This window comes from Lutra lutra, chromosome 13, assembly GCF_902655055.1.
Source record: "Lutra lutra chromosome 13, mLutLut1.2, whole genome shotgun sequence".
Classification (NCBI taxonomy): Eukaryota; Metazoa; Chordata; class Mammalia; order Carnivora; family Mustelidae; genus Lutra; species Lutra lutra.
In genome coordinates this window covers 37,579,855-37,651,943 of record NC_062290.1, presented here as the reverse complement: position 1 = coordinate 37,651,943, position 72,089 = coordinate 37,579,855, and positions in this window count along the sequence as shown.

Sequence of the window (72,089 nt, the reverse complement as noted above, 5' to 3'; positions counted from 1 at the left end):
CAATTTTATGAGTATTTTTCCCATTTGTACTTTTGTGATTGAGTGGGACATTTTTAAAGATTTCATGGGCCAGATGAAAGATATTAGCAGATGACTAACAAAACTAATTGAAATATAAATAATATGTACATAGATATTTATCAGACAATCTGTAAATCATCCAAGGGTTTTCTTGATTCTTATCTTCCATGTGGCCCTGAGGCATTATTGAAAGTTGTAAAGGACATATATGACTATCCCATCTCTCTAAAAACCTAGTGTCTAGAAATGACTTGACAAATAATTGAGCTATATATAAACAAAGCAATGTCTATAATTAGTAGGCAAATTGAAAGAATAATCTGAGATATATTGATGGCTAGAAAAAGTTGTCCCTGGGTAAAGGGGATCCATCAAAAAGTAATATATAAGCCTGGTGTTAAACATGTAATGGCTTGGAGAGTTAATTGAATTTTTTGAAGAAATTTCATGATTATAGGTGAACTGAAGCAACAACAGCAACAACAAAACATAAACTAAATGAGAGACTGTGCTTGTCCAATTACTAGAAAATTGGTCTGAGTACAGTTTATAGGTCAATGAAATAATCAAACACAGAACAAAATTAATAACTAATACAAAGATTATTAAAGACTTTAAAATCCAATGAAAAGAAGAATTATCCGTCAAAGACTTACCAGGGAAAGTCATAATTTATCAAAGAATCGAATTTAAACAGAAACATTAGGATTTGTACACCTGTTTGTATGTATCCTGTATGTATGTGTGTGTGCCTGTGAAGTTTTGTATGTATTTTATGTTTGTCTTTTCTAATAACTTACCAAGAAATCAAGATGACTGTTGCTTATAACCAAATTGGGGGCTTTTTGTTGTTGTTTGGTTTGTTTTTGCTTCATTTTAAACCATTACCTGTGATATCCTTCTTTAACTGACTTCTAATTTAAAAATAACAGTAGGTTCCTGGTGAGGAATGGGGGACTCCTTTTCAAACAGTCCCCTGAATTTAGCTAGAAATCCACCAAGCCACTCTGAACACCCATGAAATCATCTGAGATGTAGATTATACACACCTGGATCTCTATGGTCAGAGGATCATCAGTCGAGAAGTACAAAGGACAAGTTGGGAGTGTGTAGACAAATATCGGAGGATAACAGAAGGGGGAGGGAGAGCCACCAGATGTTAGTCCTGGAAAGTAATACCCCAGTGCAAAAGTGTCCTGTGCTTGGTGACCAGAAATAGGTTGGAAAGTGGTGGCAGTGGGACTGGAAGGGACTAATAGCAATGCTCAAGCAGAACAAAGGGACTTAAGGGGAAAATGCTGGGACCAGGTGGCTGCAGGCACAGACCTAAGCCCACAGTCCTGGAACTGGTCACAGCTGTCACCCACCTATGCTTGAGAAGACACAGTGAGGACTTGGGTCAGCTGTCCGTGAGGCTGGCAGCAGCACCGCTGCCATTGCTACCATGACTGCCCATACCTGAGAGGACAGGGCTCGGGCTGGAACCCACTATCCCAGGAAGGGCAGCCACTGGGCCCCAGGCTCACATGGACCGAGATCAATTGTGCTTTTGGTGGCAAAGGGGTAAGAGACAAGTAGGGGCCTTAGTCAACCACTGAGAGGATCGCTGAGGATGCACACCACCTGAGGAAGGCTGCAGTTTTCAGTGATGCTACAGAGGGGGATCTGTGGTTCTGGATCATTCAGAGAGAGCAGACTATGGCTTCTCTCTGAGTGGACAGATTCAGAGATAAACAGAAGAGGTAGGGAGCCACCAGAAGGAGAGCCATTAGAAAGTAATACCCCAATGTGAAAGTGCCCTGCACTTGGGGCCAGCAATAGCTTGGAGACTGGTGTCTTTGAGAGGGAAGGGAGTGATAACAGCACTCAACAGAACAAAGGGGACTGAGAGGGACAACTGCTGGGACCTGGTGGCCACAGGAGTGGACCCAAGGCCATGGTCCTAGGACTGGCTGCAGCTGTCCCCCCTGCACCTGAGAGGACCAGGTGGTGGACTTGAGCCTGTAGTCCCAGACAGCAGCCGCTGGGACCAGACTCACCCGACCGAGTATCATTTGGTTTTGAGGGTACCAGGGCTATAGAAGCAAGTGGGGACCTCAAGAGACCACTGAGTCCGTGCTGAGGGTGTGCACCACTTGTGGGAGGCTGATATTCAATGGGGTTTGCAGAGAAGGAGTCTGTGTGTTCTGGACCATTCAGGGAGGAGCAGCAGACTGTGGCTTCTCTCTGATGCAGAGGTCTGGGTACAGAACGTTTACTTTGCTCTGATCTCCCAAAAAGGAGTGCAAAAAGCTGCAAAGAACAAAAGCACCCCCAAAATCAATTTCCACAGAGTCCAGCCCCTTAATATGGGGCAGGGCAAATCCACCCAAGCAGGATTAATTGAAAAAACAAACAAACAAACAACAAAAAAGTAGAAGTCTCCTACCCCAGAAGACAAGCTGAAGAACAAGAGGACAACAACCACGGGGTCCCCATAAAACTGTAAAACCCCAACAGCGGGGAAAACATGATATTAAGCTCCTGGTATTGCCTCATGGCTTGTGTATTTCTTAGATACAACTTTTCCCCTCTTTTTTTTTTTAACTTACTTATCATTTCAATAAGATGTTTAATACAACACATTCCATAGTAACGTTTTAACTTGAAATTTTCATACATATACTTTTTCCATATATATATATTTTTAATATTTTATTTATTTATTTGTCAGAGAGAGAGAGGGAGAGAGAGCGAGCACAGGCAGACAGAGTGGCAGGCAGAGGGAGAGGGAGAGAGCAGGCTCCCTGCCGAGCAAGGAGCCCAATGTGGGACTCGATCCCAGGATGCTGGGATCATGACCTGAGCCGAAGGCAGCTGCTTACCAACTGAGCCACCCAGGCGTCCCGTTTTTCCATATATATTCAATGTAGTCCTTTTTTCCCTATTCAATACTACCTTTATATATACCAGTTTTAAAAGTTTTAAATTCTCTGTATGTCTGGGAAGTAGAGTTCTCTAAGAAAGAAAACAAAATACACCCAGAAAAAAACTGAAATAACCTTCCTTGCCCACATTGAGGGATTATAGCTACTTTCCCATCAACCGCCCCCCACTTTTATTTGGGGTTCCTTTTTTGTTTGTTTGTTTTATTTTGTTTTGTCGGTCTTTTGTTTGTTTGTTTTGTTTTTTGCACTTTATAAATCTTACTCATTTGGTTGCTTGGTTAGTTTGTTTTTGGTGGTGACTTCCAATTGCTCTGAACTATCCCAGAGTGCACCTTGCCTGAATCATTGTTGATATTTTTGGTTGTACATCAACCACAACTCAACAGAATGACTAGGAGGAGGAAACTCCCAACAAATATAAGACCAAGAGACAATGGCCTTTCCCATAGATATAATAGATATGGATCAAACAAGATGTCAGAAAAAGACTTCACAGTAGCAGTTATGAAGACAATACTCAGGTCGGAGAAAACTATTAATGACAACATAGATTTGCTAAGGCAGAAATGAAAGCAGATCTGGCAGAAATAAAAATGCTATCAATGAGATGCAATCTAACCCAGATATTCTAGCAGTTAGGGTAGAAAAGGCAAAGAATGAATTAGTGATCTTGAAGACAAACTGACAGAAAGAAGGAGGAGGAGGCCTGGAAAAAAAAACAGCTCAAAATCAATAAAAACAGAATTGGAGAAATAATGATGGCATGAAATGTTCCAATGTCAGAATTATTGAAATCCCTGAAGGAGTGGAGAGAAAGAGAGAACTCGAAGACATATTCAACCAAATCATAACCAAGAAATTCCCTAATCTGGGGATAAAACAAGCACTCGTGTCCTAGAGTAGAGAGAGCCCTCCTAAGAGTAAGAAGACCAGACCAACACCCATGCATTTATAGTAAAACTGCAAATCTTAGAACCAAGGAAGAATTTTAAGGGCATTTAGGGGGAAGAGATTCCTACAAACAGACACGTATCCAAAGAAGACATACAAATGGCTAGCAGACACATGAAAAAAATGTTCATTATCATTAGCCATCAGGGAAATTCAAATCAAAACCACATTGAGATACTACTTACACCAGTTAGAATGACAAAAATTGAACAAGGTAAGAAAAAAGTGATGTTGGAGAGGATGTGGAGAATGGGGAACACTTTATACTGTTGATGGGAATGCAAGTGGATGTAGCCACTTTGAAAAACTGTATGGAGTTTCCTCAAACAATTAAAAATAGAGCTACCCTATGGCCCCAGCAATTGCACCACTGCTATTTACCCAAAAGATAGAGATGTAGTGAAAAGAAGGGCCATATGCACTCCAATGTTCATAACAGCAATGTCCAGAATAGCCAAATTATGGAAAGAGCCGAGATGCCCTTCACAGATGAATGGATAAAGATGTGGTCCATATACACAGTGGAATATTACTCAGGCATCTGAAAAGATGAATACCTAACTTTTGCATCAACATGAATGGGACTGGAGGAGATTATGCTAAGTGAAATAAGTCAAGCAGAGAAAGTCAGTTTGCATGGTTCACTTACTTGTGGAACATAAGGAATAAGCATGGAGGACATTAGGAGAAGGAAGGTAAAGATGGCGGGGTGGGGGGGAGCGTGGAAATCAGAGTGGGAGATGAACCCTGAGAGACTATGGACTTCAGGAATAAGCTGAAAGTTTTAGAAAGGAGGAGGGTGGAGGGATTGGTTGAGCCTGGTAATGGTATTAAGGAGGGCATGGATTGCATGGAGCACTAGGTGTATAAGAATCATGGAACACTGCATCAAAAACTAATGATGTACTGTATGGTGACTAACATAATAAAATAATTTAAAAATTAATAAATAAAATAAAAATAACAATAACAAAACTCAGATATTAGTGGGTCAAATGAATCAGCCTACTCGGAATTATTCCATCATCTGAGGATAGCAAAATTGAGTTCCTAGGAATTAGGCTATTAGCAATCTTACTTGATGTTTTTCTATCTGTTAACCAGGGTTTACACTTTATTTAAGTTTACTACATGCTATGGATGTGTAAGTACCACCTTTTCCTATGGTTTCAATTCATTTCACTTGCCTTAGTTTATCAAATAATCAATTCTAGCAATTATGTCTGTGCTCCAGGATGTATTAAATACTAAATAGATAATGATTTTAAAAAGCAATTTTTATTTTAACCTTGTAGTCTATTTATTGTTTCAAAAATTCCAACCTTATCTATTCAACTTTTTCTTGGCTAGATCACATTATTTTCTTAAAGTAGGACATCAGGGAAATTATAATGACTACTCTTTATTTCAAAATGCTATAATATCCTAAGTAGATATCAGCTCAACTAGAATCCGAGTTAACTCCACCCCCAGAGTTTTGTTTATACTTAGTTTAAAACATGTCATATTCAGTAGCTAATCTGCATTAAGTGAGATCTATTATTTTTCAATTTTTTTGAAGTTCTCTCTGTTGCAACTATAAAATAGATGATAAGGTTTTTAAATTCCACCATCTTCATGTCTTTCCATAATTTAACAACATTTTACATACTGAATGTCAAGACATATTCAGCAGCACCTGTGAGTAGTGAGGCACAGAAGCCTGATACCTGTTGGCTACATGTCTGAGGGAGGCAAGTAGTTAAAGAACAAAGAGTTATAGCATACAAAATGCATGAGCTCAGGGATATATGAGGGATTGTGGATTGTCAATTTTTAAACCTTGGAAATTTAGTGAAATGATAGAAAAGAACTCTAATCACTGAATAAAAAACAGAAAACAAAATTACATTTATTTATTTATTTTTAAGATTTTATTTATTTATTTATTTATTTGACAGAGATAGAGATCACAAGTAGGCAGAGAGGCAGGCAGAGAGAGAGGGGGGAAGCAGGCTCCCTGCCGAGCAGAGAGCCTGATGTGGGGCTCAATCCCAGGACCCTGAGATCATGACCTGAGTCAAAGACAAATGCTTAACCCACTGAGCCACCCAGGGTGCTCCAAATTACATTTATTTAAAAAAAAAAGCACAGAGAAAGTTTAATCAAGGATGAATCTAATTGGATCTTATACTGATAACAGAAAACTATGAGTTTATTAATATATAAGAAGCAGAAGAAAATCGTTTCTAAGAATCAGGAAAAGTAACAACAGTAAAACTAAAAAAAAAAAAAAATAGACAAAAGCCAATAAAGATCTTATTTATTTACAGGAAATATTCAAAGGAATTGGTAATTGGGGATGATACATTCATATTTCTGCTTATGAACCCAAAGATTAGATAGAAGGGACCAATCATGTCTATATACATGTCTATATACTAATATAGATGTGTAGATTTTCCAGTACATTGTAGATTTCCATTAAACATATTCAGAAAATAATAATTCTGACATTTTTCTTGGAAATCACATAGTTGCATGAATATAGCTTCATATTATTTTATTTTAATTGATCCTTCTCTAGTCAAAGTGCTTGAAGACACCAAAGATGACCATTTCTAATGAAATAAGAAATGCTGGATCTGGAAATCACTAGCACGCAAACACTCATATCTCTTAAAGAACTAAAAAACATTCAGCCATGAACAACAAAGAGTACAACAAAAATGTTGGAGCCAGGCTGATGACAGTCACACATTGTGGGAAAACAGCCATTTATTTTCCATGGGACAAATGAGGCTACAATGCAGGCCACTAACAGAAGCAGTCACCACTGTAAAATGTTTTATATGCCAGAATGAACAGCTGGAGTCACAACCACCTTTCCAAGTTAGTCACAATTACAGCTATTTCCTGGTATAGTCTGAAAGAAACAGAAGGGATTATATACCGTGAAACTCCAGTCTTTTCCTTTCAAAAGCCAGGAACAGGAAGCCACTGGGCGGCCTATGTATTACTAATTTTCATGTCCAAAATATGGCTCAACACAATTAAAACCAAAGGCCGAATGTAAACCTTTGTCCTTAAATGTAGCATTGCCTATCAAAGCATATGTTGTTAGATGTTTACTAACACACAACTTTGTCATGTAAGGATTATAGGGTATATATATTTTTAAATATTTTATTTATTTATTTGACACAGAGAGAGACCACACACAGCGAGAGAGGGAACACAAGCAGGGGGAATGGGAGAGGAAGAAGCAGCCTTCCCACTGAGCATAGCCAGATTCGGGGCTCTGGGATCATGACCTGAGCTTAAGGCAGCTGCTTAATGACTGAGCCCCCAAGTGCCCCAATTATCGGATATATTAACAATACCTGTGCCCTTTCACTTATCAAGTGTTTAAGTTTTATCTCTCTCTCTTTTAAAATAATCTCTACATCCAGGGGCACCTGGATGGCTCAGTGGGTTAAAGCCTCTGCCTTCAGCTCAGGTCGTGATCCCAAGGTCCTGGGATCAAGCCCCACATCAGGCTCTCTTCTTGGCAGGAAGCCTGCTTCCTCCTCTCTCTCTCTCTCTGCCTGCCTCTCTGCCTCCTTGTGATCTCTATCAAATAAATAACATTAAAAAAAAATAAAATAAAATAATCTCTACATCCAACCTGGGCTCAAACTCATGACCCTGAGATCAAGAGTCTCATGCTCTTCTGACTGAACCAGCCAGGCACCCCTCTCTTTCTCTTTTACTTTCTAAAATAGGCTTTGATTGGGCAATTATGTGCTCATAATGTAAGCAACAGAAGAAAGTTACTATACTTATTTTCTAAAAATAATGTTCCCATTGAGTTATTATGACATTTTTCCTATCCCTGGACTCTTCTCTTGTAAAGATAAATAATATGAATTTTCTGCTTCAATATTGAAATGATTCTGGGTTCCTACAGATAATTAAATCATATTAGACAAATGCAAGAGGGTAAAGCTTGCTAAGTGGTTTGTTGTTGATTTTGTTGTTTGTTTATTTTTAATTGTGAAGCATTAGTGCATAGAATTATATGGTTTTCCTAAAGCCAAAAGTGAGCTGTTTTTATGCCAGATGACAAAAGTGGAATTTGCATTCTCTAACAAAATTTACTGTTTTAAGAAAAAAAATCAAGCCAAATCTGTAACATAAAGAAGATACTTGTTTCTGGCAGTGATTCAAAGTATTCACTTTGTATAAAAATAAGCAAAACAAAAAGCATGCACTAAATAACTAATTTTTTTTTAAAGTGAGATTCCTGAGAAAGAATATCAATCTACATCTATAAATCTGGAAAATTACACAGGGGATTTTGCCATTCAGTGTATTTTGATAATTTATATTTATCTCTAGCAACCAGATGAATGGTGTAGAGCTCTGTCCAAATTTTCACATGGCTTCAATGACTAAGTAAGATTTACTTCAGACTGGGTCCTTTGGCATATAGAACCCTAGCCATGGGACATTGGAACAGTGGATTTTTTTTTTCTTTTGTAAAGCAGAGAGTATTACATGAAATACTATGTTTTTCATGAACTAAAAACATTGAAAAATCAGAGAGATTGTACAGAAATTTTCTATTAATGCCTGGCACTTGTTGAAATGCTTTGTTATTCTTGGGGCCCTGAAGATATTAAGAGACTATTATATAGATTATAACTGTATTAGCCATAGTAGTGTTGAAGACTGGACACATGTATGCTCAAGGTAACTACAAATGAATCAGCACTCAGAGTAGTCATTTACTGTCAGATGATGTATGTGAAAGTATTTTGCAAACACTTATTATTAATTTTTTAAAGATTCTATTATTTATTTGACAGAGATCACAAAGTAGGCAGAGAGGCAGACGGGGGTGGGCAGCCTCTGTTGGGCAGAGAGCCTGACGTGGGATTCGATCCCAGGACCCTGAGATCATGACCTGAGCTGAAGGCAGCCACTTAAACCACTGACCCACCAGGCACATCTATGATTTTTTTATCCCAATAATATTCTGTGTTCCCTCCTTAATTTGTTCTGTCATAGCTTTAGGGAATTGGTCTAAGCTCAAGAACTGGATCATGATTAGACCTGGACAGTAATGGTCAGTCATCTTCTTTGCTGATGATCTGCCAGAAACCCAGACATAAGCTTAATGGTTAATAAATGGTACATGATATAATGAGGGTCAATGACAGGCAAGGGGAAGCATACTAAAGCTTTATGTATGAATATTCTTACTAATTAAAAAAAGTCGGGAAGAAGAAGTTGGTCTTTGCTAAGTGTTGCCTTATGCAAATGAAAAGCTTAGGAATCTGAGCTATTACTACCAGAATGAGTAAGACGTGATACAGAGATAAAGATGCGCTGAAGATTAGAGAGAAATGGGATACACTGACTGGATTAATTTCAAAGATAGCCTGCCTTATATCTGAATTCCATTTGCATGCACTATTCAGGTTCCTTATTTTAAATTCATTTTGGGTGTTTTGTAACTATTGACAAAAGTAGTATAAGTAATCAATGTTATAAAATTGTAGTGAATAATATATAGGAGCAAAATATCATACCACTATAATACCGAAATAATACTAGCCCAACTAAAATTTGGAAATAATCTAAAAGTATGATGATATATGGAAATAATACTTGACTGGGATCTGTCCCAAATGATATCATCTTTTCTCTGGAAAATAATGCTGTTAGATATTACACAAGAAAAGGTAAGGACAAATGAAGTCATTATCACATTACACTTCATCTGTAGATTCTAAACCTATCCTTTATAAAGGGCTTTAAGAACCCCTTCTTTACATTCAGTCAATACTTTACCTGCATACAATCAATACAACTACAATCATGTAGATGTGAACAATAACTATTGGCAAACTGATTGTAACTTTTTTTTAAAGCCTCTATTTGTCAGAGAGAGAGAAAGAGAGAGAGCACAAGCAGGGAAGCAGCAGGCAAAGGCAGAAGAAGAGGCTCCCTTGCTGAGCAAGGTAACCCATGTGGCGACTTGATCCCAGGATGCTGGGATCCCTGAACTGAGCTGAGGGAAGACACTTAACTGACTGAGCCACCCAGGTGTCCCTGATTTTAACCCCCAATTTAATGAGGTAAAACTCTCAGACAGAAAAACCTTTTCTCTGCCAGTTTCCCTTGAAATTAAACAGAATATAAATTCATTTATTAATTTCTAACCTTCTTTTCAAATATTTAAGGTTTCTGTTTATATTATGATATCCAGTAGAGAGTATGAAAATATGAGTGTTCTAAATAACTTGAAGAATAAAGGCAAATGACAGGATAAAATTATACTAGAATTCATATATTTAAGTTGAACATAGGTAATGAATAGTATTTTATTTCTAAAGAAGCATTAGGAGAAAGTAATGAGATCAATTCTTATAATTATTAAAATGTGTACTTGACTGCAGCACTAAACAGATGCATTCCCAAACCCATCAGTTTCATAAAATCAGTGAAATATGCTGAAAATAATTATCTAAATTGTTCATTCATGATTATCAATGATTTCAACATAATAATATTATAATATTTGTAAAATGGAATTTATATGCATTCAATCCTAAAAGTAGCCATAGAAATTAATAGGATAAGTAAGAGAAATTCAGAGGTTTCTGTGACTTCTGCAGTAATGTGTAATAGCTAAATAATTAAGATTTAACTTATGATATAAGGTCTTAAAATATGTATGAGTTTTCCAATATTCTAAAAGAAAAATATTCTGTATTTACATGAATATATAAAATGTTCTCATACCAATTTATATATACCATATATGTTATAATAATAGCTACATATTTAGAAATATACTAAGTAATTAGGAATTAAATGTATTTTTATACTAAAGTACCAAGGCTATATCTGCTTGAAATTATTTCTTAAATATCAAAAAGTATACTTACATTGCAAATTCTATTTGAGTATAATGTTTACCTCCATTACTTTTAAGACTTTTTTTCTATATAATACTTTCACTTATCTATACTTAATCCCATCATTATCTAAGCCATGATTATATGCATACATATTCTAAGTGCCAAACCAGTCAAGGTCAGTATTGGTTTACCTTTAATCAGCAACAGATCCTTTTTAAATTACCCTTTAATCCACTCTGAATGTATAGCTAATCCTCACCCAAAATGTCACTGCCTATTGGTCATAAAGATAAAGTGAAACAGAAAGGATACGTTTTATGACTTATCTCCCTTTTACTAATAATCTACTGTGCCAATAACCATGCTGTGAATACCAAAAGGAAATGATCTTTGTCTTCAAAAACCATTCCATTTTTCCCAGAGGAATCATTTATGGTTAATTGGTGACAAAAAAGAAACAGTGACTAGTTTTGTCTGAGGGAGACATTAATAAAAGAGTCTGAGTGTCCAAAAAAACTAATTTGACATTTTCTAAGCTGACCAGAATGAAAAGGGAAATTTTTACGTAAACTGACCTAAAGTGATAGCATAGATACTCACAATATAGTTAATCATACCTAGTAAGCACCTACTTCATTGTTCAGGACAATGTTCTAAACCCTTTGGGTGATCAAAAAATGTATATGAAGTATTGTCAAGTGTTAGTTACTGGAAATTCCGTATAAATCAAAGTTTTATTGTTCCCACTGAAATGTTCTTACAATGATATGAATATCATCAGTAATAAAGAAAAAGTAGTATCTTATTTCAACTTCCCTAGAATATTCCTTCCAGTATTGCAGAAGGTATAACTGATACTAAAAAAGTTCTAATCATCAGCATCACCACGTGTTCCCTCCTGTTTCCATTTTTACCCAATAATTTAGAAGATATTATTAAGGAAAAAAAAAGTCTTGGCTAGAATATTCCAGACTGTCTGCACACTCCACCCAATTTTTACCAATAATTGTCAGTCTGTATGCACTATGTGGACATGGCGATTAGGTTATGTTGGGTAATTTGTTATTTCATATACAACTCATAAGCCATCTTTTTAATGTGAAAAATAACCCAAATAATTTACCAAATTTCTTTATAAGAGAATCCTGGAGTCAATTTTAGAATAATATTTTCATTTAATACATTTGAGGCATTAAAAATTATTTTTACTGCGGTACCTGGGTGGCTCAGTTGGTTGAGTGCCTGCCTTTGGCTCAGGTCATGATCCTGGAGTCCCAGGATAGAGCCTCACATCAAGCCCTCTTCTCAGCAGGGAGTCCTGCTTCTCCCTCTGTCCTTCACCCTGCTAGTACTCTCACCCCACTTGTGCTCTCTGGCTCTTGCTCTGTCAAATAAATAAATAAAATAATAAATAAATAAATAAATAAATACTTTTTAAAAAGTCTATAATAAATATGTTTACTTTTCTAAGTGTACTTCTGAAATTTTATATTGTACTCAAGATACATTTATTTCCTTTCATGCAGAATTATAGAATTTTTACAGAGTATTACAATACAAGAAAATGTTTATAGGCAGCATACTAAAAAAAACTCCTCCTAGTTAAACACAGGAAAGCAACTCAGATGAATGTAAGGTACCAATTGCACCTTTACTGAGACCAAGAAATATGTGTTTAATCAATGCAGAAATAAGCATTCATTCCAATTGCCTTATAAAATTTTTATAAAACAAATATCTTATAAAAACTTTTTGGGGGGTGCATAGGTGACTCAGTTGGTTAAGCACCTGACTCTTGATTTTGGCTCAGGTCATGATCTCAGGGTCATGAGATTGAGCTCCACATCAGGCTCCACACTGGACGTAGAGCCTGCTTAAGATTCTCACTCTCCCCACTCTGCCCCTTCTCCATGCACCCTTCCTGTTTCCTCCCTTTTCTCAAAAAAAAAAAAAAAACAAAAACAAAAAAACTGTTCATTTTAAATTCTGCCCACAATAAAAAACGGAAATTCTCTTTCTTCTCTGACTATAAAAATTCCAGGATTTGAATTACTTTGTAGTATTCAATATCTTATATCTCTTCCTTTCTCATGAGAGATTTCCACAGAAGAATATAGATCTTCTTGCTCTACATTCAAGAATTACAAAGACATTAATTGCCAAATATTATTTTCTTGGTTTTGTAATAAGCTCAACTCTGTCTTGAATGTCAGTATATGGGTTGATTTAATAGCATGTAGACCCACCTAGGAAAGTCCAGAATTTCTTTTAGTTTTTCTTCTGTGAAGTAAGAACTTATGCTCCTAAGAAAAGCATAAATAAACAAATGAAGAAAACCACATAACCCATGTGAGATTCAATTGTTTTACTGAAAAAAAAAATGAAAGGAATAATAAGAGTAAAATATCTTATGGCTTGGTTTCAAAGAAGTATTAAATGTCAGCAGCAAAGTTAATTTGATTTTAGATGCCTTTACCTTAAACAGAAATTCTGTATTAAAGCTCAAGGAAAGATAATCTATGGTTATCTTATACAGAAATTTAAATTTTATGTAGTGGGACTTATAGTCAACAAAGCTAAACAGTTCATGCTCTGATGGACATGTCCTGGTCCAAATACATATCAGTGATAGATAAATTTAAAAACGCTTAAAACCAGAAAGAACATATTGGGCTAAAAGACAGGGTCAACAACTAATAGATTAGAAGAAAATTTTAAAAAAGTACAGCAGACATGAATTCATAGTCATGTTGGGTTCCTTGTGAGGAAGTGTTCGTTAGAATATTGACTTTATAGAGAAAATTGAAAGTGCTTTATAGGTGAGGAACAGAATTAAGTTTAATGCTTGCATTCTGAGGTTAGGGCAGCACTTGCCCTCTCTGCCTCTATTCAGGAATGGATGTTAAATAAACATCTAGCTGAATCACAGTGGTTATTCCTTAATAAAAGGTCAGTGTTTAGGGAGATAAAAACACATAGAACAGCCTCATTCCAAAAATATGAACCAGTCGATTAAATAGTGATTTAATCTGTGATAGCAACCTGTGATATCAAAGGAAAGCAGGAACTCAAAGACACATTTTAAAAAGTGTTGCAACTGGGGGGCCTGGGCAATAAGATGCAGAAAAATCTAAGTAAGGGGCGCCTGTGTGGCTCAGTGGGTTAAGCCTCTGCCTTCTGTTCAGGTCTGATTCTAGGGTCCTGGGATTGAGCCGCGCATTAGGCTCTCTTCTCAGCAGGGAGATTGTTCCCCCATTCTTTCTGCCTGCTTCTCTGACTACTTGTGATCTCTCTCTCTGTCAAATAAATAAATAAAATCTTAAAAAAAAAAAAAAAAGAGTGGGGATAGAGAAAAAATATAAAAAGTCAAAAGTAGAAAGAAAAAAAAATCAAACCAAAACAAAAATGATCCACAAAAGGAACTTCTAAACATATGAAAAAAATTCTAATGTTAAGAAAGACAACAATCAACATGAACACTTAGAATAGTAAGTTAATATTACAGAACTGTCTGAAAGCTTTCGAATGTGTTTATTCATTTTTAGTTTCATAAATATTTTAAAAGTAGAAAATAGGCAGAAGTGAAACAAGAAATGATGGATATGGGAAACAGTTAGAATTTTGAATGAGGGGGCGCCTGGGTGGCTCAGTGGGTTAAAGCCTCTGCCTTCAGCTGGGGTCATGATCTCAGGGTCCTGGGATCGATCCCTGAATTGGGCTCTCTGCTCAGCAGGGAGCCTGTTCCCCCCTCTCTCTCTCTGACTGCCTCTCTGCCTATGTGTGATCTCTGTCTGTAAATAAATAAATAAAATCTTTAAAAAAATAAATTTTTGAATGAAGATATCATCATTGAAAAAAATAAATGACGAGAATTCTATCTCTGTACTGTCAAAGCTAAAATTTGTGATTTAAAAAATTACAGAAAAATTTACTTAGAGCACAACACTGATGTGTTAAGAGAAAGCACATACAGTTTTTATATTTTATACAGTTATTGCCTATGTTACTGAGATTGAATTAATTCAATCCCTGTAATAGATGTCACAGAAGAATGGACTAAAATATGGTTGAAAAATGATGTTTGAAGACATAATAACTAAGACTATATATTTGGAAGAAGCAATTCAAGAAAACAATCACTGATATGCAACCACAGGAAAGACTCTCAAAACTACTGTACTAAGTAAAAGAAGCCAAAAGTAAATACTACCTACTGTAAAATTTCATTTAAATAAATTCTAGGATAATGTTTGTAGAGAGGAAGAGACCTTGTCCCTGAATGCTTTGGAAGGATTTTCCTGTAGTAAATAGAACCTGGGATTTATGAAACTATGTAACTTTCTGGAATGGAGATGTTAGAAACCTAAAGATATTTCACAGGCACCTGGGTGCTTAGTATTTTGCCAACCAATTCATGATTTCCACCTAGGTCCTGATCTCAGTGTGCTGGGATTGAGTCCTATGTCTGGCTCCCAGCTCAGCAGGGCGTCTGCCTGGGGACTCTCTCTCTTCCTCTCCCTCTGCCCCTTGCCCCAAGCTGACGCATGCTGCTCAGTCAGACTCGCTCTCTCTCTCAAATAAATAAATCTTAGAAAAAGATATTTCACAATTAAATAGTTCTTACTGTTTGAGAAATCATACAACCTCACTGAAAGACTTATTGAGTCTGGGCCACATGCCTACTGTAAAAGAAGGACAGGAGAAGCAAACTTTCTCTTCTTTGTCTGAGTCTTCTGAGTAGGTACCTGTGTCTTTGGAATTATTTAGGAAAGATTGATACTAGGTAAGTTATCTGATTTATATTCTTCAAACATGATCATCTAATCCTATGTAATCCTCAGTAATAAATAGACATAAAATTTTATATATATAAAACATACATTTGGAAAACTGAGATACACTCTTAAATAACTAACATATTAAGAAAAAATCACAATGGAAATTTTGTCAAACTGAACAGTGATGAATGCACTACATGTGAAAAATTTCAGGATATAACTAAATACAGATAATTTAAGTTTTTTTTTTTAAGATTTGTGTATTTATTTTAAGAGAAAGGGAGAGCACAAAAGAAAGCACTTAAGTTGGGGGAGGGGCAGAAGGAGAGAATTTTCAAGCAGATTGACAGCTGAGCACCACGTGGGACTGGATCCCACAACCAGGAGATCATGATCTGAGTTAAAATCAGGACTCAGATGCTCAACCAACTAAGTCAACCAGAGGCCCCAAAATAATTTTAAGTTATTAAAAGAATTTTATTCATCAATGAAGCCATATATATATATATATATATATATATATATATATATATATGAATGATATATTTATGCCAATAGGGTAAGTAAAGGATTTAAGGAAAACTTAAAGAAATGCATTAAAAAACACTAAATGTGTAAGTGGACGAGAGAGAAAACTAAAGAATACTGGTAAGAATAGACACAGATTTTTTTTTTTTAATAAAGTCGATGCATTAATTAGCTTGAACTTCAGGAATTTATCCATATTCTACTGCTTGCCATTTAAAAATATATTTTATTTGCCTTATCACAATTTTAAATAATTAATATTATAAGGGGGATAAAAAGGAAGAGTTATAAAAAAAGATTGAAGAAGAATGGTTTAAATATTAGAAAATGCTATGAATAAATAAATATCAACTTGAAACAGAAAAATTGGCATTTTTATGAAAATATTTATTAGCAAATTTGTTCAAGAAGAACTAACATAACTTTTTTAAAACTTCACTTAAAGAAATTCAATTAGTTTAAAAAAAATCCCTATGCCCCTACAGAAGTCCCTGAATATATATTATTTTAAACCACCTTGTATCAAATCCCCAAAGCACAGTTTCCAGTTCTGCAATGCATTTAGAGAATAAAAATAAATGAACATAAAGAATGTTCATTTTACAAAGGTAGAATAAAACAAGAACAGAATAAGAACAGAAAATATTATTAAAAGCTCATTTAGGAACAGAGATGTAAATACTAAATAAAATAATAGGAAGTAAAATTCCAAAGTGTGTTAAAAATACATCATTGTCAAGTAGAATTTATCTCGTGAATGTCGTTCAGAAAAACATTGGTCAATATCTAATAAAAATGAAGACATGCTTAAGGAAATCCAGTTATTGTCTTACTATTCCACCTGAAGTATATACCACTAAAATCAAATTTATACATAAATATACATAATGAGACATATTAGAAATTTCATTGTGGGGCGCCTGGGGGCTCAGTGGGTTAAAGCCTCTGCCTTCAGCTCAGGTCATGATCCCGGGTCCTGGGATCGATCCCCGCAGGGAGCCTGCTTCCTCCTCTCTCTCTCTACCTGCCTCTGCATACTTGTGATCTCTGTCAAAAGAATAAATAAAATCTTAAAAAAAAAGAAATTTCATTGCAATATTATTTATGATATATTAAGAATGCTGGCAAAATTGAGGAAAATTTGCATGTTATTTTATAGGATAATAAAATAATAAACCTATTCATATGATACAATAACAATGAAAATATGATTGGCTAGAGCTGCCTATATCGATATGGTTAAATATAAAAAGTATGCATGTATTTAAACTGATATCTCACATTGCAAAGGGGTACAAACATTATAAATATGTAGTGAAAATGTAAAGCCAGGCATAGAGACGAGAAACTCAAATTCAGAATGGCTTTTACTTCTAAGTAGAAATAGAGAGCAATGAAGTATAGGAGAGAGATATGGAAACACTCTATTACTTTGTAATTTCTCTTTTTATTTGAAAAAATTTACAAAAATATACAAAGATGTTATATTTGACAAAGCTCATGGCAGGCATATGAGTATTATTCTTTGTATATTTTGGAATACTGTGTAACAGAAACTGGTAAAAATTAATTAATTCATTAATATTTTTATGAAAATAACATTTTTAAAAATCCTAGTTTTGGTGTCATCTGTATGGCTCAGTTGGTTAAGGATCTGCCCTCAGCTTCAGGTTATGGTCCCAGGGTCCTGGGATAGAGCCCACATTGGGATCCCTGCTTAGTGGAGAAACTGCTTCCCCTTCTCCCTCTGCTGCTCCCCTACTTGTGCACCCTCTCTTTCTCTCTCTCACTGTCTCTCTCTGTCAAAGAAACTAAAATCTTTAAAAAAATCTTAGTTTGCTTTTTTTAGATAGTTTATAATTTTCAAAGAAAACAAATACAGAATTAGGTAAAGAGAAATTGATTGAAACAATTATTATAATAAGGAAAAGGAAGACCATTGCAACAGGGAGAAAGCTGGAGAAAGATTTGCAAATGTCTCAAATATTGGGCAGAAACAAGGTTTTTTCTTTTACAGACAAGAGTAAGCAAGCTAGAAAGAACAGAGTAGGGGAGAGTGGATAGAGGTAGGTGGTGTGATTTTGAGACAGCTGATCCGGGAATGTGTTTTCCTGAATGAGATCAGCAGAAAGGATAAATGCTGGCTCAGACTGAAGGTGGACTTAAGAGAATAGAAACTGACTAAAGATTAGTCAGATCAGTATTAAGTTGAGATTTAATCAGTGAGTACAAACAGTTCAGGTATGAATTTATTAAACAAAGAAAGGAAATGTGGCAGGTCTATGTAAAAAGGGGTCATCTGTAAATTCTAAATGGAAAAAAAAGGAAAAAGATTCTTTGCAGGAAATTATTTCCAGGAACACATGAGCTAAGGGATTTCTTTTTTTTTTCTTTTCCTTTAATCATCACTCTTTTCAGAACCACAGGTCTCAGGCAAAGATTAAAACAATCAATATTTGGAAGTCAATAAATGGTAATCTTTGCATAAGACTTTTCCAAATCTTATTTGGCAGCTTTTCTTAGTCTACTCTTTTAAGCAAACAAGGCATACCATTCCTTTCTAACATTAGAAAGTAGGTCAAATTTAAAAGAGACTTGGAGAGGTCAGTGGAGAAGCTCAGTGACAACTCTCAAACTCACAGCCAGATCAGGCCAAAAGCATTCTTAAGAAAGGCTGGTCCAGTTTGTGTTGTTTGTTTGATTAGTTCATGAATTTTTTGTTTGTTTGTTTATGAATAGATTTGGCCAAATTCAGGTTGGTGTGATCTCTCCATTACCCCTAAGGAAATCCACAGCCCTAATTCCTTCACTGGCTGCCTCACAGGTTCTTATTTCCTTCCTGGCCATTGATGAATGAGTTCCCAACTCCTACTCTCCATCAAAATCCAGCTAAACTAAGAGCTTTGGAAACAGAAGCCACGTGGCTTTCCTGAATGTTACTATTTTCATAGAATTACTTTGAAATGGAACAGATAAAATTGAAAGTTCCTTTTGAGCTCTAAATCATTCCACTCTCAGTCTACATTTTAGTGAAGAAACATTTTACAAACAAGATCTTAAATTATGAGCTGAACAAAAATATTGAAGATATTTATAATATGTCAGTTAATTTATTTACTTAAAACTGTTTTTTAAATTAAGAAAATTTAAAGGATCAAACCAAAATAGTGTGTAGAAGATACATTCAATCATTGTCTCCCAGTAGATAAAAATCTAAAAAGAAACACACCCCAAAGAAAATGTCATATCTAGTTTAAGCATGAACATATTTCTGTATTATTCTGCAGAACAAAACTGATTAAATTTGAAACACTATTAAATTTTTAAAGAATAAGTTTAAAACCACTATGGAGTATAGTTGCAGCAAGGTGTAAATATCTAGATATTTATACTTTTCTCAGACTAACACAAACCATTGTAAGATACTTTACTCATGTTTTTGTAAGGAGAATAAAACTCAGATGTAAGCATATAAAATACTATTCAAATATGAGAGCCCTAAAATAACTTGTTTGATTTAAGGACATATTTATATCAACATTTTATCGTTCTTTTAAAATTGTTTACTTACTTTTCAAAGATAATTTATATAATCTAATATTAAAACAATGACTACAAATTAGTATTATCACACACAGTTAAGTCTGGAGAAATATTTGTTGATTTTTTTGTTTGTTTCCATGAATCAAAATACATTATAAATGTCTCACCCTTTGTTTGTTGTTGTTGTCTTTTCTACAAAATCAATAAAATACTGTTTGAATGGGAAATTGGGGTTGGGTGTAGAATGGAGGCCAACTGCTGATAAGGGAGACAAAGATAGTACAGTACCTAATTAATACTATTTTATATCAAACATCCATTCTGCTCATTCTTATAACAATTTCTCCTCTATTCCCAGAATGCACAATAAACTTGATTTCTAGCTTAGTCCTTAGAAGGACTCACTGCTGTAAACACCAGTTTCTATATGATGTTAAAATACCAGTCCAGGGAATAAATTGCCACATAGCGGAAAAATGACATACTCAACATCCATTATACAGCTGAGTACAATGGAATATGCACACAAAATATAAAATGATAACACTATCTTACATATCTTATGGTATTAATAAGATAATGTATGCGAAATCCCTGTGTAAACCACAATGACTTCTACCAAACTCTAAACCTTTAGGTATACCTTGTGATATAATGCATTTAGATACATTATCAGCTGTATATTCTATCATGAACCTTCTTCATCTTTGGATCCCAAGAACTTCTCATGGTATTTCATATATAACAAGGTTCCATAAATTTTGCAGAATGAATAAATAAATCAATATAATTACTTTTATTGCTTGATCCTTGGGTTACACATCATTGTAATAATTCCAATTAATCAGAAATGAAAACATTCATTTAAATAAGGTAATAAAGCAAGGTATCACATATAGTGCCTGTCATCTTACCATAATAGTATCAGATACATCTGTTAGAATACCTAGTATGTATCAACTACTTTAAGTGATACATAGTGCACATATATATGATTCTTATATCAACCCTTATATCAACTTATATCAACCCAAAAGGTAAATATTATAACCATAGTCATTATAAAGTTGAATTTGCTAAAGCACAGAGAGTTCAAATAACTTAACAAAGGACACAGAGGCAGTAGGGTATGGAAGGAAAATCAAAAAGTTAATTGCATTTATTGTTGGATATGTGAAACTCTCAAACCGAGTTCTTTTTTTTTTTTATAAAGATTTATTCTTTTTTTTATTTTATTTTTTATAAACATATAATATATTTTTATCCCCAGGGTTACAGGTCTGTGAATCGCCAGGTTTACACACTTCACAGCACTCACCATAGCACATACCCTCCCCAATGTCCATAATCCCACCCCCCCTCCCAACCCCCCTCCCCCCATCAACCCTCAGTTTGTTTTGTGAGATTAAGAGTCACTTATGGGGGCACCTGGGTGGCTCAGTGGTTAAAGCCTCTGCTTTCGGCTCAGGTCATGATCTCAGGGTCTTGGAATCGAGTCCCGCGTCGGGCTCTCTGCTCAGCAGGGAGCCTGCCTCCTACTGTCTCTCTCTGCCTGCCTCTCTCCCTATTTGTGATCTCTCAAATAAATTAAAAAAAAATCTTTAAAAAAAAAAAAAAGAGTCACTTATGGTTTGTCTCCCTCCTAATCCCATCTTGTTTCATTTACTCTTCACCTACCCCTTTAACCCACCATGTTGCATCTCCACTCCCTCATATCAGGGAGATCATATGATAGTTGTCTTTCTCCTATCATATGATAGTTGACTTATTTCGCTAAGCATGATACCCTCTAGTTCCATCCACGTCATTTCAAATGGCAAGATTTCATTTCTTTTGATGGCTGCATAGTATTCCATTGTGTATATATAACACATCTTCTTTATCCATTCGTCTGTTGATGGACATCTAGGTTCTTTCCATAGTTTGGCTATTGTAGACATTGCTGCTATAAACATTCAGGTGCACGGGCCCCTTTGGATCACTACGTTTGTATCTTTAGGGTAAATACCCAGTAGTGCAATTCTGGGTCATAGGGTAGTTCCATTTTCAACATTTTGAGAAACCTCCATGCTGTTTTCCAGAGTGGTTGCACCAGCTTGCATTCCCACCAACAGTGTAGGAGGGTTGACCTTTCTCCGCATCCTCGCCAGCATCTGTCATTTCCTGACTTGTTAATTTTAGCCATTCTGACTGGTGTGAGGTGATATCTCATTGTGGTTTTGATTTGTATTTCCCTGATGCCGAGTGATATGGAGCACTTTTTCATGTGTCTGTTGGCCATCTGGATGTCTACTTTGCAGAAATGTCTGTTCATGTCCTCTGCCCATTTCTTGATTGGATTATTTGTTCTTTGGGTGTTGAGTTTGCTAAGTTCTTTATAGATTTTGGACACTAGCCCTTTATCTGATATGTCATTTGCAAATACCTTCTCCCATTTGTCAGTTGTCTTTTGGTTTTGTTCACTGTTTCCTTTGCTGTGCAAAAGCTTCTGATCTTGATAAAATCCCAATAGTTCATTTTTGCCCTTGTTTCCCTTGCCTTTGGCGATGTTCCTAGGAAGATGTTGCTGCGGCTGAGGTCGAAGAGGTTGCTGCCTGTGTTCTCCTCAAGGATTTGGATGGATTCCTTTCTCACATTGAGGTCCTTCATCCATTTTGAGTCTATTTTCATGTGTGGTGTAAGGAAATGATCCAATTTCATTTTTCTGCATGTGGCGGTCCAATTATCCCAACACCATTTAATGAAGAGGCTATCTTTTTTCCATTGGACATTCTTTCATGCTTTGACGAAGATTAGTTGACCATAGAGTTGAGGGTCTATTTCTGGTCTCTCTATTCTGTTCCATTGATCTATGTGTCTGTTTTTGTGCCAGTACCATGCTGTCTTGATGATGACAGCTTTGTAATAGAGCTTGAAGTCCGGAATTGTGATACCACCAACTTTGGCTTTCTTTTTCAATATTCCTTTGGCTATTCGAGGTCTTTTCTGGTTCCACAAAATTTTAGGATTATTTGTTCCATTTCTTTGGAAAAAAATGGATGGTACTTTGATAGGAATTTCATTAAATGTGTGGATTGCTTTAGGTAGCATAGACATTTTCACAATATTTATTCTTCCAATCCAGGAGCATGGAACATTTTTCCATTTCTTTGTGTCTTCCTCAATTTCTTTCATGAGTACTTTATAGTTTTCTGTGTATAGATTCTTAGTCTCTTTGGTTAGGTTTATTCCTAGGTATCTTTTAGTTTTGGGTACAATTGTAAATGGGATGGACTCCTTAATTTCTCTTTCTTCTGTCTTGTTGTTGGTGTAGAGAAATGCAACTGATTTCTGTGCATTGATTTTATATCCTGACACTTTACTGAATTCCTATACAAGTTCTAGCAGTTTTGGAGTGGAGTCTTTTGGGTTTTCCACATATACTATCATATCATTTGCGAAGAGTGATAGTTTGACATCTTCTTTGCCGATTTGGATGCCTTTAATTTCCTTTTGTTGTCTGATTGCTGAGGCTAGGACTACTAGTACTATGTTGAATAGCAGTGGTGATAACGGACATCCCTGCCGTGTTCCTGACCTTAGCGGAAAAGCTTTCAGTTTTTCTCCATTGAGAATGATATTTGCGGTGGGTTTTTCATAGATGGCTTTGATAATATCAAGGTATGTGCCCTCTAGCCCTACACTTTGGAGAGTTTTAATTAGGAAGGGATGCTGTACTTTGTCAAATGCTTTTTCAGCATCTATGGAGAGTATCATATGGTTCTTGTTCTTTCTTTAATTAATGTGTTGTATCACATTGATTGATTTGCAGATGTTGAACCAACCTTGCAGCCCTGGAATAAATCCCACTTGGTCGTGGTGAATAATCCTTTTAATGTACTGCTGAATCCTATTGGCTAGTATTTTGGTGAGAATTTTTGCATCTGTGTTCATCAAGGATATTGGTCTGTAGTTCTCTTTTTTGATGGGATCCTTGTCTGGTTTTGGGATCAAGGGGATGCTGGCCTCATAAAATTAGTTTGGAAGTTTTCCTTCCTTTTCTATTTTTTGGAACAGTTTCAGTAGAATAGGAGTTAATTCTTCTTTAAATGTTTGGTAGAATTCCCCGGGAAGCCTTCTGGCCCTGGGCTTTGTTTGTTTGGAGGTTTTGATGACTGTTTCAATCTCCTTACTGGTTATGGGTCTGTTCAGGCTTTCTATTTCTTCCTGGTTCAGTTGTGGTAGTTTATATGTCTCTAGGAATGCATCCATTTCTTCCAGATTGTCAAATGTGTTGGCATAGAGTTGCTCATAGTATGTTCTTATAATTGTCTGTATTTCTTTGGTGTTCATTGTGATCTCTCCTCTTTCATTCATGATTTTATTTATTTGGGTCCTTTCTCTTTTCTTTTTGATAAGTCTGGCCAGGGGTTTATCGATCTTATTAATTCTTTCAAGGAACCAGCTCCTAGTTTCGTTTATTTGTTCTATTGTTTTTTTGGTTTCTATTTCATTGATTTCTGCTCTGATCTTTATGATTTCTCTTCTCCTGCTGGGTTTAGGGTTTCTTTCTTGTTCTTTCTCCAGCTCTTTTAGGTGTAGGGTTAGGTTGTGTACCTGAGATCTTTCTTGTTTCGTGAGAAAGGCTTGTACTGCTATATATTTTCCTCTCAGGACTGCCTTTTTTGTGTCCCACAGATTTTGAACCGTTGTGTTTTCATTATCATTTGTTTCCATGAATTTTTTCAATTCTTTAATTTCCTGGTTGACCCATTCATTCTTTAGAAGGATGCTGTTTAGTCTCCATGTATTTGGGTTCTTTCCAAATTTCCTCTTGTGATTGAGTTCCAGCTTCAGAGCATTGTGGTCTGAAAATATGCAGGGAATGATTCCAATCTTTTGATAACGGTTGAGACCTGATTTAGGACCAAGAATGTGATCTATTCTGGAGAATGTTCCATGTGCACTAGAGAAGAATGTGTATTCTGTTGCTTTGGGATATAATGTTCTGAATATATCTGTGATATCGATCTGGTCCAATGTGTCATTTAAGGCCTTTATTTCCTTGTTGATCTTTTGCTTGGATGATCTGTACATTTCCGTGAGGGGAGTGTTAAAGTCCCCTACTATTATTGTATTATGTCGATGTGTTTTTTTGATATTGTTATTAATTGGTTTATATAGTTGACTGCTCCCACGTTAGGGGCATAGGTATTTGGAATTGTTAGATCTTCTTGTTGGACAGTTCCTTTGAGGATGATATAGTGTCCTTCCTCATCTCTTATTATAGTCTTTGGCTTAAAATCTAATTGATCTGATATAAGGATTGCCACTCCTGCTTTCTTCTGATATCCATTAGCATGGTAAATTCTTTTCCACCCCCTCACTTTAAATCTGGAGGTGTCTTCGGGTTTAAGATGATTTTCTTATAGGCAACATATAGATGGGTTTTGGTTTTTTTAATCATTCTGATACCCTGTGTCTTTTGATTGGGGCATTTAGCCCATTAACATACAGGGTAAGTATTGAGAGATATGAATTTAGTGCCATTGTATTGCCTATAAGGTGACTGTTATTGTATATTGCCTCTGTTTCTTTCCGATCTACTACTTTTAGGGTCTCTCTTTGCTTAGAGGACCCCTTTCAATATTTCCTTTAGAGCTGGTTTGGTGTTTGCAAATTCTTCAGTTTTTGTTTGTCCTGGAAGCTTTTAATCTCTCCTTCTATTTTCAATGATAGCCTAGCTGGATATAGTATTCTTGGCTGCATGTTTTTTCTCATTTAGTGCTCTGAATAGAGCATGCCAGCTCTTTCTGGCCTGCCAGGTCTCTGTGGATAAGTCTGCTGCCAGTCTAATATTTTTACCATTGTACGTTAAAGACTTCTTTTCCCGGGCTGCTTTCAGGATCTTCTCTTTGTCACTAAGACTTGTAAATTTTACTATTATGTGATGGGGTGTGGACATATTCTTATTGATTTAGAGAGGGGTTCTCTGAACCTCCTGAATTTTTTTTTTAAAAAACAGTCAGGAAGCCACACTGCAGCCATGACTTTTATTTTTTTTTAAGATTTTATTTATTTGACAGAGAGATATCACAAGTAGGCAGAGGGGCAGGCAGAGAGAGATGGCAGAAGGCTCCCTGCTGAGCAGAGAGTCGACATAGGGCTCTATCCCAGGACCCTGAGATCATGACCCAAGCCGAAGGCAGAGGCTTTAACCCACTGAGCCAGCCAGGCGCCCCTGAACCTCCTGGATTTTGATGCTTGTTCCCTTTGCCATATTGGGGAAATTCTCTCCAATAATTCTCTCCAATATACCTTCTGCTCCCCTCTCTGTTTCCTCTTCTTCTGGAATCCCAATTATTCTAATGTTGTTTCATCTTATGGTGTCACTTATCTCTCAAATTCTCCCCTCGTGGTCCAGTAGCTGTTTGTCCCTCTTTTGCTCAGCTTCTTTATGCTCTGTCATTTTGTCTTCTATAATGCTAATTCTTTCTTCTGCCTCATTTATCCTAGCAGTGAGAGCCTCCATTTTTGATTGCACCTCATTAATAGCTTTTTTGATTACAACTTGGTTAGATTTTAGTTCTTTTATTTCTCCAGAAAGGGCTTTTATATCTCCCAAGAGGGTTTCTCTAATATCTTCCATGCCTTTTTTGAGCCCGGCTAGAACCTTGAGAATCGTCAATCTGAACTCTAGTTCTGACATATTACCAAAGTCTATATTGATTAGGTCCCTAGCCTTTGGTACTGCCTCTTGTTCTTTTTTTTTTTTTTTTGTGGTGAATTTTTCTGCCTTGTCATTTTGTCCAGATAAGAGTATATGAAGGAGCAAGTAAAATACTAAAAGGGTGGCAACAACCCCAGGAAATATGCTTTAGCCAAATCAGAAGAGATCCCAAATCATGAGGGGGGAGAAAGGGGGGGATAAAAGAGGTTCAGAAAGAAAAAAAAAGAAACAATTAAAAAAAGAAAACCAATAAAGAAAAAATATAAAAAGGAAATATATACATATATATATATACATATATATATATATATATATATATATATATATATATATATATGATAAACTACTTAAAAAACGTTAAAAAAGAAAAGGGTAAAAGTTAAAAAAAATTTAGCAGCAGAAGAAAAAAAAATTGAAAAAGAAAAAGAAAATTCAATTAACTGCAAGGCTAAAGAATCATGGGGAGAAAGCCATGAGTTCCGTGCTTTGCTTTCTCCTCCTCTGGAATTCCGCTGCTCTCCTTGGTATTGAAACTGCACTCCTTGGTATGTGAACTTGACCCTGGCTGGGTTTCTTGTTGATCTTCTGGGGGAGGGGCCTGTTGTAGTGATTCTCAAGTGTCTTTGCCCCAGGCAGAGTTGCACTGCCCTTACCCGGGGCCGGTCGAGTAATCCTCTCGGGTTTGCTTTTGGGATCTTTTGTTCCCTGAGAGCTTTCCGTAGAATTCCAGAGGACGGGAATGAAGATGGTGGCCTCCCAGTCTCCAGCCCGGAGGAGCTGAGAGCCCGGAGCCCCACTCCTCAGTGCACCCTCAGAGAACAGCGCCCGATTACTCCCATCACCCTGGCCTCCGGCCGCACTCCGAGCTGACCGAGCCTGTGACTGGTTCAAGGTAACCCTGAGCTTAGAGCTTACTCCTCGGCTCTGTCTCTGTAGCCAGCTTCCCCGTTCTAATACCTGTAAGCTCTGTGACATTCAGACGCCCCCGATCCTTCTGTGACCCTGCGGGACCTGAGATCACGCTGACCCTGTGTGGGCTTCACCCCGGTTAAGCCTCTGGAGCAATGTCCCTCAGCAGAACAGACTTTTAAAAGTCCTGATTTTGTGCTCTGTTGCTCCGCCGCTTGCCGGGACCCGGCCCCTCCCGCCGCGGTCTATCTTCCTGTCACTTTGGATTCACTTCTCCGCCAGTCCTACCTTACAGAAAGTGGTCAAATTTCTGTTTCTAGAGTTGCTGTTCTTCTCTTCAATCTCCCGTTGGATTTGTAGGTGTTTGCAATGTTTAGATAAGCTATCTAGCTGATCTCCTGCTACCTGAAGGAGTTTCAGCCTGCTACTTCTCTGCCATCTTGACTCCTCCTTCCGATGTCAAACTGAGTTCTTAAAAGTTCTACAGAATATTCTACTTTTGTCAAAAACCATCACAACAAAGCAGGGGAGGAGTCAAGATGGCGGGGGAGCTGGCTACAGAGACAGAGCCAAGGAGTGAGCTCTCAGCTCGGGGTTACCTTGAACCGGTCGCAGGCTCAGTCAGCTCGGAGCACGGCTGGAGGCCAGGGTGATCGGAGTAATTGGGCGCTGTTCTCTGAGGGTGCACTGAGGAGTGGGGCCCCGAGCTCTCGGCTCCTCTGGGCCAGAGACCGGGAGGTGGCCTATTCATTCCCATCCTCCAGAACTCTACAGAAAGTGCTCAGGGGACAAAAGCTCCGGAAAGCAAACCCGGGAGGATTACTCAGCCCGGCCCCTGGTAAAGGTGGTGCAATTCCGCCTGGGGCAAAGACACTTGAGAATCACTACAACAGGCCCCTCCCCCAGAAGATCAACAAGAAATCCAGCCAGGACCAAGTTCACCTACCAAGGAGTGCAGTTTCAATACCAAGGAGAGCAGCGGATTTCCAGATGAGGAGAAAGCAAAGCACGAAACTCATGGCTTTCTCCCATTGACTCTTTAGTCTAGCAGTTATTTTAATTTTTTTCTTTTTCAATTTTTTTCTCTCTTCATCTGCTAATTTTTTTTTACTTTTACCCTTTTTTATCGTTTTTAAACTAGTTTATCTAATATATATATATATTTTTTTTCGTTTTTATATTTTTTCTTTAATCGTTTTTTTATTCTTTCTGTTTTTTTTTTTTTTTTTTTTTTTTTTTTTTTTTTTTTTTTTTTTTTTTTTTTCTTTCTGAACGTCTTTTTATCTCCTTTGTCCACCCTCACGATTTGGGATCTCTTCTGATTAGGTTAAAGCATATTTTCTGGGGTCTTTGCCACCCTTTTAGTATTATACTTGCTCCTTCATATACGCTTATCTGGACAAAATGACAAGATGGAAAAATTCACCACACAAAAAGAGAACAAGAGGCAGTACCAAAGGCTAGGGACCTAATCAATAAAGACATTGGTAATATGTCAGAACTAGAGTTCAGAATGACGATTCTCAAGGTTCTAGCCGGGCTCGAAAAAGGTATGCAAGATATTAGAGAAACCCTCTCGGGAGATATAAAAGCCGTTTCTGGAGAAATAAAAGAACTAAAATCTAACCAAGTTGTAATCAAAAAAGCTATTAATGAGGTGCAATCAAAAATGGAGGCTCTCACTCTAGGATAAATGAGGCAGAAGAAAGAATTAGTGATATAGAAGACCAAATGACAGAGCATAAAGAAGCTGAGCAAAAGAGGGACAAACAGCTACTGGACCATGAGGGAACATTCGAGAGATAAGTTGACACCATAAGAAGAATCAACATTAGAATAATTGGGATTCCAGAAGAAGAAGAAAGAGAGAGGGGAGCAGAAGGTATATTGGAGAGAATTATTGGAGAGAATTTCTCCAATATGGCAAAGGGAACAAGCATCAAAATCCAGGAGGTACAGAGAACCTCCCTCAAAATCAATAAGAATAGGTCCAAACCCCGTCAGCTAATAGTAAAATTTATAAGTCTTAGCGTCAAAGAGAAGATCCTGAAAGCAGCCCGGGAAAAGAAGTCTGTAACGTATATGGTAAAAATATTAGATTGGCAGCAGACTTATCCACAGAGACCTGGCAGGCCAGAAAGAGCTGGCATGATATATTCAGAGCACTAAATGAGAAAAACATGCAGCCAAGAATACTATACCCAGATAAGCTATCATTGAAAATAGAAGGAGAGATTAAAAGCTTTCAGGATGAACAAAAACTGAAAGAATTTACAAACATCAAACCAGCTCTACAGGAAATATTGAAAGGGGTCCCCTAAGCAAAGAGAGACACTAAAAGTAGTAGATCAGAAAGGAACAGAGACGATATACAATAACAGTGACCTTACAGGCAATACAATGGCACTAAATTCACATCTCTCAATAGTTACCCTGAATGTTAATGGGCTAAATAACCAAATCAAAAGACACAGGGTATCAGAATGGATAAAAAAACAAAACCCATCTATATGTTGCCTACAAGAAACTCATCTTAAACCCGACGACACCGCCAGATTTAAAGTGAGGGGGTGGAAAACAATGTACCATGCTAATGGACATCAGAAGAAAGCAGGAGTGGCCATCCTTATATCAGATCAATTAGATTTTAAGCCAAAGACTATAATAAGAGATGAGGAAGGACACCATATATACTCAAAGGGTCTGTCCAACAAGAAGATCTAACATTCCAAATATCTATGCCCCTAACGTGGGAGCAGTCAACTATATAAACCAATTAATAACAATATCAAAAAAACACATCGACATAATACAATAATAGTAGGGGACTTTAACACTCCCCTCACGGAAATGTACAGATCATCCAAGCAAAAGATCAACAAGGAAATAAAGGCCTTAAATGACACATTGGACCAGATCGATATCACAGATATATTCAGAACATTATATCCCAAAGCAACAGAATACACATTCTTCTCTAGTGCACATGGAACATTCTCCAGAATAGATCACATTCTTGGTCCTAAATCAGGTCTCAACCGTTATCAAAAGATTGGAATCATTCCCTGCATATTTTCAGACCACAATGCTCTGAAGCTGGAACTCAATCACAAGAGGAAATTTGGAAAGAACCCAAATACATGGAGACTAAACAGCATCCTTCTAAAGAATGAATGGGTCAACCAGGAAATTAAAGAATTGAAAAAATTCATGGAAACAAATGATAATGAAAACACAACGGTTCAAAATCTGTGGGACACAAAAAAGGCAGTCCTGAGAGGAAAATATATAGCAGTACAAGCCTTTCTCACGAAACAAGAAAGATCTCAGGTACACAACCTAACCCTACACCTAAAAGAGCTGGAGAAAGAACAAGAAAGAAACCCTAAACCCAGCAGGAGAAGAGAAATCATAAAGATCAGAGCAGAAATCAATGAAATAGAAACCAAAAAAACAATAGAACAAATAAACGAAACTAGGAGCTGGTTCCTTGAAAGAATTAATAAGATCGATAAACCCCTGGCCAGACTTATCAAAAAGAAAAGAGAAAGGACCCAAATAAATAAAATCATGAATGAAAGAGGAGAGATCACAATGAACACCAAAGAAATACAGACAATTATAAGAACATACTATGAGCAACTCTATGCCAACACATTTGACAATCTGGAAGAAATGGATGCATTCCTAGAGACATATAAACTACCACAACTGAACCAGGAAGAAATAGAAAGCCTGAACAGACCCATAACCAGTAAGGAGATTGAAACAGTCATCAAAACCTCCAAACAAACAAAGCCCAGGGCCAGAAGGCTTCCCGGGGAATTCTACCAAACATTTAAAGAAGAATTAACTCCTATTCTACTGAAACTGTTCCAAAAAATAGAAAAGGAAGGAAAACTTCCAAACTAATTTTATGAGGCCAGCATCCCCTTGATCCCAAAACCAGACAAGGATCCCATCAAAAAAGAGAACTACAGACCAATATCCTTGATGAACACAGATGCAAAAATTCTCACCAAAATACTAGCCAATAGGATTCAGCAGTACATTAAAAGGATTATTCACCACGACCAAGTGGGATTTATTCCAGGGCTGCAAGGTTGGTTCAACATCTGCAAATCAATCAATGTGATACAACACATTAATTAAAGAAAGAACAAGAACCATATGATACTCTCCATAGATGCTGAAAAAGCATTTGACAAAGTACAGCATCCCTTCCTAATTAAAACTCTCCAAAGTGTAGGGCTAGAGGGCACATACCTTGATATTATCAAAGCCATCTATGAAAAACCCACCGCAAATATCATTCTCAATGGAGAAAAACTGAAAGCTTTTCCGCTAAGGTCAGGAACACGGCAGGGATGTCCGTTATCACCACTGCTATTCAACATAGTACTAGTAGTCCTAGCCTCAGCAATCAGACAACAAAAGGAAATTAAAGGCATCCAAATCGGCAAAGAAGATGTCAAACTATCACTCTTCGCAAATGATATGATAGTATATGTGGAAAACCCAAAAGACTCCACTCCAAAACTGCTAGAACTTGTATAGGAATTCAGTAAAGTGTCAGGATATAAAATCAATGCACAGAAATCAGTTGCATTTCTCTACACCAACAACAAGACAGAAGAAAGAGAAATTAAGGAGTCCATCCCATTTACAATTGTACCCAAAACTAAAAGATACCTAGGAATAAACCTAACCAAAGAGACTAAGAATCTATACACAGAAAACTATAAAGTACTCATGAAAGAAATTGAGGAAGACACAAAGAAATGGAAAAATGTTCCATGCTCCTGGATTGGAAGAATAAATATTGTGAAAATGTCTATGCTACCTAAAGCAATCCACACATTTAATGAAATTCCTATCAAAGTACCATCCATTTTTTTCCAAAGAAATGGAACAAATAATCCTAAAATTTTTGTGGAACCAGAAAAGACCTCGAATAGCCAAAGGAATATTGAAAAAGAAAGCCAAAGTTGGTGGTATCACAATTCCGGACTTCAAGCTCTATTACAAAGCTGTCATCATCAAGACAGCATGGTACTGGCACAAAAACAGACACATAGATCAATGGAACAGAATAGAGAGACCAGAAATAGACCCTCAACTCTATGGTCAACTAATCTTCGTCAAAGCATGAAAGAATGTCCAATGGAAAAAAGATAGCCTCTTCATTAAATGGTGTTGGGATAATTGGACCGCCACATGCAGAAAAATGAAATTGGATCATTTCCTTACACCACACATGAAAATAGACTCAAAATGGATGAAGGACCTCAATGTGAGAAAGGAATCCATCCAAATCCTTGAGGAGAACACAGGCAGCAACCTCTTCGACCTCAGCCGCAGCAACATCTTCCTAGGAACATCGCCAAAGGCAAGGGAAACAAGGGCAAAAATGAACTATTGGGATTTTATCAAGATCAGAAGCTTTTGCACAGCAAAGGAAACAGTGAACAAAACCAAAAGACAACTGACAAATGGGAGAAGGTATTTGCAAATGACATATCAGATAAAGGGCTAGTGTCCAAAATCTATAAAGAACTTAGCAAACTCAACACCCAAAGAACAAATAATCCAATCAAGAAATGGGCAGAAGACATAAACAGACATTTCTGCAAAGAAGACATCCAGATGGCCTACAGACATATGAAAATGTGCTCTGCATCACTTGGCATCAGGGAAATACATATCAAAACCACAATGAGATATCACCTCACACCAGTCAGAATGGCTAAAATTAACAAGTCAGGAAATGACAGATGCTGGTGAGGATGCGGAGAAAGGGGAACCCTCCTACACTGTTGGTGGGAATGCAAGCTGGTGCAACCACTCTGGAAAACAGCATGGAGGTTCCTCAAATGTTGAAAATAGAGCTACCCTATGACCCAGCAATTGCACTACTGGGTATTTACCCTAAAGATATAAACGTAGTGATCCGAAGGGGCACGTGCACCCGAATGTTTATAGCAGCAATGTCTACAATAGCCAAACTATGGAAAGAACCTAGATGTCCATCCACAGATGAATGGATAAAGAAGATGTGGTATATATACACAATGGAATACTATGCAGCCATCAAAAGAAATGAAATCTTGCTATTTGTGACGACGTGGATGGAACTAGGGTATCATGCTTAGTGAAATAAGTCAATCGGAGAAAGACAACTATCATATGATCTCCGTGATATGAGGGAGAGGAGATGCAACATGGGGGGTTAAGGGGGTAGGAGAAGAATAAATGAAACAAGATGGGATCGGGAGGGAGACAAACCATAAGTGACTCTTAATCTCACAAAACAAACTGAGGGTTGCTGGGGGGAGGGGGGTTTGGGAGAATGGGGGTGGGGTTATGGACATGGGGAGGGTATGTGCTATGGTGAGTGCTGTGAATTGTGTAAACCTGGCGATTCACAGATCCGTATCCTTGGGGATAAAAATATATTATGTGTTTATAAAAAAATAAATAAATAAAATTTAAAACAAACAAACAAACAAAAACACATACACTAAAAGCAGCAAGGCAAGAGTCAAATCCTAATCCAAAACAAAAGAACTGAAACAGTCCTTGGGAAGCATATTAAGTTGTCTTATGAGACAGAACTTGTAAAAATGACCACACACAGTGATAAGAAGTGAGAACTATATTTTATTCAAGCCTTTAGGAGAACTTTTAGGCAGAAAGGGTGTAGTTAAAGGTTATGACAATTTAAATATCTGGATCCCAGAATATTTATGAGGATTAAGCAAGATACAGCTTTGAAAAGTGCCCATCACATTGCCAGGAGACTATAGTAGGTATTCAGCTCCAATGGTTAACATAGTGTCATTGCCAAATAGTGAAAGCTGGTTTTTAAAATTCTGTGCCTTTAGAATTCTTATACTCTACATTTTCAAAGGAGAGAGTTAGTGTGGTTGATTATAAAATCTCTCGAAATCTCATGTATGACATGGACTTTGGATATTACTCATATAAGATAAAATACGCTAGAAATGTGTTGACTCTCTGAGGGTTCTAGCTAAGAATAAGTGGAAAGGCCTATTTTAGCGCTCTGGTATTAGGATTGCTTTGGGGATAGGGGAAAAATATATTTGATAAGTCTGCTTAAATTAATTAGAAATGAACATAATGCTTCATACAAAGCAGTTCAAGTTAAAAATAAAGAATGCTAATTATTAAAAAAAAATCACAACACTATACAATATGAGTATTCCAGTGACATATACTCTCACAGTTTCCATAGACATTTTCTTGCATCCTCACAAAAGCTCTGAGATTTAGGCAGCATAAGTCTCTCAATCTCTGGAGCAACTTTCTCTTCATAGTCCTACCTCTTCTCTAAATAGATAATGTGATAATTAATATCACTTCAACATCAGAAAAATAAAGACATGAGGATACTTTGTGTCAAACCTGAAGAATGGCTTAATTATAATATTGTGGGCCAAAGACTGACTTATCCTTTTGTCCACAGAAAGCTGTGCTGGCTCTGCTGTACCCAAAGCTTGTTCGCATTTTAGTATGCCATATTTCCTGGAGTTGCTCAATAAATGTTTAATGAGTGGCTTGACATTAGTAGTTTTTCTTAGCTTTAAATTCTATGTACAATAAAGTAAAAAATAATGGTAGTAGCTTCATAGTATCATGCTGAGGGTTGAAACAAGAGAAGTAAGTGAACGATACATGAATTTATCCTGGCACACAGTAGGCTTTATTGAAAATTATTTATCAACCAGGAACCCCTGGCAATTGTTGAATACAGATCCTACATTAGCACAAGTTGTGAAAACTAAAAAGTTAATACCTCCTATAGCCTCACCCCAGCCAGAATATAAATTTATATTTTAATCATATACTACCTGTTCTTCAATTATAATGTCTTAATATAAGATCTACTAATACTCCAATGTATTCTCCCATAAATTCTGTGTCACCTCTTACAATTTTCTACAGTTCAATTTCATATACTTTATTTGTAATATAATTTTACACATCACTCCACAGACAAGACTACTTTGAATATTGTCATAGTGTGAGTCTTATAACAAGGAATACTGTCATTCTCATCCAGTGATTAAGTGCAAATAATTGTTGAGTAGGATTTGTTATATGTTCTTGGGACAATCAAAATCCTTTCAGAGAGATCCGTTTTAAATTTTAAATCTTTGTCAATCAGCACTTTGATTTTGACAAATAACTTTGTTTTGGGGTTGGAAATTATCATCTACTCAATTCTAATATGGAGTTGTATGTTTATGGTCATTATATTCAGCAAGTGCAAAAATAATTGGCAGTGTTACCTTCTGAAAAAAATGGTTACATAATGGATTTTTAGCTACTCAGAAAAGGAGAGCAGAAGACTGAATTTTTTTTTACTTCTTATTGTAGGTTTATAACAGTAGAAGAAACAATCTTCTTATTCCACTCTTTAGAAATTTCTCCTAATGTTATATACTAATGGTATACAAATACTCAAAGCCTCATCTTCAGTGCAGACTTTTCTTTTCCTTAACTAAATTTTAAGTCTCACAAGTCCTTGGTTCCAGCTTCCAAACAAAGATAAGTTCAGGATTCTCATGGATTTTCACCTTGACCCAGTATTATAGCCAAATGCATATTCTACACATGAGATTCTTTTCACTATCTTAATAAAAATTTTAGGTTACTTAGCTCTATTTAGCTAAGTAAGGAAGAGAGAGAGAGTTTCAGTTTACCTCAGTTAATGGTGGCAATTAATTATAAGGATTCCTGGGGAATTTGGTTTAAATAGTAAATAATTTTAATATTGAACAGAAAATGCTTGAAGGACAACAGAACACTGTTTTTGTACCAGAATAAATAGTAAATACCAGAAAACTGGTTTCTGGTACACCTGACCCAGGAAGCAGTACTAGAGTTTGGATGATGGTAATAAATACAAGATCTGGTTAGAAACCTTTCAAAGGCATGCTTGTTTAAAATAAGATAAGATGAGAAAGCTACTGAGGGCAAATTCCTGGCTAGGAGCCTTCATTTCTTAGACATTTCCAGTAAACATTTCTCAACTATTTTTTATGCATTTTCATCAGTTTTATCTATTATGTAAATGTACTATACTAAAAATAGCAGCTTTCTTCTAAATTTAAAAGTGTAACTATTACAGGACTTGTGTTCTGTCATCAACAGCAATGAAATTGGTCTTAATGTGTGAAACAATAGTTTTAAGACCTTGCACAATGGTCAACATGAACTGGATTTTAGCAAGGAGAAAAATCAACAAAGTAAGCCCTATAGCTATTCCAGCTTTCTGCCAAGAAAAAATTCCTTGACAGTGGATAAAGGAAGGCAGAGGGATGCCTGGGTGGCTCAGTCATTAAGCATCTGCCTTCCTCTGCCTTCAGCTCAGATCATGGTTCCAGGACCCAGGGATCCAGCCCCATATTGGGGTCCCTGCTCAGCAGGAAGCTTCTCCTTCTCTCACTTCCCCTGCTTGTGTTCCCTCTCTTACTGTGTATCTCTCTGTCAAATAAGTAGAAAAAAATCTTTATTTAAAAAAAATAAAAATAAAGGGAGAACACTGAAACAAACAAACAAAAATCTATGATCTCAGTGAATTAAAAAAAATCAAAATCAAAGGAATTAAAAATCATTTATGGGGAGGCCAGTGTAACTACACTGGATGGATCTATGAAGATACTATGTTCCAGAAAACTGGTAAGGATCACCTTAAGTCTGGCATGCATACAAAAAATTCCATGAGGTTAGCAAAGAACAATCGCCAGGGAAAGTGCCTTTACTGGGAAGCTAAAAATGATAAATTCTCAGGGTTCATGAAGAACAAAAAATTGCTCATGTTTCTTCACTCTCATTATAGACACCTCACTAAATATATGGGACATTCTTGAGAGACCTGAAAAGGGTAATATTATGCTATCATAATATTGTAATTAAAATAACCCTAGAATAAAGGGAAAGCTTTTGTACATATCTTTAAAAAGCAAAACAAAACCAAAAAGCCTTGTAAAAGATCAAACTGATCTGTAAATAATTTAAATGTTTCCTTAAAATAATATAAAATACCAGGGCTCCTGGGTGGCTCAGTGGTTAAGTGTCTGCTTTCGGCTCAGATCATGATCCCAGGGTCCTGGTATAAAGCCCTGCATCAGGTTCCCTGCTCAGTTTCTCCCTCCCCCACTCCCCCTGCTTGTGTTACCTCTCTTGCCATGCCTCTCTCTGTCAAATAAATAAATAAAATCTTTTAAAAGATAAAATAATACAAAATATCTACACATACTAACAATGTGTTGTAAATGAGAGAATAAGTCTCCCCTGTGAAGGCTTTAAGGATCAAACCAGTGCAAATGCAAAAACCACAATAGAAAGGCACATAAAATTAATGGTTGTATTACATTCACAGTTTCTAGAAGAGGACAGCACAGCACACTGAAGAGGTGGCCATATGGGAAGCATGCCAGGGAACCAGCTCAACCAAGCAAGATGAGATCTAGGAGAGAGTGAGGAGCCATTCTTGGAGTCAGGATGGAACAAACAAGCCAAAGGTGTGAAGCGATTTTTATTGGTGCATTTGAATATTACTAGGTTATGATCAGTAGAAGAAGGGGGTCTTGTGGCAGTGGTCATGATTAGCACACTGGTGCAGCTGGTCACCTGGGTAAGGTACTCATAGCCACCAGGAAAATATGAACATTTTAAAATTTACAAACAAAAAAGTATTGTGTTGAAGATTCAGTAAAATATTGTTGCACATGAACACAAGTGGGCAAATACTACCAATGAACATTTAAAAAAATCAGCCAATAGAAACAGATCAAGAAATAAAGAAGAAAATGGAATTAGCAGCAAATTATTTGAACTGGGTAGAAATGAAAATATTTATAGGATACTAATAAACTAGAACTCAAGCAGAAATGATAACTCTACACACCTACATTAGAAATCATATTAGTGACACAGTATCCAATGTAAGATGCAAGAAAAGAAGGGCAAATTAGAGAGTAAGGATATCAAAATTCCACTGGCGTTTTTCAAAGAGCTGGAACAAACAATCCTAAAATTTGTATGGAACCAGAAGAGACTTCACATTGGTAAGGAAGCGTTAAAAAAGAAAAATAAAAAACAAAACTGGGGGCATCACGTTGCCTGATTTCACGCTTTACTACAAAGTTGTGATCACCAAGACAGCACAGTACTGGCACAAAAACAGACACATAGACCAGTGGAACAGAGTAAAGATCCCAGATATGGACCCGCAACTCTATGGTCAAATAATCTTTGACAAAGCAAGAAAAAATTTACAGTGGGAAAAATGGTGCTGAGAAAATTGGGCAGCTACATGTAGAAGAATGAAACTCAACCATTATCTTACACCATACACAAAGATAAACTCAAAATGGATAAAAGACCTCAACATGAGTCAGGAATCTATCAAAATCCTAGAGGACAACATAGGTAGTAAGCTCTTCAACATTGGCCACAGCAACTTCTTTCAAGATACATCTCCAAAGGTAAAGTAAACAAAAGTGAAAATGAACTTTTGGGACTTCATCAAGATCAAAAGCTTCTGCACAGCAAAGGAAACAGTCAACAACAAAAAAAGAGGCAACCCACAGAATGGGAGAAAATACCCACAAATGACACTACAGACAAAGGGATGATATCCAAGATCTAGAGAATTTCTCACACTCAACACACATAAAACAGATAGTCACATCAAAAAATGTGCAGAAGACATTAACAGACACTTCTCCAAAGAAGACAAACAAATGGCTAATGTTCATCGTCATTAGCCATCAGGGAGATTCAAATCAAAACCACATTGAGATACCCCCTTACATCAGTTAGAATGGCCAAAATTAACAAGATTGTAAACAACATGTGTTGGACAGGATGTGGAGAAAGGGGAACCCTCTTATATTGTTGGTGGGAATGCAAGTTGGTGCAGCCACATTGGAAAACAGTGTGGAGATTCCTTAAGAAATTGAAAATAGAGCTTCCCCATGACCCTGTAATTGCACTACTGGGTATTTGCCCCAAAGATACAGATGTAGTGAAAAGAAGGGCCATTTGTACCCCAATGTTCAGAGCAGCAATGGCCACTGTCTCCAAACTGTGGAAAGAACCAAGATGCCCTTCAATGGATGAATGGATAAAGAAGATATGGTCCATAAATACAGTGGAGTATTATGTCTCCATCAGAAAGGATGAATACCCAACTTTTGTATCAACATGGATGGGACTGGAAGAGATTATGCTGAATGAAATAAGTCAAGCAGAGAGATTCAATTATCGTATGGTTTCACTTACTTGTGGAGCATAAGGAATAACACGGAAGACATTGGGAGATGGAACAGAGTAGTGAGTTGGGGGAAATTGGAGGGGGAGACAAACCATAACAGACTGTGGACTCTGCAAAATAAATTGGGGTTTTGGAGGAGAGAGTGGTGGCAGATTGGGTGAGCCTGGTGGTGGGTAGTATGGAGGGCACATATTGCATGGAGCACTGGGTGTGGTGCCTAAACAATGAATTTTGGAACACTGAAAAGAAATAAAATAAAATGAAATGGAAAAAAAAGAAATAAAACTTAAGTAGAAAGGAAATAAAGAGAAAAACAGCAAAACAATTGATAAAAATCAATGAAATCGTAATAAAATCAATGAAATCAAACACAGTCTCTTGAAGAAGATATATAAAATTGGTAAAATTCTAGCTGAGCAGAAGATCAGACACAAATTACCCTAACAAAAATAAAGAAGTTGATATACTGAAGATTCATCCGATATTAAAAAGATAATATGAGAATATAATGAAAAAATACAGCAATAAATTTGATACTCCAAATGAAAGGGAAAAATTTGTTGACAGATACAAATCACAAACCTTACTAGAGAAGAAATAGTTGACCTCAACAGCCCAATATCTATTTAAAAGTTGAATTTTATCTCAAAACATTGCCATGATGAAAATTCCTGACCCATTTGGCTTTGCTGGCCAAGAAAGCTATTTTATTTTTTAAATAAACGCCAATTCTACACAAAATAATAAAAAATATGTATATTCTCTGGAGAAATCAAAGCTTTTGCTCATACATAGACTTCTCTATGAATGTTCATAGCAGTTTTAGTTGTAATAGACCAAAAAAATTTAGTAATCTAGATGTCTACCAGTAAGTAGAAAGCTTGAAGCAACTTGTATCCATAAAAACAACTAGTAGCATAAACAGTGGAATACTACTCAGCCAAAAAGAAGAATGAAATATTGATATATGCTACCAAATATATGAATCCAAAATCATTATGCAAAAAAAAAAAAAAAAAAAGGAAGAAAAAGAAGTCAGATCCTTCCCTAAGGATTTATATACAATTGTAGAAGACAGAAACTAACTTTTAGGGACAGAAAGCAGATTGATGATTTCCAGGAAAAAAAAAATCATGTGAAAGAGTGCAAAGGGAGGAAGTACAAAAGGGCATAAGGTAACTCTTGTGGAAAATAGAAGTATTTACTGTTTTGACTGTTAATGGTTTAATAGTATACATACATCAAAACATCAAATTGTGCACTTTAAGTATGCACATGTATGCATGTCAATTTTACCTCAATAAAATGCAAATAAGGAAAACAGGAAAAAAAGTAATTAAAGAAGCAAAGAATAGATATTACAAATAACAAATAAGTAAGAAGATGGTAGATTTAAACCCAAATATATGAATAATTACCTTGAAAAGAAATGTTCTAAATATTTAAAATAAAACAAAAAATGTAAAATAACATTTTAAAAAAGGGTTAAACTATTTTGCCTGTGCCAAAACCACTCTAACAAATAAAGGCATAAATAGGTTTAAAGTGAAAGAAAGAAAGTACATCATGCATTAATCCTAAGAATGTTAAAGTAGCAAATATTTGTATCAAACATAGATTTCAGAACATATATATTACCAGGAGTATGAGAGACATGCAATAGTAATAAAAGGGTTATGTAATTTAGAACATATGATAATCCTAAATGTTTATATTCCTATAAGGGCTATTCAGATTATAAAACAGCAGTTTATAGAATTTAAAAGAGAAATGGACAGTTCCAGAAATCTCCAACACTCCTTCGTCAGTAATCAATAGAACAAGTAGATAGAAAATCAATAAAGATATAGATGACCTGAACAGGACTATCACCCAGCTTGACTTAATTGACAATATTACCAAAAGAAAAAAAAAAAAAAGGATATTCTCATCATTTGGGGTTAGGTAAAGATTTCTTACAGACAACATAAAAGGACTAACTATAAAATACATTGACAATTAGACTTTATAATATTTTTAAAACATCTTTTAATTAAATCATCCAGTAAGAAAATGAATAGGCAAACTAGGAGAAAATATCTACAACACATACATTTGGCAAAATACTAATATCTGATCTCTGGAAAGTACTCCTATAAGTCAATAAAATAGATAACCCATAGTATAAAAAAAAGTACAAAACAAGAACTGATAGACAAAATCAACAAATGTCCAACCAAGGTCTGAAAAAAATGTTGAAAATCAATTGTTACCAGGAAATGCATATTAAAATTAAAATTAAAATCCATATTAAAATTCCACATAGCCATTGGAATGATGAAACTTCATCACTGAACTTTAACACTAAATGAGATCAAGAATGTGCAGAAGCCAGAACTTTAATACTTTGCTAGTGGGAGTATAAAATGGTACCACCACTTTGGAAAATTTTGTCACTTCCTTAAAAAGTAAAATATACCCTTTTTTCTTACATATGTACATAAATACATAAAATTATACTTCTGCAAAAGTCCTTGGCAAGAATATTAATAGAAAATTTATTCATAATAACCAAATTCTACAAAGAGCTAGATATCCCTTAACAGAAAAATAATTTTAAAATCTGTAGTTTGCTCATATAATCGAATACTGTTTAAAAATAAAAAGGAATAAACTGTAGGTACATGCAGAAACCAGGAAGAATCTCAAAAACTTGCTGAGTGAAAGAAATAGACACACAAAAATCAATATTGTGTGATTCATTCATGTGAAGTTCTAGAACAGGCAAACCAAGATATGTGATAAAATGTATAATATTAGGAAAAATAAATAAATAAAAGAACTTAATGATATACAGTTGCTGCAGTAGGAGATGGGTTTGAAAAGACAGTAGAAAAATTTCTAAGATGATGGAAATATTTTCCATCTTACTTGAGAAGGTGGTTTATGAGTGTATAAAACTTTCAAAACTGATTAAATGATATACTGACCTATTATTTCACCAGATGGAAACAACAAACTCCACCCAACAACATCCCCAGAAAAATGAAATGCTGGGAATGGAAACAGTGTTCAAATAATAGGGCAAGAAATACTAAGCATTCAATTATATGGGTAGTTTATTCAGATTAAACGAAGATATAGTCCTTCTGAATGTGTTACTCTCAGCTATAAACTATTGAAAAGAAAGGATTTTTTTTCTATAATATGCCCTAGAAAATATTGGCTAATACAGTGTTGACATAACGTCAGCTAATTTAAATTAGTAAATGTCTATTAGTAGATTTGTAAATATGTTTACATTATTGTGCTGTATTTAGAAACTATCAACTACTTACAGAATTACTACTCCATGTCTACCAGAGTGAAAGACACTGAAGACACCAAAGAAATAGAGGAGAATGTCTATCATCTGGACTTCCTAAAGAATTGGTGTTATGCATTATCAATCTTCATGCTTAAAGATTCAAAAACTTAGAACATTTGGGATAGAAATCTTCTAAAATAGTTGTACACACACCTATATTTTCAAAGTTATATACCTGTGGGTTCACAATAAAGCGCATCCCTTCCACAGTACTGTCATTTAATGATACTCTGAAGGACTGTTAAAGAACAAACAATCCTTTAAAATAAGTGTTTCCTTGATTATTTATTTATTTATTCAGTTTGTTTTGTTTGTTTGTTTCCTTGATTTTCCTTTTAGGCTGCTAATTTATAGTTTATCCTCTCCATTAACATGGGAAACCTGGTAAGTGTATCTTTTAAAATAATTTTTCAAAGTAATAATTACGTCCTGGGCACTGTACTAGTATAATCTGTGTTATACACCATAATAACATGCTTTGGTAAACATCATTTTTTTCCCCTGCTAGCACCCATTTTCCTCGGCACTTGGTAAAGCATCCAAATTTTTGAAGAACCACCTACCATGCTCATTCAGAATCCATGTAGTTTCACTGTGTGTGCCTGTGAGCCATGCTGTAGCTATTAATATTGCATGCCCCTGGCTGTGATATTTGGGTCAAAGATTACACAGGGGAATCCAATGAGGATCAATCCCAGAATTTTGTGGAACTACTGGGAAGGAAAACTTATTTTTCTGCCATGTTTACTAGGTCAAAGGAAAATGTAACATCTGCTGATGACCACCATATGGAAAAGACTTTTGGGGATTGAGGCTACATAGAAGAAAACAGAATCCAAATAGAGAGAAAGAATTGCATCTTACAGCTTCATGTGACTGGATTCAGCCATTTTAAAAAACTCATCCTAGACTTTTCAGTTATATGAGATATTATGTGTTCTATTTCCGGCTGTTACTACTTAGAAAGACTGATCTAATAAGGATACACAATCTCACTTATGCCTCTTCCAGCCCTCTGCGTAAATGGTGTGATTCTTCACATTTTACATAAAGTAATCTGAGGTTGAGAGAGATTAATATCTTCCCTAGGTAATGTAGTTATTAGTTGTTAAGTGATAGAGTCAGAATTAAAAATGATGTTTATGTAACACCAAAATCCACAGTCTTAACCTTCTTAAACTCACTTAACCACTAAACTCCGCTCTAGAAACTCTGTCAGGTGAGGATATACGAAGAGAGGTCAGTTTTGTTTGTTTGCTTTAATTTACATATCAACATTTATTATTTGCTTCTAGGTTTTATTTATTTATTTGAGAGAGAGCATACATGCAAGCTGGTGAAGAGGCGGGGGGAGAGGGATATGGAGAAGCAAACTCTCCACTGACTCTCCACTCTCCACTGAAAGCAGAGCTGGACAGAAGGGTAGATTCCAGGACTCTAAGATCATGACCTGAGCCCAAGTGAGTTATTTAACTGAGCCACCCAACCTCCCTACACATGAGCTTTTATAAATCCTACTACTAATGGTTTAACAATCCTGTTCAACAAATGTAGTTCTGTCAACCACTAGTCATTGAAAGGGATAGTATAACTTAAGTAGGGAGTATTATAATGATATAAAATCCTAGACTTATCAAATATAAGCATAGGATGCCTACAAAACTAATGAACTAATGAACACTGGAAAACTATTCTCTTCTTTCTCTGATAAATCTGATTATTTTATTGGTGTATAACCTTTCAACTGACTGGACTCTTAAAACATCTTTTCTCTTTTGTTTCTTTCCCAAATAACTGTGTCAGTATCCCCCAAAATTAGTTCTAGAGCTATCTTCGCTTGGACTAGCTCAGTCACCTGATTGAAAATGTATGGATTACAAAAGGTGAAGAACATAGCATCTGTGTATTGACTCAGTTTGCTTGACCAAACTTTAGTCAGGCTACTCCACCTTCTCCTAGGCCCACTACATTATAAAATCTAGTTTTAGCAAGAACTCTTCTAAGTCAGTTTATGTGGAACCCTCCACCCTTAATACCTGATCACCCTTCATATCTAATAGGGTTCTTTATCTTCTGTCACCCCCCAGGTGATATCTGATTACCCTTGTTTGTCTTTAGCAGGAAACTTGTTAGGTCAGTTTAGCCAAAATCCCTCCTAACCCTGATGTTTCCTCTCAGTAATTTTCCATCCTCTGACTCGTAACTTTGCACTTTGGCTATCAGTTCTCACTTTTCTGTGCTGTATTTGGAGTTGAGTGCAATTTCTCTTCCCTAATAGAAAATCCCATTGCAGTGGTTTTTATAACCTATTGTGATGGTCCTAAATAAGGTCTGCCTTATTATCTTTTAAAAATATCATCAATATTTGTTTTTCCTTTAACAGTATCAGATGCTTGTTATATGGCGTTGAGTCTATTTTTATTCTCTATCTCAAAACATTGATTTTTCTTTAAAACTCTTTTAACTACTTATAATTGGAAAAATTAATAGTATATATTTTCTCCTCCCTCAGAAGAACGTAAAGTTCTTGAAGTGCATATCATGACTTACTTGTGTTTGATTCCTCAGCATTTAACACAGTAGTTAGCATACATTAGCTCTCAATGTAGAATTAGTGAATAAATAAATAGATGATCAATACATAAAAAGAGACAAAAATCTCTGGCCAGAGAACAAAAATCAGTACTTTCTCCTCCTCCTTTTATTCCTCTAAATTTGTATTGTCATGGTGATAAAAAAAGGAAATTGAACAAATTATTGGTTTGTAATAATAATTCCTGTGTGGCATGAGGCAAATTACTAAACTTCTCTCTGTTTCATATTTGTACTAATATATTGGAAATACTAACAGTTTGCTATTATTATTATTATTATTGCTGTTATAATTATTATTATTATTACTACTACTAAAGGTTTCAATCAGGCTTTAACCAGGAGAATACCTGGATATTATTTAGTGGATACCACATGATCAATAAATGTCTCATAATAGGATGCCTGGCTGGCTCAGTCAGCAGAGCATGTAACTCTTGGTCTCAGGGTCATGAGTTCAAGCCCCATGCCCCATGTTGGGTGTAAAGAGTACTTAAATAAATGAATAAATCTCTTAAAAAACAAATAAAAGTCTTATGGTTATTCAGGTCCATTTCTTTGTAATTTCAGAATGAGGCAGCAAAAATAGATTAGCACACAGTCAGATAATTATTCTCAAATGATCCACTCACTTAACTCTAGCTCTTTGTCATTACATTGCAAATACTAAACCACTTTCTATAATTCTCCTGAGATGGCTGTCTATATCTCATGGAGTTTGCATGAAGATTATTCCTCAGAGATTCTGCTCTCTGCTTTCATTGCTTGTCACTCGTTTTATGCTCTCCTGCACTGGCTATGTTCTTCTCTATATCTAATATTTAAATGCCTCAAAGGGAGGGTCTAGTTTGTTAGCCATTCACCACTAGTATATGCAATTCTGTTAGACCTATGGCACTCCTTTGTTAATGTTCTTCTGGCCAGGAAACATTCATTAGTATCATAACTGTATCTACAGTAATAGATCAAATTGGCGTAGAAGTGAATAAAATTAGTAGCAAGGACCTGTCTGTGTCTTTCTTTACATTAGGCCCCCTTAAGTACTCAAGGTAATCTCTCTTTATTCCCTCCTCTCTTACCGCACTGTGCCATTCATGCAGAACTCCATGAACTACATCTCTCTACTCCTCTCCAAAGGCATTATTTCCTTTTTTCCTTTTTAACCACTGTAACAAAAATCTGCCCCTACTGAAGCTGCTTTTGCCAGTCACCAATGGCCTCTATGTTTGTTAATTCGAGGGTCAGTTTTCAGTTCTTATGTCATTTATCCTATAAGCATTATTTGTATAAGGAAAAGCACAAATTAAAAATAGAGGCTTAATTTTTCCTCTTGAAAGGAAGAAGGAAGCCTTACTTTCTTTTTCTAAGAATGCCTATTTCAGAAAACTTGTAATTTAGAAAATTTAAGTACTCTTTCCTCCGTTTGAAATGTATATTAATCCTTTTGAAAACTAGGTGGGCCTTTTTATCAGCTTTATGACCCAAAAATCTTCAGTTCCTGGGAACCATCTCTTTGAAGTGTAAACAGACAGAGTGATAGCTCTCCTGTCTTCTAGTTTGTTGGTAGGAGCTCTACTTTGGAGGACACCCTGTTCCAAGTTGCAAAACTATCTCCTGTAATAAAGATGTGAAAAGTTTTGTTTTGTTTTGTTTTGCTTTTTTTGTTTTCTCCTCTAGATAAAGCCAATTAGCCAATACATTGGCCATTCCAATTACCAGGTAAAGTTAGGATAAGCTATCCCTCACAAATGGTGCTGTCAAGTCCTTTTACTTGAAGACTAGTTACAGTTTATCTTAAGAACATTTATGTAATGGCATGTATATGCTTGGCTATATAAAAGGGTAAGGTTTTTCCCTTTTTTGCGATCTTTCAGTGTATTGCCTGTGATTTGTAACACATTCTGGTTTAATACTGGCTCAATACTAAAAAGGCAGGGCAGGGTATATTGTGGGGGGTAGGGAGGTATAAAATGAAACAAGATGGGACCAGGGAATGAGAAAAACCATAAGAAACTCTTAATCTCAGGAAACAAACTGAGGGTTCCTGGGGGGTGGGGAGGTCAGGGATGGGTTGGCTGGGTTATTGACCTTGGGGAGCATATGTGCTATGTATGGTGAGTGCTGTGAATTGTGAAAGACTGATGATTCACAGACTTGTACCCCTGAAGCAAATAATATATGTTAATAAATTTTAAAAATAAATAATAATAATAATAATATGTTTTATTATAAAAAATATTAAAAATATTTTCTTTCTCTCTATGTTTGTGGAAAGGATTTCTCAGTTGGGGAACAATTTTGTTTTCAATCATATTTCTCTAATGTTGGAAAATTGTCATTCCTTTTTCTTTGAAACACTATTTTTTTTCATTTGGCTTCCATAATTCCATATCTTCTTGGTTTTTCTCACTAGTTTGACATTTCTTATGGTTCTGATTTCATTCTCCCAGAAGGTCTTATGGCTCAGTCATGGGACTTCCCCTATTATTTACTATGCTCATCCTTTGATGAGGTCATACATTCTCAGTAATTTTAAATACCATCTATTAACTGAAGACCCCCCAATTTTTATCTCTAGCCTAAACCTCTGGATTTAAACTCACGTATCCAACTACCTAGTCAGCATTTCTACTTGTATGTGTAATAGACATCTTGGACTTAAGTCTAAAACTGAATTCTTGATATTTCCTTCAAGCCCTATGCTAGTAGTTTTCTCATCTTAGTTAATGACAACATCATCCAATTGCTTTGGAAAAATAACCCACATAAAATCATTAAGTAAAGCAATAAAATAAAAATTGGTTAATGGAAATAGTAATAAGAGATAAAAAGAAATTTTGGATCAGTAAAAATATTATACTCAGAGATATCATAAAATAATAATATGCAAATAATAAAGTTGTCCATTACAATGTATATTCCTCAAAAAATAAGAAGTTCAAGGAAACAAAAGAATGCAGCACATTTCCACCCCCAAGAAAGAGAAAAACAGTAGGGAAAAAAGGATATAAATAGTTAATACACTGGAATACCATGAAGAATTTTGACTACAGTATAACAAAAAAGTTGATTAATATAAACTTATTTATGTTTTTCTGTAATAAAATTGAACAAAGCAATACTTGTTATAAATGTCCAAATTCAAAATCCCTCACAAATTCAACCATTTTCACATTTGAAAAACTAAGTTGGTATCTTATAACACGAATGAAAATAAAAAGTGTGCTTACTAGACATGTGTTTGCATAGCCCATTTTGGTGTGGGTTAAATTGGCATTTTTATTGTGTCCTGTAGTTTAGCCTTAGAGATATTGTCAATTTGCTGAAATTTGAATTTCTCTGTTTTTCAAAGAAAATAACTTATAGGCAGTTATTATAGTCAATTATATTATAGTCAATTATCACCATGTTAAAGAAAAAAAATGTGATATATAAGGTCTTGGTTCTGATAATATATATTCAAATACAGAAAATATGTATTAAACTCATGAGGGAAAAAAAAACTGCTTTTTTGAATGTTGAAGCAGTTGTGATAAAGAAAATGACAGGATTAAATATTAAAGTGGGCAGAAAAAAACTGGGACAGGACAAGATACGATCTTATTCTGAAATATTCACAGAGGACACAGTCTTGAATTTCACAACTTGAATCACAAAATGTTCTACCATACACATAAAATGATTGAATCTAGTTATTTTTCTCAAGCACACTTATTCAGATGTTAGCTAAATACATTTATATTTATACTTCTAGAATTTAATTTTAAATTTGTAAATTTGTAAATTAACATTAATGGAATAGCTCCAATTAGTCATGGTGAAATCAGCAGGCTTAGCTCTGCTCTTGCTTCAGAGTACCACTGAATGGAAAGAATAGATAATATACCTATTATTGAAATGTAATCTTGATTTGTTTTATTTGGTTGGTTGGATGGATGAGTGAATGGTTGGATAGAGAGATTGTTTAACTTATTGTGTTTCAGTTCTTATCAGTGCAATATGTATTTAATAGGTATTTTGACTTATCTTTATAGTACTTAATATGATTTCCTAGTATTATACTTGACAGACATTGTTAGGTGACAAGTCTATTAAAAAAATTAAAAAAAAAAACTTGTTTAGACTTAATCTTTTACTTTAAACATATCAGATGAATAAAGCATATGACATTTTAAAGCAGAATTAATCTATGTGCAATATGGTATCCTGAGTTTGATCCTAAGCTATCTAATTGTATCACTGTTACTTTTTAATTTTTGACAAATGTATCATAGTTATGGAATAAATATGTATCATGAAAATAATATGTGAACTGTAGAAATGCTATGTTGACCAACTTATTTTTAGTTGAGAAAGATGAAGTTTGTAAAGAAAATATGTTTTTTTTTCTTTTCAAGTATTCTTAAATCTAATATCACTACAAAAATATGTTATAAAGTGATTTATCCCGGTTCTGATTTATTTTATTCCTTTTCATATTTCTTAGAGAAATCCTCTTAAGTTCTGACTTAGGAAAAATCATCTGACAATCATTTATTTTCTTTTAAATTACAAAATCCACAAAATGCAGATTAATTTGGTCTCTGAATCTGCTCTTGAAGGAGCAGTATGTTTCTTTTTCTTTCTTTTTTTTTAAGATTTTATTTATTTATTTGACAGAGATCACAAGTAGGCAGAGAGGCAGGCAGAGAGAAAGATGGAAAAAGCAGGGTCCCTGCTGAGCAGAGGGCCTAATGTGAGGCTCAATCCCAGGACCCTGACACACATCATGACCTGAGCCAAAGACAGAGGCTTAACACACTGAGCCACCCAGGCACCCCAAATTACATTTATTAAAAAAAAAAAAAAAGCAGAGAAAAGTTTAATTTTTCTTAGACTATCATTTCATAGAGTGCTGTATGCTCTTTTTTCCTGTTTTTTTAAATTTATTATTATTATGTTCAATCAGCCAACATACAGCACATAATTAGTGTTTGTTGGGGTGTTCAGTGAATCATTAGTTACGTAGAACACCAGTGCTCATCATCACACAGGCCCTGCCTTCTTAATACCCATCACCAGGATACTCCATCCCCCTACCCCTCCTGCCTCTGTAACCCTCAGTTACAGTTTGGTAACCAGTTTGGTTCCTGGAGTCCAGAGTCTCTCATAGTTTGTCTCCCTCCCTGATTTCTTCTCATTTAGTTTTCCCTCCCTTCCCCTTTGATCTTCTGAGTTATTCCTTATGTTCCATATATGAGTGAAGTCATATGGTAATTGTTTTTCCGTGCTTGACTTATTTCACTTAGCAAAATCCCCTCCAGTTCCATCCATGTTGATGCAAATGGTGGGTATTCATCCTTTCTGATGACTGAGTAATATCCCATTGTTTATATGAACCACATCTTTATCCATTCATCTGTTGAAGGGCATATTGGCTCCTTCCACAGTTTGGCTACTGCAGACATTGCTGCTGTGAACATTGGGGTACACATGCCCTTCTTTTCACTACATCTGCATCTTTGGGGTAAATACCTAGTAGTGTAATTTCTGGGTCATTGGGTAGCTCTATCTTTAACATCTTGAGGAGCCTCCATACTATTGTCAGGAGTGGCTGTACCAGTTTGGATTCAACCAATAGTTTAAGGGGGTTCCCCTTTCTCCACATCCTTGCCAATACTTGTTGTTTCCTGTCTTATTAAATTTGCCATTCTAACTGATGTAAGGTGTTATCTCATTATGGTTTTGATTTGTATTTCCTTGATGGCTAGTGAGGTTGGACATTTTTTCATGTGTCTGTTAGCCATTTGTATGTCTTCTTTGGAGAAGTGTTTGTTCATGTCTTTTGCCCTCTTATTGACTGGATTATTTGTTTTTTTTGGTGTTGGTGTTCATAGATCTGGAATGTCAGACCTTTATATTTAATGTCAATTGCAAATGCCTTTTCTTATTCCATGGATTGTCTCTTAGTTTTGTTGAATGTTTCCTTTGCTGTGCAGAAAATTTTTGTCTTGATAAAAAAGTTCCAATAGTTAATTTTTGCTTTTGTTGCCCTTGCCTTTGGAGATGTGTCTTGAAAGAAGATGCTATGGCCAATGACAAAGAGGTTACTGCTTCTGCTTTCCTCTGGGATTTTGATGGATTCCTGTCTCACATTTAGGTCTTTTATCCATTTTGAGTTTATCCTTGTGTATGGTGTAAGAGAATAGTCCAGTTTCATTCTTCTATACATGGCTGTCCAATTTTCCCGGGGCCATTTATTGAAGACATGTCTTTTTTCCAATGGATATTCTTTCATGATTTGTCAAAGATTAGTTGACCATAGGGTTGAGGGTTAATTTCTGGGGTCCCTATTCTATTCCATGGATCTATGTGTCTGTTTTTGTGTCAGTACCATGCTGTCTTGATGACGACAGCTTTGCAATATAGCTTGAAGTCAGGCATTATGATGCTCCCAGCTTTGGTTTTCTTTTCCAGCAATCCCCTGTCAATTCAGGGGCTTTTCTGGTTCCATACAAATTTTAGGATTGTTTGTTCCAACTCTGTGAACAATGTCAATGATCTTTTGATAGAGATTTCATTGAAAGTGTAGATTGCTCTGGACAGTGTGTGCTCTTTCATATGGTACTTTCTATCCCTAGAATGATTTGTTTTATCTGGTAAATTCAAACTTTTCAGGACAACATCACTATTTTTGTATACAAATGTTTCTTTAACTTTTCTTACTCTTTAAAAATATTAGTACATTTCAATATATAAAAATAGTAATATAGCAGTGTTTCACACTTTATAGATCTATGTAATCTTTACATTATGATCCTCAAATATTAATGTTTATCAAAATTATCTGAAGAGCTTGTTTCCCAGTGACAAGCTACTAAGACTTTTAATGTAGAGCTCTATAATCTGAGTCTTTAATAGAGACTCTCCTTTGAAAGAAACTGTATTTTGAGATATACTGTCTTTAGTGGTAGGAACACACTTCATTTATCTTTCTATGTCAAGAATTATAATTTATTGAATCCATATTAATGAACAAATCAGTTAGTTAAATTATTTTTTTTAAGATTTTATTTATTTATTTGACAGAGATCACAAGTAGGCAGAGAGGCAGGCAGAGAGAGAGAGGAAGGGAAGCAGGCGCCCTGCTGAGCAGAGAGTCCAATGCGGGGCTCAATCCCAGGACCCTGGGATCATGACCTGAGCCGAAGGCAGCGGCTTTAACCCACTGAGCCACCCAGGCGCCCCAGTTAGTTAAATTATTAATAACAGTATAGACTGAAAGTAAGTTAGATCTAAATTCTCAAAGGAGAGCTTGAAAAATGTGTTCCTGAAACTTAAGTGAAGGCTGTGAGGCTCCAAGGTTTTGCTTTTTTTATAGAATGTGGTCCAGGACTTGATCTACATTTGATTTTGATTAAAAGTATCTTTTAAATGAATGAGAAAATATCCTTTTTTTTATTAATTTGGGGCTCTTTTAAAACTTTTTATTTTGATATCAGATTTACAAGTTTTGGCATGAAAATTTTAGACACAGGAAAAGTTGGAAATGTAGAGTTCACATATACTTGTCACCCAGCTTCCCCTAAAGTTACTATCTTACATAACCATATTTTACTTATCAAAACCAAGAAGTTAATAGTAATACAATTGTATTAATATCTGTAAAGTTTACTGAAATTTCATCAGTTTTTCCAGCTAATGTCATTTTTCCATTCCAGGATCCAAATGAATATTTTGCAGTTCATGTAGTTGCTCTGTCCTCTTAGTCTACTCCATTGTGTTACACTCCTTAGTCTTTATCTTATAATTTTTGCATTTTCAAAGTAAAAATTTTCACCTGTTTAGTAGAATTTCCCTTCTTTTATTTTATTTATTTTTTTAAAGATTTTATTTATTTATTTGACAGAGAGATCACAAGCAGGCAGAGAGAGAGGAGGAAGCAGGCTCCCTGCTGAGCAGAGAGCCCGATGTGGGGCTCGATCCCAGGACCCTGAGATCATGACCTGAGCCGAAGGCAGCAGCTTAACCCACTGAGCCACCCAGGTGCCCCAAATTTCCCTTATTTTAAGTCTGTCTGATATTTCTAATGATTCTATGCACTTAGGGTAATAACCTACAGAATTGATGTGCATTTCTTTTCTTTTTTCTTTTTTTTTTCTTTTTAGATTTTATTTATTTGAGAGAGAGGTTAATTGATAGAGAGATCACGAGCACATGGGAGAGGTAGAGGGAGAAGCAGACGCCCACTGAGCAGGGAGTCCAATGTGGGAATTGATCTCAGGACCCTGAAATCATGACCTCAGCTGAAGGCAGACTCTTAACCGACTGGGCCACCCAGGCTCCCTCTTTATTTTGTTTATTTATTTTTTGTTTTAGTCAATTTCTTGAGGTATGGTTGACATACAATAAGCTCAATAAATATACATATTTAATGTATATAACTTTATAAGTCTGGGTATAAGTGTACACTAGTGAACCATCATCATAATTTATGCCATAAACATATCTATCACCACCTAAAGTTTCTTCTCACACTCTATTTATTCACTTTTTGTGTGTGATAAGAACACTTAATGTAAGGCTTACCCTGTAGCAAACGCTTAAGTATATAATACAGTATTTTTACCTATAGGCACTATTCCATACTGTAGATCTATAATTTACTCAACTGGCATAACTGAAATTTTCACCCTTTGAATTTTTTCCTCATTTCTCCCTGCCTCTAGCCCCTGGAAACTACCATTCTACTTTCTGCTCCATTCTACTTGACTATTTAAAAATCCTCATAAAAGTGGTATTGTAACTTTGTACTTCTGTGTCCAGTTTATTTCATTTAGGATAATATCTTCCAGGTTCATCTATGTTGTCTCAAATGGCTGGGTTTTCTTCTTTTTTTAAAATTGAATAACATTCTATTATATGTATGTTCTAAATTTTCTTTATTCATTGATTCATAGATAGACATTGAGGTAGTTTCCATGCCTTAGGTATTATAATTAATGTTGTAATGAATATGAAATTGCAGATATTTTTTGAGATCTTAGCTCAATTTCTCTTGCTATATATCCAGAAGTGAGATTATTGGATCATATCTATATCTCTACCTGTCAATCATCTATCATCTATCTATCTGTCTTTTTTTTTTAAGGCAACACCATACAGTTTTCTAGACCCTAATTGAGTTTCAAGAAGCTTCTTCTCTATATATTTTAAGTGGAAATATAACTTTTTCATTATATATCCAAGTATAACTAAAAGGATAAATTTTCTTGTGCGTTGTAATTGTAGATATTTAAAAATAAAAAGCATGCAAGCACTATAAGCATTCATTTACTTTTATCCAGTGGGAATAAAATACCTTTATAATATGCTACTCACATAATCTCTTTTATTTTTTTAATCATTTTTAAAAATTTATTTTCAGCATAACAGTATTCATTGTTTTTGTACCACACCCAGTGCTCCATGTAATCCGTGCCCTCTCTAATACCCACCACCTGGTTCCCCCAACCTCCCACCCCCCACCTCTTCAAACCCTTCAGATTGTTTTTCAGAGTCCATAGTCTCTCATTGTTCACCTCCCCTTCCAATATCCCCCACCTCCCTTCCCCTAACTCCCCATGTCCTCCATGCTATTTGTTATGCTCCACAAATAAGTGAAACCATATGATAATTGACTCTCTCTGCTTGACTTATCTCACTCAGCATAATCTCTTCCAGTCCCGTCCATGTTGCTACAAAAGTTGGGTATTCATCCTTTCTGATGGAGGCATAATACTCCATAGTGTATATGCACCACATCTTCCTTATCCATTCGTCCATTGAAGGGCATCTTGGTTCTTTCCACAGTTTGGCAACCGTGGCCATTGCTGCTATAAACATTGGGGTACAGATGGCCCTTCTTTTCACTACATCTGTATCTTTGGGGTAAATACCCAGTAAAGTCAATGTACAGAAATCAGTGGCTTTCTTATACACTAACAATGAAAATACAAAAAGGGAAATTAGAGAATTGATACCATTTACTATAGCACCAAGAACCATAAGATACCTGGGAATAAACCTAACCAAAGAGGTAAAGGATCTGTACTCGAGAAACTACAGAACACTCCTGAAAGAAATTGAAGAAGACACAAAAAGATGGAAGACCATTCCATGCTCTTGGATCAGAAGAATAAACATTGTTAAAATGTCTATACTGCCTAGAGCAATCTATACTTTTAATGCCATTCCAGTCAATATTCCACTGGTATTCTTCAAAGAGCTGGAGCAAATAATCCAAAAATTTGTATGGAACCAGAAGAGACCCCGAATCGCTAAGGAAATGTTGAAAATCAAAAATAAAACTGGGGGCATCACATTACCTGATTTCAAGCTTTACTACAAAGCTGTGATCACCAAGACAGCATGGTACTGGCATAAAAACAGACACATAGACCAGTGGAACAGAGTAGAGAGCCCAGATATGGACCCTCAACTCTATGGTCAGTTAATCTTTGACAAAACAGGAAAAAATATACAGTGGAAAAAAGATAGTCTCTTCAATAAATGGTGCTGGGAAAACTTGGGCAGCTATATGTAGAAGAATGAAACTCCACCATTCTCTTACACCGTACACAAAGATAAACTCAAAATGGATAAAGGACCTCAACGTGAAACAGGAATCTATCAGAATCCTAGAGGAGAACATAGGCTGTAATCTCTTCGATATCAGCCACAGCAACTTCTTTCAAGATATGTCTCCAAAGGCAAAGGAAACAAAAGCCAAAATAAACTTTTGGGACTTCATCAAAATCAAAAGCTTCTACACAGCAAAGGAAACAGTCAACAAAACAAAGAGGCAACCCACGGAATGGAAGAAGATATTTGCAAATGACAGTACAGACAAAAGGTTGATATCCAGGATCTATAAAGAACTCCTCAAACTCAACACACACAAAACAGACAATCATATCAAAAAATGGGCAGAAGATATGAACAGACACTTCTCCAATAAAGACATACAAATGGCTATCAGACACATGAAAAAATGTTCATCATCACTAGCCATCAGGGATATTCAAATTAAAACCACATTGAGATATCACCTTACACCAGTTAGAATGACCAAAATTAGCAAGACAGGAAACAACATGTGTTGGAGGGGATGTGGAGAAAGAAGAACCCTCTTACACATAATCTCTTTTAAATATTTTCATTAAAAAGCCTTAATTTTATATATTTTCTTCTTTTATTATGTTTTTGTTACACTTCTACTGCTGAATTTCATGTTAACATGGCATTTTATGTTTATAAGTTTTTTATTGCTCACTTACAGTAATCATGCCTCAGCATAATTATGTATGTATAAATAAACTATATTTATTTATAAAATATATTTTCTGTAATCATACATGAGATGAGAAGATAATATAGGATTTGAGGAAACAGTACCTTAATCTGACTTTTAAGCAGATAGTCTCATTGTTTCTGTTGTTTTCGGAATACATAGAAGTAGTATATAATGGAAGAATGGAGGATGCAGAGTAACCAAGCAAGAAATGTTGGTGATTAGATCAAGATAATAGCTGTGTAATGGTAAAAATTGATCACATCCTGGTTAAATTTTGAAAGTAAAGGCACAAAATCTGTTGATAAATCAAAGGTGAAAAATGAGATAATGAAATCCTGATACTAATGTTTTTGTTTGTGTGTTAAACATTTACCAGATGAAGAGCAACATTTGGGACATGTTAAGATGTTACTTGCTCTCCAAGTGACAATGTTGTATAGGAAATTTCAATTATTTGCCTAGAAGTTGGAGTGGATTTCCAGGCTAGAGACATAAAGCTGAGAATCAGCCGCATAGATTATGCTTAAAGCTCTGTGAGTTGATGAGGTTATCTGGAAAGTGAGTACAGAGAGTAAAGATGAGAAAGTGCCATCAAGAAAAAGTATCAAAAAAACAAAAGTGCCATCAAAAAAAGTGCCATCAAAAAAAAAAAAAAAACAGTGTGGCCAGAGGTATTAGAGAAGAACTTGCCTTGAATACCAGGTGTAGCAAATTATTCCAGAAGGAGGAAATAATAACTGTTGAAATAATTATGTTGTTTGCAGTAAGGTAGAGGCTGAAAATTGATTTATTTTTGTGTGGTTTATTGTTGGATTTATTTTTGTGTGGTTTATGGTTGACCTTGACAAAAGAGGTATAGAGTTGTAGTGGGAATGAAAATCTGATTGGAGTAGGATTTAGAAAACAAGTGGAAAGGAACTGTGATCTTTAAACTCATAATTTTGTTTTTCAGATGTGTTACCAAAAGGGGAGCAGAGAATTAGGACTGTAATAGCTGAAGAGTGATTTGATATCCATCAGAATACATACTTTACTTTCCTCCATAGGAGAGAAAAGACAAAGTTCATACCCTGATAAGAATGATCCAATAGAGACATAGGAAACAAATGATGATTCAGAAGAGAGTGAGAGGGGAAACTGCTGAAGCAATAGCCCTAATTAGATGAGAAGGGATGAGGGGAAGGTTGTTCTTAGAAAAGAATATGAATAGTTCATTCATAATAAGGTAGGTGAAAGCAGAATATACAAAGACATATATCAAAAGTTTGATAGGTATATAGAATTGGTTGATGATATCTATTTATGTCATTTGCCTTCTGGATTTCTATTACAGAATTAAGATATCAAGACCCTGGCTAGTAAGGAATTTTTAATTTATTTTTGTTATGTTATACATGTAATTTGGGGGGGAGGGTATTTATAGAGAAGGCAATTTAACTAGAAGCATATGTGTTTTGTAATTGTCAGTAGAAGGCATTCTTTCTTTGTATTATCTGGATATATTAGAGTGGGGAATGCTATATATTAAAAGGAAAAATATATATATGGTTGTATAAAAAAGTATAGCAAAAATACCAATAATTTCAGGGTTCTTATATAAGCATTCAGAAGTAAGGATGTTGGTAAAATGAATCCATACACCTTTGGCCAAATACCTTTGATGTATCCAGCCTCATAAGAATTCTCATTATAGCATCTTCGTTTGTTATATAACTTGTAAAAAGATTGGTTAATTCAACCTCAGGAATAAAGTTACCCTATTGTTTTTCCCCTAAAGAAAAATCTAAGATCAAAAAAAAAAAAAAAAAAAAGAAAGAAAAATCTAAGATCACTTTTTTCTCAAGCTGGGAATTATTTTATAGAGTTCAAGGCTTGGTAATTTATTTCATATTTATGTAGTGCTAATGTAAGAATTTGTTGTGAAATGTATTTATGAAATGATTAATCAAAACCATTAAAATTAACACATTTTGGAGATAATGTTTTTGAATGTTAGAAGCCTCTACCATTCATTGAATGTTATGATAGACTTCAGGAGTTGTCTTATGTACTTCTCAATCTTATGATGATGTATGCATTATCATCCCTATTTCATAGGTGAAAAAATAGTCTCAAAATAGGTAATTTTCTGAAAAACACATAAAGAACTATTTGAGAAAGCTAGGGTTTCAATTAAGATTTCTACTACTCTTAATGTCCTCTCTTTAAGCTATACAGTGCTCCCAGTGAAGAGAGTTATATCACAATTAGCTTGCACACGTGTGTATCTTTCTCTTGTGGCAGCTTAGAGAAGGCTTCCAGGTTTTGTTGTTCTACTAGGTGACCACAAGAGAATTTTAAAGAAGATTAAGAAGTTTTACTCCATAGTTAGAATGCATTTGACTCTCTCATCTTTCTATCTTATCGATTCCCTTGAAGTCACTGCATCATTGAGTGCCCTGGAAAAGCATTTTGCTATCATTGGTCCACCATTGACTTTTTTGATGCTCTGGAAGATAGCAGCTGAGGGAAGACTTTCTGTCAATGTATTTTGATGTCTATTATCACATATGCATTGGGAAACTGTACTCACACAAAGCTTCAACTGACCTAGTTTCCAATTTCTTATGTCATTCTATTTCTACATAACCTTGAAAGTAACATCTTAAATAGAATACATCATTTACTCCAATTTAAATTATGCTTTAGGTTTCTATTTACTCCATATTTTATATGAACTATTTTCCTTAGATTAAAAACAAACAAACAAAATGTACAGCACTTAACTTACTTTTAAAGACATCTTTATTAAGGAAAATATTCCTGCTTAGAAAAACTAAAAGGTAAAAACCACAACAGCATTTGGCTCCTTTTCCATCTGAGTAAATATAAAAAGTTTGTTGAAATGCAGATCCCCTAGCAGGTGGACAATTTTTCTTTTCTTAGGAGCTTAGCTGGAATCTTCATTGATCTACTTCGTAAGATAAATTCCCATTGGAGTTGGACTGGCTTGTTCATTTTTATTTCATTGATATGTAGGGTTTTGAAACATGAAAATGTGCCTCTAAAACATGTGCTTTAAAATTTAATAAGAAAAACCTGAGTAGATTTAGATGTTAGGCATTATAGTACACTAGTATAAGCTTTTAAAAAATGATTCTGAAACAAATTATTTAAAAGCTAAAAGGTGTAGATTGCAGCTTGTTCCTTTTACTTCAATTAATACCCAAATATGTATGTCTTAGACCTTTCACTCAGAGGTTCTTGCTTGTTCTGTGCAATGTAACCATCTACAGGAAGCTACACCACAGGTGTCTTTACAATTGGATAATCAATTTTGTTTAGCAAATCAGAGGAAGGTGACACTAAAATAACATATAAGATACCTTACTATAAATTTTTAAATTACACTTAGAGGTGGCACAAATGGCTGTTTCTTATTAGCACTAGTAATATTCCTTATTTTTAATAAGACATAAAATTATTATGTTATTAGAAATCAGTTGTTGATATGGCAAGCATTGATAAATATTTCATTTAGAGAGAAAAGTCTCTTATTTCAGTGAAAAGATAGCTTACCATTAGTTATAATGAAACAAGTCTTATTATTATATTGTTTTAGTATTAAATTAAATATACACAAAACTCCCATGAAGTACAATGCCAAACATAAATTCTTAAAAAGTTATTCTTTCTTTCTAAAGATTTTATTTATTTATTTGATGGGGAGAGATACAGTGAGGGAGGGACACAAGCAGGGGGAGCAGGAAAGGGAGAAACAGGCTTCCCACCGAGCAGAGAGCCCAGTGTGGGGCTTGATCCCAGCACCCTAGGATCATGACCTGAGCTGAAGGCAGATGCCTAACGACTGAGCCACCCAGGCACCATTTAAAAACATATTCTTAAATACATATCAACAAGAAATAAATTGGAGAAATGTTTATATAATCAGTCCATTTATGAATATTGCAGAAAGAAACTAAGAAAAAAATGTAGCTCTGGGAAGGAAGATTAAACAGAGAGATTTAGTAGTAGTGAAAATGAAGTACATAACGTATTTTATTCCATTATTTACTAAATATCTATTGAACACCCAAATGTGGTAGATGTTATATCCCATTTTATTTTATGTCTTTAAAAAAGCAATGCTCTAATTACTTATCAAACATCAAAATTTTTAATCCAATATTATTTATTGAAGTCTACACTACTGCAATGAGCATGGACAAAATTAGTCTTAAATAGTAGGGCTCTTGTATTCTTTGAGGATTCTAGGTCACTTTACAGAGCCTGTGGGATTTGGTACAGCCTAAGAAGATATTCATCATCTGAAAAAATGTACATTATTATAAAACATGAAAATAAAAATAATAATAGGCACCAATAAATGCTTAATATCAGACAGTGTTAAAGAATTTGTCGCAAGTGGAAATCAATAAGAAAAGTAGAAATGAGCTCCAAGAATTTTACTTCTGTATTTTTTTAAGATCAGAAGCTGATCCAAATTAGCATAGTCTATTTTTATTGTGGTGTTATATAACTGTTATTCCATATTAGCATTTAAGAGAGAGTTAAGGTTGTATCAGAAATATAATACATAGTATAGAAACAGTTTACTTAGAAAAACTGCAAGAAAAGCAAAGTAAGAGCAGAAGACATACATTTATTTAATCTCAATCACTACAGTATCTTGAACATTCTTTGGGGCTGAGTAAGACAAGATAAAAGACATAACTCATACATAAGGGTCATGGCTTTGAACCTCTTGTAAGTAATGCCCTGAGACACCTATCCACTTTCCCAGCCAACAGATATCAAGCACTTGATGCCCATGTCTGCAAAGTGTCATATGACTTTTAGAAGAGAACAAGTATTGGGGAAAAAAATCAACACAATAATATAACAAGTTTCTTGTTTGGCTACTCTGCAACTTGTATTTCTAGTGTATTTTTGGGGATTTTTGTTGTTTGTTTATGTCTCTGAAGTGGATTTCAATGGTGAAGTCTATATTTTTTTTTTGATCCAAGATCAAGGACTTTTATTTTTATAAATTTTACTGTAGAATTAATTAGTTAATTAATTGAACCACTTCATGATCAATATGTAAAATACTGTACATATTTAATGTTACAACTCAATGTGTTTGAGGATATGTATATACTTATGAAACCATCACCACTATCAAGAACATAAACATGCCCACTACCTCCCTACATTTAATCCTGTTTTTATTAATTTTTGATGGTAAGAACACTTAACAGAAGCTTTATACAGTCAGCAAATTTTAAGAATATAATACAGTATTATTAACTATAAGCATTATGTTGTATAGCACATCTGTAGAACTTAGTTATCTTGTATAATTTGAAGTTATATCCTTTGACCATCACCTCCTCATTTCCTATCCCCTCCCTGCACCGTCACAGTTATTCCCCATTCCATTCTCTGCTTCTGTGAGATTGACTATTTTATTTTATTTTTTTTTTAAAGATTTTACTTATTTGTTTGTGTTTGAGAGGACACAAGCAGGGGGAACAGGAGAGAGAGAAAGAGGGAAAGAAGCATGCTCCTTACTGAACAGGGAGCTGAATGTGGGGTTGGATCTCAAGGCCCTAGGATCATGACCTGAGCCAAAGACAGACACTTCACCAACTGAGCCACCCAGCAACCCCTGAGTTTGACTATTTTAGATTTCACTTAAAAGTGGTATTATGTAACACTGGTGCTTCTGTGTCTGGCATATTTCACCTGGCATATCTTCCAAGTTCATACATATTTTCTCAAATGGCAGAATTTCTTCCTTTTTATCAATAGAATAATATTCCTTTATATTTATTATTTTTTAACATTTGAGTAAGCTAAAATTATTTTATTTTATTTTATTATTTTAAAATTCTATCGGCATATAATTAATATACACTCATATTAGCTTCTAGAGCATTTGACTGCACATTAGCTTCAGATATACAATATAATGATTTGACAATTCTATACATTGTTCAGTGTTCATCACAATAAGTGCACTCAATCCACTTCACTTATTTTCATTGTATGTATATGCCACATTTTCTTATCCATTCAACTGCTGATGGGCATTATGTGGTTTTCATATCATGGCTATTGTGAATAACCCTGCAATGAACATGAGAGTGTCATTTAATTCCTTTAGATAAATACTCAGAAGTGGGATTGCTAAACTGTATGGTGATTCTTTTTTAAAGTTTTGAGGAACCTCCATATTATTTTCCTACTGCCTGTACCAATTTACATTCCCCAACAGTGTAAAAGTATTTCTTTTCTCCATATTTTTGCAGCACTTGTCTTTTATTTTTCTAGTGATAGCCATCCTAACCGATGTGATATTGCAATATTGATTTGCATTTCCCTTATAATTAGTAATGTTGAGAACATTTTCATATATTTATTGGCTTTTTGTTATTCTTCTTTGGAAAAATGTCTGTTCAAACACTTTGCCCATTTCCAATTAGATAATTTGGTTGCTGTTTTGTTTCTTTTTCTGGTTGTACTTGTTCTTGGTTTTGCTACAGAGTTGTGTGTATTTACTATATATTTTGTGTATTAATCCCTTGCTAGATGCCCAAAGTAAACTACAGACTCAATACAATATATCATCAAAATTCAAATGGCATTTTTCACAGAAACAGAAAAAAAGGACTAAAATTCTTTTTTTTTATTTTTTAAAAGATTTTATTTATTTATTTGGTAGACAGAGATTACAAGTAGTCAGAGAGGCAGGCAGAGAGAGAGGAAGGGAAGCAGGCTCCCCGCTGAGCAGAGAGCCCGATGTGGGGCTTAATCCCAGGACCTTGGGATCATGACCTGAGCTGAAGGCAGAGGCTTTAACCCACTGAGCCACCCAGGCACCCCAGGACTAAAATTCTTATAGAACTTTAAAATACCCTGAATAGCCAAAGTAATCTTTAGCAATAAGAATAAAACTGGAGGCATCGGACTTCCTGATTTCAAAATTACATAGCAAACCCATATGAATCAAAACAATATAGCACTATCATAATAATAAACACATAAGCTGATGGAATAGAATGAAAAGCCCAGAAATAAGCCCGTATATTTATAACTATTTCTCAGGGGAATTTACTGGGAATGAAGTGTGTGTGTGTGTGTGTGTGTGTGTGTGTGTGTGTGTTTGTGTGTGGTATGTAAAGTTCGAGTGTTTTGTTGCAGTTTATAAGAAGTGTCATTATGTCCATGATAAGAAAATTTTTCCAGCAGATATATTAATTATCTGGAAGATATTTTTATTTATGAATACTTACTATTGTCAATGTCTTGAGATAGGTTTTTGTTTTCACGTGACTCTTGTGCTTAGAGAATGGGCCTCTTGTCAAGATCAGAGTAATTCTGAGTGTCATGAATTGGGCCATTTACCTAAGACCCACTCTACAGAGATTATAATGTGGAAGGCCATTTTTATTTAGATAATTCAAGCATTCATGGACTGAAAATATTTATTTAGTACCTACTTTGTGCTGAGCACTCAGCTGGGTGTCAGATAGAGCAATGGTCAAGGAAGATGACAGCCCTGTGCTTATACAACTTAGAGTCCAGTAATAAAAGAAACACGAAGTTTAAAGTGTAATGAGTTTATAAAAGGGAAGTATCAAAAATTGATAATAATCAGGAGTTTAGGATGTTAAAACACCTTGATGATAAATTGTATATGTATAAAAAACCACAAAAATCCTTATTATCAAAGTAAGGAGCTCAGAAATAGTATTATTTTTCTTTATTACTTAGGTCCTCTCTATTATTATTTAAGTTTACACCTTTAGGTTTACACTTGAGAGATATTTGTGTTTCTTTCAATTTTTCCATTATTCAATGAATATTTATTGTTCATACACTGTTGCCAGGCACTATGAGAGTTTTGTTTTTTTTTTTAAGGATTCTTTGTTTGCCTTCATATTGCCTAAAGCCTAGTGCAGGAGATATAAAATGGGGTTAGGTACAAAATACAAGTGGAGTCACAAAAACCATATCTAAACTAATGCACAAAAGATAATTAAGTTTTAACCAGGCAAGGAAAAATAGAAGACTGTATTTCAAGTATAAGAGAGAATGCATTCCTTTTAAAGAATTTAGAATAATTCATTATGTCTAAGCTTATATTTGAAAACGTGGATAGTATAAGTGTAATAAACATTTCTGGATATCTGTCGTTTTGTGAATCAGAGCAAGTAGATAATATATGAAATAATAACTAAATATTTGCTAATTGTCACTCAGTATCAGATTCCATCTGACTGAGTTCAGTTTTAGGCCACTGTCAGAGGGCTGATATCATAACTGACACAAAGACCTATAACTATGGAGTGAGGCAACCTTCTCCCACTCGCTATCTTTATATTCTGTGAGGGTCATATTTGTATCTGCAAGAGCAGGGCTAATATACATCATGTAAGTTATATAAAAAGTCTTACATTGACATAAGAGTTGACTGGCACCATAATTACAATTAATATCATAGATGTTTTCACTCCCTTAATAGATCAGGATATTTGGTAGCCCCTTAATTGTGATTTAGCAGAGAAACACTAGGGACCTAAAAATTGAGAAATTAGAGAATATTGAAAGATTTTAATGAGCATATAGAGGTGTTGGAACTTAATCTGAAAGCAGGTTTGAGATAATCATAGACTGTGATGTGGTTATTCCAATGAAGATGAGTAAAGTGTTTGGATAGAAGTGAATAATTGAATAAAACTAACAGTATAATTTTGGTATGTGAATTAAATGAGATCCACATAAAATTCCTCTAAAATTTGAAGCCTTGGAATTCAATATTACAGTCTTTGAGAGAAAGCAGCTAAGGTAGATTTACCCCGATGACAGAAGCTCAATTCCACATGAATCATGTCTAAGATAGAAGCTACATTCTTTGAAAACTTTATAAAACATTTTAAGTTATTAGAATGAGAAATACTAAAATGGGATATGCAAGAAAATTTAGATATAATTTTTAATCATCTATTTCCCCTTATATTTTTGTTCTGTGGTCAGAATATAAATATACAAAACATGGACCAAGTGTTCCCTAGGACATCTGCAGGAGGAAATATAAGACAGTTTAGCCTTAATTAGAAAAAAAGAATGATAGCAAATAGAATTTAGGGATCACTGTTAAGTAATCTCTGATATCAGTGAAAAACATCTCTGTGGTTTATTGTAGAATAATAACATCTGTTTGGGGAAAAAAAGGAAGAAAAGATTGTAATGAGAATACAGATCTCATTAAATATTATTATTATTATTATTATTATTATTGTGGGTTTTTTTTTAACAAATTTTCTTAGAAAAGGATTAGACTACTATCCATTTGAAATGCCTGAAGCTGTAACCAATGTTTCTTCTTAGAATAAAATAAAACTGTAGCTTGCAAAAATTCTCAAAGGTGTCTATGACCCAAAAATCATTGAAAACAAGTTTTTTTTTAAGATTTTATTTATTTATTTGACAGACAGAGATCACAAGTAGGCAGAGAGGCAGACAGATAGAGAGAGAGGAGGAAGCAGGCTCCCTGCAGAGCACAGAGCCTGATGTGGGGCTCGATCCCAGGACACTGGGACCATGACCTGAGCCGAAGGCAGAGGCTTTAACCCACTGAGCCACCCAGGTGCCCCTGAAAACAAGTTTTGTAGAGATTAATTTTCAGGTGTGAATGTTTATGATTGTTTACAAATCTTTTATGTGCCTTGGGATAACGTTAGATTGAGTTAGTATACACAAAACAAAACAGCTCCCAGATAGACTATATAGCATAAGTTTAACTCTGATTGTCTGCTTATTCTTTGTTGAAGACACTCTATAGAGGGACAAAAGGGATTTGCCTCTTCCTTGTTAAGCCACATTTTACTTGGTGTTCCTTGTGGATAAATATTTCTATTTGGGTTTTTTCTTTTCTTTTCTTTTCTTTTCTTTTTTTTTTTGAGGTCAAATGAGCTTTGACATGAAGCACAAGAGATACAAAAGTAAATGCTGAGAGGATGCCACATTTTATGTTTTATTTTCACCCTGTGTGATCAAGCTGAACTCCTACCAGCTATACCTGCTATATGGCTTTGATGTAGTCAGAGGCCCCTGGATATCACTTCTACTTCTAGAGTTGCTTGTTTGTTATGGCTCTTTATTCTCTTTTTATCTTTTTATCCTTTATACAAGGGATAGTTCTCTCTCTCTCTCTGTCTCTATTTCTCCTTTTTCTCAAGAATATTATTTTGACATCTGGCAATATGTTACTACAGTATTCCTACTGAACTTACTAACATATTTTATAAAAATTGAAAAAAAATCAATTTTTTGGAGACACCTGGTGGCTCAGTTGGTTAAGCATCTGCCTTTGGCTTAGAGGGTCATGATTGCAGGGTACAGTGGTCTCTCTCAAGTAAATAAAATCTTTAAAAAGAAAAAGAAAAAGAATGACAGAACTAAAATCTAGAAAATGGCAATATCCATTACCAGTTCGTCCCCTTAATATTTACTATGAAGGAAGTGTGCTTAGAAAAGTATATGGAAGAAGAATCTTAGTTCAGATATGTTTGGGGGATAGATTTTAGGTTTTTGACAATCAGGAATATATCAGTTTCTACATTTATGATAGGAATCAAAACTTCAATTTAGCCCAGCTTGGATTTGATCATAGAACAGGGATATTGTTTCTAGTAATATCTGCCTGGTTTCTAGTCATATCCTATCAAAGATTTGAATACTGCCCTACATAAATCCTTGGGTACTAAATGAGGAAAATATTCTTGGTATAAAGCTAAGGATGCTTGCCATGACTATTTCTAACTCTGATTCCATTATTCACATATTTCATCATTACTTGATATCTGATCTGCAAAATAACAAAATAAATCTAAATTATTTTCTTTTACTCTAGTAAAAGAATCTTAGTAAAAGAATCTTAGTTTCATAGATTCAGAAAGGAATTTTGTAATATCTGGAAGAAGCTACCTTAGTTTCCAATATTGGAACCAGTCTCTTTGTAAAGATATTTAGCAGAGAAATATTATTTGTCATAAATATTGCATTTCAAAGGGGGAAAAATATAAGGTTGAGACACTTTTATTGTAAAGGGCCAATAGTAAATATTTCATTTTATTGGTTAGAAGGTGTCTGTTATAATTACTCAACTCTGCTTTTGTGGCATATATAAAATTACAGATAATTTGTAAACAAATGGGTATGGCTGGGTTCCAGTAAGACCTTATTTACAATAACAGAACTGTAGGGGCCAACAGCAAGCAGCCCTAAGATGGGCCACTTTGTCATGAGGACTATTTTGAATCAAAAAGCAATCAGCCCAAACAGATTCAGGAAAAGCTCTTTATCTCCTCCCTTAACTGCCTAAAAAAAATCTAGGTAAGAGGACCTGCTTCAGGAAGAGAGTTATCACCATAAATAATGAACTACATTATGATATAAACTAGGGAGTTACCCAGCAACATGACTTTGATTAAAGTCCTCTTTTTGTTCCATTGTTTCTGAGTGGCCCCCAAAAGTTTACCAAACTTTTATTTTTTTCATCTTCCTATAAATTGCATTCCTTTCCTCTGAAGTCCCAGACACCTAGCCCCTTCTTATTAGTTTAGGATGACATATATGTCTTATTTTGCTTGATTGTCTTGTAATTTCCAAGTTGGTATGGATTCTCCATACATACACTATTCAATTTGATTTTCTCCTCTTAATCTGTCTTATATCAATTCTTATTCCAACTAGAAGAATGTTGAAGTAGATATGAATTCCTCTTCTTCTTCTTCTTCTTTTAAAGATTTTATTTACTTATTTGACAGAAAGAGATCACAAGTAGGCATAGAGACAGGCAGAGAGAGGGGTGGGGGGAGTAGGCTCCCCATTTAGCAGAGAGTCCAATGCAGTCCTCAATCCCAGGACCCTGAGATCATGACCTGAGCTGAAGGCAGAGGCTTAACCCACTCAGCCACCCAGGTGCCCAAAGTAGATAGGAATTCTTGCTCCCTAATAGGTGATAGGCCAGATTTGTTCAATAGGCTATAGTTTGCCGAACCCTATTCAATGAATCAGAATGAGTATCTTACCAACATACAAATAACAGGGGAACATTTGAGAAATTTCTCATTTACTCTCATGGTTAAAGAAGAAATTGACTATATCAAAACAGAGCCAACAGTGGTGAAGATAAAAACAGAAATATCAAGTTTAAAATTACAGTGCAGTTTGTGAGCAGTTTTTTATATATTGTAAAATATTGAATAGATACAATTTTTGAATAAATATAATGACTACACAAAATGCTGGTAAGAATGAGGATAAATTAGATTACTCATGGTTTTCCAATGGGAATATAAAATGGTACCAACTCTCTGGAAGTGCCTTCATAGACTATATATGAAACTATCAAAGGACCCAGAAATAAGACTCCTGAGTATTTATCCAAAAGAATGTTGAAAACTTCATGCAAAAACCTATAAACACATATTCATAGCAGGTATATCATAATAGCCAAAACCCAGAAGTAACTCAGATGTCTTTCAACTGTAGATAGTTAAACAAATTGTGGTACACTCAAACTATGGAATACTATTCAGAGTATAAAGTAAAAGGAATAACTATTAATACAGAAAAATCCTGGAATAACCTCCAGAAAATTTTGCTGAGGGGAAAAAGGCCAATCTCAAAGAAGTTCTCCAAATGTTACATACTGTGTGATTCCATTTATATAACATGCTTAAAATGGCAAAATTATAGAACTGGATAACAGGTCAATACTTCTAAGGGGTTAAGGAAGAGGTGCATATGAGTGGCAGATAAGGACATGAGGGAACTTTCTGGTGAAAGCATTACCTTGAATGTATCAATGTCAACATCTATTTTTGATATAATTTTGCAAGATCCAAGGATTGTGGGAATTCAGGTAAAGGGAACACAAAAGCTTCCTATATGGTTTCTTATAATGACGTATGAATCTACAATTCTTTCAAAATGAAATGTTAATTTTTTAAAAAGAGTTAAAATAAAGACATCTCTGGATTATTAGAGGGAAGGGAGACTTTGTTTCTAGCAGAATATGTTGCACAACATATTAAAGGGACTTCTTTTAAGCTGAAAACAAGCAATACCAGAAAATAATTCAAAACCAACCAAGCAAACAAAAATAAGTAAAAGCATTGGTAAAGGCAATTAGCAGGTGATTTTAAAAGACATTATAATTGCATATTTCTTCTCCTTTTTTCTCAATTGGTTAAAAAGCAATTTATATATAATTATTTATATATATTTATATATATAAGGAATTTATACATATAAGCAATATATATATCATTATATGATAGGGCAAAGGAGGTGGGTGGAAACAAAGCTGTATCAGAGTAAGGAAATGGCACTAGATAATTAACTGGAATCCACAGGAACATATGAAGAGAAACGGAAGTGGTAAATAAGAAAGTTAGTATAGCCAAATTTGCAAATATATACTTTCTATTTTTCTCTCTCAGCTTATTTAAAAGAGGAACATTACATAAGGTAACAATTGTAGTAGGATATTGTTGAATTTGTAACATATATAGACACAATATGTAAAATAAAAATAGCACCAAAAGGAGAAAGGGGAAATAGAAACTATAAAGGAGTAACATTTCTATAGCTCTGGAATTAATTTAATATAAATTTGAAATGGATTCTGTTAAGACAAATATTGTAAATTTAGAATAATAAATTTAGAGTGGGCTCTGACAAGATGAATATTGTAGATCTAAAACAATCACTAAGACATTTAACACAAAAACATTGGAAAATTATGAAAGGAATTAGAATGTGACAGTAGGAAATATTTTGTCAATACAAAAGAAAGAAAGAACTGAAGAACAAAAAGACACAAGGCATAAAGAAAAAAAAGAATCAAATAACAGAAATAAAACAATTATATAAATAATAGGAATGTGAATGAATGAATTAATGTAATCAAAGGCAGAAATTAACAGACTGGACAGAAGAGCAAGATCCAACAGTATTTTGTCTACTAGAGATACACTATAGTTTCAAGGATACAAGTGGGTTGGCAGCAAAAGGATGGGAAAAATATTCATGCAAGTAGTAACGATATCAAAATTGGAGTGTCTGTGCTAATATCACATAACATAGACATTAAAAGAAAAAAAAAGTGTTACTAGAGAGAAAGAGGGACATATTACAATGGCTTAACCCAGTAGGTATGTATAATAGTTATAAATGTACACCCACCTAAAAACAAAGCCTCACAAAAAACATGAAGCAAAACCAACAGGATGAAGAAATACACAGCTCAACAATAAGAGTTGAAGTCTTCAATGGCCAACATTCCATGGTGCATATAACAACTAGACAGGAGATGCCAAAGTTATGGAAGATTTAGTATCACTAACAGACATACAGAGAACATTTAACTCAAAAGCAAGACAGTACACATTCTTCTCAAGAGCAGAAACATTTGGAACATGTTCTAGGAAAGACCAGATCTTTGTTTATAAAACAATCTTCAATAAATGAAACCATAAATAATATAACACTGTATGTTAATTATATGTAAGTTAAAAAATAAAGTGTACAAGTATACAAAGATATCTCATCATAAAAGATATATAAATGGGAAAAAATACTACAAAAGACTGAAAATAAGAGAACTGAAAAAAAAAAAAACATTGATTGAAACCAGACAAAATGTGTTCTACAAACACAGTGGGGTTAATTAGAAATCTAGAACAGAAGAAAGTGGGAACTTCACAGAGATGCGAAACTTCAACAACACATATTTATAAAACTAATGGATCAATAATAATAATCTAGAAAATACATTGAGATGGATAAAACCAAATATGCTACATACTAATGCTGTGGGGATATAGATAGAAAAGTGCTTAGAGGGAAATTTATAGCCTTAAACATCTGTATTTAAAAAGAAAGAACGATTTCAAGTCAATAACCTTAACTTACCTTAAGAAACTATAAAGAATAATCTAGAGAAGAAAAGTGAAACTAAAACCAAAGCAAGAATAAATATTTTTAAGTAGGAATAGATGAATAAATAAAATAGATATTAGAAAAGCAATTTAAAAATGAAAAAACTCCACAAAAAACAAAAACACTGAAATGACTAAATGAGGCATGGAATAAAGTACGTTGTTGCTCCCAATGTGAGAGAAATAAAAAGCGGTTATAAGAGAATGCAGAGAGCAATTGCACACCAACAAATTAAATGGTATAAATGCAATGGACAAATTCCTAGAAGGGCACAGAA